Source organism: Alligator mississippiensis, chromosome 10, assembly GCF_030867095.1.
Source record: "Alligator mississippiensis isolate rAllMis1 chromosome 10, rAllMis1, whole genome shotgun sequence".
NCBI lineage: Eukaryota > Metazoa > Chordata > Crocodylia > Alligatoridae > Alligator > Alligator mississippiensis.
Genome location: NC_081833.1, coordinates 27,715,943 through 27,775,148, shown reverse-complemented (window position 1 = coordinate 27,775,148; position 59,206 = coordinate 27,715,943). Strand labels below are relative to the sequence as shown.

Here is a 59,206-nt window from a genome sequence, read left to right as displayed (position 1 = left end):
AGTTAAAGTACCCCCACTGCCATTTTGAAGTGTGGGGACACAGAATACATGAGATGCCAAGGCTGCTGGAGTGTGCTAATTAATATGTTCCAGCAGACTTGGTTAATTGAGTCTGATCCAATGCACTGTAATTACAATGCATCAAAGCAGCGTCCCTGAATATCTACAGGCACCCAGAACGCCTCCCCCAAGCCATGGCATCAGGTATTATGGACACATTTTAGGGACAGGAGGTTTGGGTATTTCTATTAGGCAGTTTGTAAATATATTGTAGCCCTGATCTGTGTTGACTTCTGATGGATCCTCTAATTGATTTGCTGTCTTGTTGGTCAGCATCTGATATTTCTGCCAATCCACCTTCCTAAAGTTCCATGTTGGAGCTGGTCTGGATGGTGTGGGTAAGAAGTCATATTGTCAGTGCTAGTGAGTGAGGGGGGTGTGCTGAGATGATGAAAACTTGTCAAGTATTTTCTTATCAGTGTTTTACTCAAATCACCCTTCTACCAGCCAAGATCTTGGTTTGTCTGAATGCTCCAACATCCAAAGAGGAAAGCATGTGGCTCCCTCAGGTTGTATATCAACTTCCAAATCCAAAGTAGCTCAGAGACAAAGATTGTCTTCATTTCTACAGTTAATGGAGTACCCCCCATCTTGATGTTGATAGTTGAAATCACCTGCATATAAGGTTGTAAATAGGCAGGAATATGATTGACAACATGGCAGAGGGTGGCTTGTACATGTTGATAATTATTATGTCATTGGCCTGGACAGGAAATGCTGCATTCTAGGGCTGTGCAAAGCTTCGGGGTGGGGATTCGGTTTGGAGGAGATTCGGCCCTTTTTGGTGGCCAAATCTCTGAATCTGAATCTAATCAGGGGACCAATTTAAAAGGTCTGAATCAATTCAAAAGATTCAAGTGCTTCAATGATTCGGACAGTCCCCGGTGGCTGCAGCAGGGAGCTGCAGCCAGACTAGGAGCTGGTAAGTAGGGGCAGAGGAGGAGGGGGCTGGAGGAGGGGGGAGGGGACCATGGGGGGACCCTTGCTAGGCCCCATCCTCCACCTGCTCCCCCAGCCCTGCCCCCCACCTACTCCCCCAGCCCCCGCATGGCTGCCCCACCCACCCCAGCTCCTGGTGCTTTAAAAGAAAGCACTGACTCAATGGGTGCTGCCCGGGGGGCGGGGGGGGGCGATCCCTGCTGCCCCCCACTGCCCCACGCTGCATGGGGGGCTCTTCCACAGCCCCCAAACCCCACTTTGCTCACCCAGCACCCCCCACGGGTGCCCCACCTGGCCCAGCTCTGGCCCTTTAAGAAAAAAAAATGAGAAAAACCCAGGACCTCACTGGCTCCTGCAGTGGCCACAGGGGGCTTGTGGAAGAGCCCCCCATGTAGTAAGGGCCATGGGAGCAGCAGGGATCACCTCCTGCCAGGCAGGAACGATGAGTCCAAGGTTTTTCTCATTTTTTTTTTTCTTAAAGGGCTGGAGCTGGGGTGGGCAGAGCAGCCTGGGAGGGCGGGGGGTCCAGAGGGCTTGTACAGAGCCCCCCATGCAGTGTGGGGTAGTGGGGGCAGCAGGAATTGCCCCCACCCAGCAGCACCCACTGAGTTGGGGCTTTTTTTTTCAAAGTGCCAGGAGCTGGGGCGAGCAGGGCAGCCATTGCCAGGCTGGGAGAGCAGGCGGGATGGGACCTGGGTGATTCGGCTGAATCCATTTGGGACAGTGATTCAAATCACCAAATCAAATCATTGTCCCCTGAATCAGCCGAATCCGAATCTGAAGTGAATACTAGCCACACCGCACAGGCCTACTGCATTCTACTGCACTCTGGGAGGTGTTATATCCTTTGGTAGTGTATAGCAGGTAATTTCTGATGAAGGTAGCAAGGCCATGGATCCTGCTGGCTACACAGCCTGCAACATTGTAGTCTGAGAGCTTTATCTTCTGCAGCTGCTCTATATGTGTCTCTTGTAGAAGGACTGCATGTGATTTCATTTTCCTGGTGATGCATTCCAGCACTGATTGCTTGAGTGAGGTATAGCCATAGATGGCTTACTACCATAGAAGGACTGGATATGACCCACTCAAACAGCCAAACATAGCACACCATTAGCTGACTTACAGGCACCAAAAATGACATTGCCCCATGTCAGCAAACTCCATCACAAAATACTGTGCAACAACGGCAAGTACAGCAACTAAATCATCTTATGCCAACCTTAATATAACCATCCCCATCTCTGACAATGAGTTCGACACAGCTATTAAAGTGAAATCTATGATCAAAACTAGCAAGACTGCTGGACCAGATAAACTATTTCCAGAGTTCGTTACCAAGCTTGGAACCACAATGAAAACATGGCTTCAGAAATTCATTTATAAATGTCTAGAAAATAATAGACTTCCAAAAACATGGAGAAAAGCTCATGTCATTGCTATCCTGAAACCCAATAAACCATCAGAGGATCCAAAGAGCTACTGATCATCTCATTACTCTGCATTACATATAAAATCATGGAGCACATAATCCTGAATAGAACAGAGAACATCCTCGATCCCCAACTCCCAAAAGAATAAGCTGGCTTTCAGAAAAAGCAGTGTGTCACTGATCTAGTTGCATTACTTTCTCTGATATAGAAAATGGATTTGAAATAAGGCAGAAAACAGGCACAGTCTTCATTGACCTTACTGATGCCTATGACACTGTATGGCATTGTGGCCTCAAATATAAACAGCACTCTATGATACCCAGCCACAAGTTACATGTTTTCATTGTGAACATGATCTCCAGGAGATTATTCAAATTCACCCCAGCCAAAGCTCAGTGCTAGCACCAATACTTTACAATGTATGTAACTCAGAATTCCTGCATGCAATATCTTAAGTGATGCATGTAAGCTGATGATGTTGCCGCAGTAACCCAAGGAATAGACATGACAGAACTGGAAAAAACACTTAGTACTGACATGGAACTCATCACTATCTCCACAAATGGCACTTAAAGTTGAGCATCAATAAATTAGTATCTTCACTCTTCCACCTAGACACTTGTCAAGCCAAAAGCCCACTGAATATCAGAGGAGGCAACCACATCCTTCTCCATGAGCATACCCCAACCTACCTAGGAGTCACAGTAGACTGTTCCCTCACCTGTAAACATCACATTCAGATCAGCAGTAAAGTCTCTGCATGGGTAGCTGCCTTAAGATGTTTAGCCAGCATGACATGGGGTGCCTGCTTCAAAGTGCTCAGAACTACTGCAATGGTATATGCCCCAGCAGAATATTGTGCTACTGTATAGTCCAGAAGTTGTCACACTAAAAAGCTCAACACTGCACTTAACAGTGCACTGAGACTCATAAAAGGCTGCAAGACCTACATGGACACCAATGTACTCCTCGTACTCTCGGGCATTAGACCAAGTAATATAAGACAACAGACCCTTAACATCATTACTGGCAACAGAGGCAAGAGATGACTAAAATCACCTGCTCTGCCAACTGTTAATCAAAGACCCAAACAGTTGGAGGTTTAAGAGGCTCAAAAGTCATAAACCGTTTGTACATGAAGCCCACAAGTTCCTGGAAGAGATTGGAGATACTGAACTAAACCTATAGGCAGCAATGGAGTGGTCCAGCTGCTGGGAAAATTCAGATCTATTCCTACACTAAACAAGTAAGTATTCCTACGCTATCAAGTACAACCCTGACAGAGAATCATGAGTCAAGCTGAACAGACTGAGATCTGGATACAGATGCTTCAAAACAACACTTCACAAGACAGACATCTTGGGCAGCCCCCTGTGTGAATGCAGTGTCAAACAAACAGCACACTTAAATCGAAAGCTGCAGTCTTTACAAGTGCCCAGACAGGGTACATGGAATCTGCACATTGAGCAGATTCAAGATTATGTATGAGCCCCGGTCTGGGATTATCATACCAGACAGTGGCTCATAGATTTGGAAGTTGGTATCTGACACCATACGAAAGAGAGGGACAGGAGGTACGGCCAGAAGGTCCTGACAACCTAAGATTTCCAACAGCCAGTCACTTATTGGGTGGGGGAGCTGGATGTAAATTAGAATGGTCCTAAAGCTGCTTTAATGTTTGCTGTGTGCAGCCTCCATCCTTCTCCAGCCTCAGGAGATGGGAAGGTAAAAGTGTTTAAACCACCTCTGGCCCATTGCTGAGTCTGGCTTGGCCAGACCAAATAATTTGGTCTCTGGTATCTCATGCCAGGCACCTGCTTTCCATGTTACACCCTTATGGCCAAAGCATTTAAATAATCTGAATAAAAATTATTTCCAGTTTCTATTAATCAAGTTTCTATTAATCTATTAATCAAGTTGCATTTGTATGCTATCTCTGATGTCATAATCCAGATATCCAGCTGTCCATAAATTTTTTGTTCCAGAAAACACTATAATCATTAATATTAAAAACATGAAAAAAATGTTTTGTCCCTCTCTGATATCATAAATGATCCATGGTGTCAGCTCCACAAAGCTTATAATATCTTATGGCATCCTTCCTGTCAACAGCACGTGCATACATATTCATTTTACCCTGTTACCAAATCTCAGTCTTTCTCATCATCATCAGGGCAAAGCCCAAAGGGATGGAACTCCCTTGCAGGGTAAATGCTATCTGGATTGATCTATGTTGGTCTATAAAACTGTCCAATTTTATCCTCAGTTTGTGTCCATCACTGGCAGTCTTACTTCTTTTAGTGACCACAGTATAGCAATAGTATTTAGTGACCGTAGCACTGCCAACAGTATAGCAATATTCCTTGGTCAACATGTCACAATTTCTTCATCTTCCATCCTAATTATATATCCATACCAAGAAAGTTACTGAAACCAGTTTATGGAGAGGTCCTGGTTTTGGCACTGATGACACGGTCAATTAGCTCTAATTCCCTTCCTAATGTGTACGGGCATGAGTGACTTTGGCCATACACAGAATTCAGTTTCTCGTGGGAGATTTGCTGCTTGCCCAAGAGAAACCACAAGTGTATAGATCTCCAGAGTTTTTCTTCCGGAGCAAAAATGAGAAAAATAACCCAGGAATAACCAGAGTTAAATTGTTCCCAGGAGAGTTTTTCCTGGGAGAGTGAATGTCTATACATGTTCCCTTTGGAGAGAAGCCACAGCACAGTCCTCCAGAATACCAGGGTGCTTTGCTTCAACCTCCCCCTCAGGAAGACAGTGTGTTGTTCAGGTTGGACTCTGTCACTCCAGCTGAGCAGGGAGTAGAACATACCCCCTTCACGATCCCCACATTGTGCTGCAGGGACACATAGGCTGGCTGAGCAGTCTGGGTCAGTCAATCATGGCTGCCCCATGTACTGCTACCATCTGTCTCCAGGCAGACTGATGGTGCCTGCAGAGCATACTGAGATATGTGTACAGGCCCCCTGGCAGTGTAACATCAGCACTGCAAACTCTCTGCTCTTCAAAGGCAATTCAAATATCTGTTCAGGGGTCTCCAGGTAAGTCTTTCCCTACCAGGGAAACAAACCCAGGAGAATTCTTCTGGATCTTTTGAACATGTGTATGTAGTCTCTGTCAACCCTAATCTTTCTCAGGAAGTGCCTTTTCATGCATTACTAAGAGGGCAGCTCCAGCAGGGGGATCTACTGAAAAACAGAGCAGTGTTGTCTTTATCACTATGTTTTCTAACCTGCTTGCACCAGTGGTTCTCTCTTTTCCCATAAAACAATCCCCTTTTCCACAGTGATATACCCTTCCTTGAGGCTCCCTTTCCCATCCTTCCACAATCAAAGTCCTCCTTTCCCCTATCATTTAACTAGGATGCATTTGTACATTATTTCATAATCCTCCTCCCCTGCTTCATGAGTTCTGCTTCAAGGAGCAATGAATCGTCACAGGTGTGCTGGTTACTGGACAGGGAAAACTTTGATAGCTCAAGGTTAGAGGGTCTTTATCTTATCAAAAAGAATTGGCCTTTTTCCTCCTCCCACATAACAATATGAGATGGCCAAGGCAGTCATGATCCATAGATACCTGTTTGTAACTGTCAGGTTGAGAGGATAACGTAACTTTCAAAAGCCCTGTGCCTGGTCTACATTAGCATTACTAGAGTGGCAACAATGGTGAATTAATGTTCTATATTTGCTATTGTTTATGTAGTCTTGTATATTTTACATATACCTTCCCAGTGCCCTTGTCCAGTTGGAAAAAATGAATTCCTGGCCTAAGTTGTATTTATTGTACCTCCCCTTATGTGTATGGCAAAGGTCTGCAAGCAACAGCTTCCCCGAAACTTCATTAAGGTGTAGCACTCTCATCCATGGTAAATGAAGTAAAACAAAGCAAAACAGGACTTAATTATGTGAAGAAAAGTCCTTCTACACTGTAATCAAACCCAGCCAATTACAATATAATTATGGCATAACCTGGTTACAATTGGACACCAAACTGAAGTGTAGGCGTTCCTCAGCACTGTTTTGTAACCTGGGTTCCCAGTACTTAGGCAAGCTTTTAGTTTGGAATTCAACTGAGGTATAGTGTACACAAAAACTGGAGCAGTGTTGTGATCAAGGTTGTGATCAGGACTTGGATATAATTGTAGATGGGACTGAATGTGAAATAAATAATATAAAAAAGAATTCTTTTAATTTAAAATATGACCTATCTTCTGTGAAGGAGCAATACATTGTCACAAGGTGCTGGCCACCGACTGGGATGGACTTTGATATCTGGAGGCTGAAGGTTCTTCAGACCAAAGAGGACCGGGCAAAAGAGTTTATCCAGCAGTGTTATGAGGCCTGTCAGGGAGAAAATTACCCACAGAGAGCAGGGCATCCAGGTGGTGAGTGGAAAGATCATAATTAGCGCTAAATAGCCATTAGCTTTAAATAGCTGGCTGTGTCCTATCAACCCCCTTTTTTTTGGTTGCCTTTGTACTGAAGAGCCCCTCTGTTCTGCTCCTTACTCCCTAGCTTGGCTATAACAAGGCTTAACCATTGTCAATAATATCTACATCAAGACTCTGCCCCCTTTTGGCTGCTGAGGCTAAGAGCCAGGGGCAGATCAAGCATTTTTGGGGCCCTGGGTGTGGGACCCAAAGATGACTGCCCTGACTACCACCCATGATAGAAAATTGCCAATATTGACTACATAGCCAAATAGGAAAAAGGCACAAATACAAGAAACAACCCTGTAGGATTGGGCTGGCATTGCGCCTCCAACTATGAGTGCACAGATCCTCTAGTAGCCAACAGGGTGCTACAGGCACTAGGGCTGTGCGAAGCTTCAGGTGGTGATTCAATTTGGAGGAGATTCGGCCCGATTCGGTGGCCGACTCGTTGAATCCAAATCGAATTGGGACCAATTAAAAGGTGTGAATTGATTCAAAGCTCTCCGAATCTTTGGCAAAGATTCAGAGAACTTTGATGATTTGGGCAGTCCCTGGTGGCTGCAGCACGGAGCTGCAGCCACTCCAAGCTGGTAAATACTAGGGGCGGGGGGCCTGAGGGAGGGTAATATGGGGGGACCCCTGCCTGCTCCCCCAGTGCTCCATGGCTGCCCCTGCCTACCCCAGCTCCTGGTACTTAAAAAAAAAGCCCTGGTGCTCACCAGGTGCTGCTGGGTGGGGGGGGGGGGGGCGATCCCTTCTGCCCCATGCTGCATGGGGGGGATTTGCCCTGAGCCCCCCCCGACACCCCCTGCTCCACCGGCCCTTTAAGAAAAAAAAAGCCAAAAAAAGCCCCAGGACTCTCCGCTCCTGGTGCAGCCTTGGGACTTAAGGGGGCTCGTGCAGAGCCCTCACGTGGCGCAGGGCAATGGGGGACAGCAAGGATTGCCCCCCGCCGGCAGGAGCGGTGAGTTTGGTGTTTCTTTAGGTTTGTTTTTTTTTCTTAAAGGGCTGGAGCTGGTCCGCGCGAGGCACCCATGGGGGGGCTTGGGGGAGTGGGGGAGGAGCTTGGGGGCTCATGCAGAGCTCTCCATGCAGTGTGGGGCAGCGGGGATCACCCCCTGCCTGGCAGCACCCGCTGAGTGGGGGCTTTTTTTTCCCCAAGTGCGGGAAGCTGGGGCAGGCAGGGCAGTCATTGCTGGGCTGGGAGAAAGGCGGGTAATGGGCCTGGCCTGGCTGATTCGGAGATTTGGCTGCTGCCAAATCTCTGAATCAGATTCAGCCGAATCGAATCGGGACGGTGATTTGAATCACTGAATCAAATCACTGTCCCCCGAATTGACTGACTCCAAAGTGAATACTAGCCGCTTCGCACAGGCCTAACAGGCACTGCCTGACCTGACTAAACTGCTCCTGCAGAAAAACAGCAGTGGTGGCAGCTTCCAAATTGGCTGGCCCTGTTTCAGGAGGCCCCGCGCCATTCATTAATCTGCCTCTACCAAGAGCAAGTCACTCCACCTTGCCCCCTGCCACAATTACAGTTCATGCTGTTCCTGGCTCCTCCTCCCTTGCCCCAGGAGGAGGCAGGTCAGCCTTGGGGCTAATTCATCTCAATCCTCCACAAATCCCTTGATCAGCCAGCCTGACGTCTCAGAGCTGCCTGACACGTGAATGGGATAGCTTGCTCTTCAGCATCACATGCAGCAGGCACACTAGGCATGGAATAGGGTTTGGAGAAGAAGGGATGTCTTCTCGGGGCAGATTGGCCTGGGGAGCCTGACTCTGTCATCCTACCTCTGCCCCATGGACCGAGACAGACAGATCCCCGTGGCTCTGTGTCTGGGGGTCCCACTGCAGCCCTCCTCCCTGGGACCCTGGCTTAGCAGGCTGTTCTCAGTAGCACATTTCTCTTGGCCCACTTCCCCCAAAGCCTAGGGGCCCAAAGATAATGCCTTGATACAGCTGATATCCTCTTGACACAGTTCTGATACCAATCAGACCTGGATCTCTGTATAGGCCAAAATGCATGGTTGCCAGACACACCATGACTATCATGCCTGGGTGGCAGATCTGAGTCTGCAGTGATGTAGGATGGGTAATTACAGAAGGGGCCAACATGTAGGAGAGATCCAAAAAGCACTTGTGTTTGAGAAAGTGTCTGGTTGATTGCCCTTCTGCTGATGAGTTTTATTCGAATTAGTGCTGCCCCTCACGCACCCAGACTTGCTGGGAGGCAGTCACACCGCAAGGGTGCTGCTAGAGGTGAGCATGAGGTGTTGTGACTGCTGGGCAACCACACTTTCAAAAGTTTTGTGGCCTATGTGGCACTTCTGGCTGGGGACTGGGAAAAGAGACATATTTGCTTCTTCTGAATGGTTTGTGATGCACCCTCGTGCGGTGTCCCCTCAGAGTGGCGCAGCGCGGCGCGGCGGAGTGGGACCCTGCCAGGTTCCAACATCTTCTGGCGGGCAGCCCACGCGCAGGCTCCGCGCTCGGATGCCCCCAGGTTTCTGCTGCCCCCCCCTGTCCAGGGCGGGGGTGTCTCCCCCTGGGCGGACTCCCCGGGGTCCCTGCACACGCGGGGGGGGTGCACTCTGCGTCCCAGACCGACGGCAGGATGCATCCGGCTCCTGTCACCGGCGGGGCGGGGCGGGGCGGGCGGGGACAGGCCGGCTCTCGCTGGGCTGGGGCTGCAAGGCCGGCCGCGAGGGGACTTAGGCTCTCGGGAGCGCAGACCCGCCTCCCCCAGGCTGATGCCGCCCCGCGCCGGGGGGCCGGGCCGGGCAGTCAGTCCGGCTCGCGTCCTCCGGGCCCGCAGGGGGCGGCCGAGCCCAGCCGAGCCGGGCTGTCCGCGGCGCGCTCCGCTGCCGGCCCCAGCTGGCGGGGCGGGGCGGGGCGGGCCATGGCCGCGGTGCTGCTGCCGCTGCTGCTGGCGCCGTTGGTGCCGCCGGGCCGGGCGCTGCCGGGACGGGCCGCCGCGCGCGTGGAGGTGCTGCTGCCGCCGGGGCCGGGGGGCGGCGCGCCGCGACCCCACTACACGCTGCAGGGCGCCGTGCTCGGCCCCGGCTTCGGCCTCGGGCAGCCTCCCCGCCGGGAGGTGGTGCGCGGCCGCCTGCGCCTGGTGAGCGGGGCGGGGGCCGGGGCCGGGGCCGGGGGGTCTCGGGCGGCGCGGAGCCGCAGTGCGGCAGGGCCCGGACTGCCGGTGACGCCCGCTGTGCCGGTGCCCGTGCCCAGGTGGGGGCGGCGGAGGCCGAGCCGGAGAAGCAGGAGGAGGAGGCGGAGGAGGCCAGCTGGATCGGGGTGGTGCCGCTGGGAGAGGAGCAGGCGGAGGCACCGCGGAGCAGCTCGGAGGAGTCCTTCACCGCCGCCGTGGTCAGCAAGGTGGGCGCGCCCGGGCGGGGAGCGGGGCCGGGCTGTCCCGGGTCGGGACGGCCCTTCGTCTGGCGCCGGCAGCCCCGCGCTCCCAAGGGCGTTGGGGCGCATCCCCCTCCTGAGGCGGCTCCGGGGGAGGCGGAAGAGAAGCTGCTGTTCTGCCTGGGGCCGGTTTAGGGAAGGCCAGAAGGGCCCCGGGGTCCAGGACCTCTTCAGCCAGGCACATGTTGGCTCCATGATCCCGAGAGCGAGGGGGACTGGAGACAAATCTTCCTGTGCGGGAAGAGGAACTGTTCAGAAGCTTGCCGGGCTGCTGGCCTGTCCTGTCATCGTCTTTGGTCCCCGTATGTGTGTTGTGTGTAGCAGGCTGAACTCTCTGGTCTCTTCCCCCAACAGATGAAGCGAGCCCTGGTGCTAGGAGCATCGGCCCTGCTCATTCTGGCGCTGAATCAGAATGCCATCCGAGAGGTAGACGCTTTTCACCAGCTTCTCTTCATCTTGCTGTGGAGGCTCGAAAGAAGCTGGTTCCACTGCCGTGCTAATGTGTCTGCTCTGCTTCTCGTGCAGCTGGATGTGTCCCTGGTCCTCGCTAAGCCTGTGATCGTGATCCAGTCCTCAGACAATGTCACCAAGCTCCTTGGGGCTTTGTTACGGTAAGCAGGTACTTACTGAAAGGGGAGTGACAGCCAGAGAGTGCAAACATCTTGCAGGCCTGGAAGTGTGTGCACGCACCCTGCTCTTGGCCCTACAATCCTTTGCCTATCTGTGGAGATGCTGTCTGGAAGTGGCAAAGGTCTGGTTTTATTCGTAGCTGAAAGCCTGGGTATTCCTTTGGTAATCTTGGATGACTCCCTGTATAATGTTACTTCTTCCTCTCTTGAGCCCAAGATTGTCTGTCTAAAGCAACTCCAAAAAGGCATCCAGCCTTGATTACTCCAAGAGCTGGAGAATCCACCCTTCTTGAAGTCATTGCAGTCTCCTGGAGTTTCCTTTTGTTTCCCTGTTTACATCCTTCTCCATTACTAATAGACTGGAAAGTACTTTGTCACCTTCATGTAAAACAGGCACATTGTCCTCTCCTTTTTCTAACACACAAAAGGAGTATTCATTAAATTCCTCAGTCTTTCCTGCATCATGATTAATAATAAGGCCCCAGAACACTGGGGTTGGGAGGATCCAGTGCCAGATCAGTCATGATACTGAGCTACTTGAGTAGAGCTGTTAAAAACGTCTCTATTTTCTTCCAGAAGACTGACTGTGAATGGCTAGTTTTGTAAACATGTCCCACTGTGAAGCCCTCTGCTTGAGTGGTGCTGGATCTGAGTGGAGCAACATGGGCACCCACTCACCCCAATAATTGGCCCTTTTGTCTGCTTCTTTGGGGCTGTCACCCAAGGGTGCGATACTTGGTGTTTTCCAAACACGAGGGAAGCCTCTGGGCACCTCCATTAAGGGGGTATCAAGCATTGTCTTAATGTTACAGATGGGGAAACTAATGCTATTCTTGACTTTTGCTAGCAGGGGGCTCCGGGCAACAGCAAAGATCACATACCAGACAGCGCTGCTGGAGAACCTGGTACGTAATCTCAGCAAGGAACAGACTACACCCCAGCCTGGGCATTGGGTGCAAGGTCAGACTCACTTGTTGTTACGGCATCTTGTCCCTTACCAGCTTCATGAACCTCATAGCAGCAGCAGGTAGATCTGTTGGTGCTCTGAGTGCAGAACTTATGCGTGGAATGTGTAACTTGTAGAGTCCTTGTCTAACATCCCAACCTGTAGGGTTTTAATCACAGCCCTTGGGAGATGACTCCACAGCTGAATCAGTCTCATTGCTAAGGAGCTGCTGTTTCTTTAGACACCTAACACAGATGGGGAAGCTGAGGCACAGCGCAGTTTAAGTGATTTGCCTAAGTCCCACAGGAAACTGGGAACTGTATCCGAGTCTCAGTTCAGTGCCCTTACACGCTAGGCCTTTTTCCACCTTTCTCAGTTTAGTTCCGTTACCCTGCTTTCTTTGCCATGACTAACTACAAACTATCAGTTAGCCACTCTATAGATGGATTTGGCAGCCTCTATCTTAACTCAGCTTCTTTTGCTGCTCTACTGTGGGCCTGCAGATGTGATAGGTGCCAGGGGAGATAATGCCAGAGCCATTTAGAGAAGATGTACCCTCTCTTTGGTCTGTGGTGCAGTGTCCTTGTGCATGCAGGCCAAATTGCATTGCCCCTTTCTAGGTATTGTCATGCCCTGAAACCTCCTCTTGCCCCAATGCTGTGCATCACTGTCACTTGTGCAGGTGTGTCTTACCCAGCCCTGTTGCTGGCTCATGGATGGCATCGCACTTGTCTCCTCTGCAGGGAGTGACTCTCACATTGTGGTCAACCTGTGGCCTGTCCCGAGGCGGGCTGTATGGGGAGTGGCAAGGAGTCATCTGCATGGGAGAGAACAGCTCACGGGTTCAGGTCTGTCATAGCTGGGTGGCAGGGTACTGATATGCAGATCTTGTGAGGAGCTGGACATGTGAGCTAGGGTGCTCTTTTTTTTTTTTTTGACACTTTGTGTCTCAGGCTAAATCGGCTGTGAATTCTGTTGACTGAGCAGAACTCAATTGTTCAAGTCTGTGTGGTGCTACCACTGGCAAGTATTCTACCTCCCAAACTCTTCAGCCTGGGGCTTCAAATGCTCCCTAATCCATGACAAGTATCCAACCTGCAAACTCAGAGGCCTTGGAGTTCAGATGCCCCCTAGTCTTGCTTTACCCTAGTCAAAGGCCAAAAGAGCAAACTAAAGGGAAAGCCTAAGAACAATCCCCCATCACCATAAATTGTGTAGCGAGACAGCCTCCCAGTGGGAGTTTCATAGACTGTCACGGGGCCTGCCTGCAATGCAGTGGACAGGTCTCTACCCTCAAATACATTGAGTCATTCAAGGCCAAACAGTGGACCTTCCCTGTCAGGTCAGTAAAACCACCTGGGCCAAAACCATCACCATGGTATCTCCTATCTTCAACAGTATTAAGGACTCTACATAACCTGCTTCCTGGACCAGCCCAATGCTTAGTTTTTTGTTCAGTCATGCAGACAGGACCAAACAAAAGGACCCAGACAGGACTCCACCCCACAGTCACAGAAAGTACAATGGGGAGAATGCCTGTTGTTGCTCAATGGTACCTTCTAGGGATGATTTAAGGAGTAGCATAGCTAAGCACCACAAGGGATCCTGTCACATCTGTCTGACAGAGTAGGCTGTGAGATGCTTTGCCCAAGTGCTGCGGCCTTACTGCCACCCATGTGCTGTGTCTGTAGAAATACCTTCAACAACTGTGGAACACCATCCTGCTCATTGCCCTCATCCTGTGTACTGGGGTGATTGTGCAGGCTCAGCGCCAGTCCCGGCAAGACCAGTCAGACCAGGACACTGAGGTGGGCACCTCCCTCTGCTTTTCCCCACTCCTTAGGAAGCTGGCAGGGAAGGGCAGCTGTAAATTGACTGTGCTGTTCCTTTGCAGCTGGACCTCAAGCAGCTCATTCTGCAGAGGCTGTCAGCACTGAAAACCCGGCGCTACCACCCTGGCAAACACCTCCGGAGTCGGGGCTGTGAGATTGACAGTTGTGCCGTCTGCTTGGACCAGTTCCACAAGAATCAGGTAGAGCTGGGCAGAGACAAGGAGTTCCTGACGGTTAGTGCCTTCCCAAATTTCTGGTAGGGCCAGGTTGCTAGAAGCCTGTTAGCTGGTGACAACAAAACCACACTCCTGTCAGTGTGATTGCCCCCAGCCCATAGTGAAAACCGGGCACAAGTCACAACTACATTCTTCCTCTGCTCGATAGCCTCTTAGGTCTGCCTGCTTGAAGTAGTCCATGGTCTCTGCCCTTAGATTGCCAACATTCAAGTACTTGTTTGATGGTCTTGTCACTGTAAGGCAAGGACATTTGGGATATTTTGCCTGCCTTCTGAGCAGGTAGCAATGGTCAGGGCCTGGGGTGGGATAATAGACTGGCTGGACTATCAGTCTTTTCTGGTGCAGTGGGGAGGCAGTACACTGGGCTTGCTGCCAGTGTGCATCTGAAATGGGATGCTAGATTGCTTGCTCTGGTTCAGCCTGCTGAGCCTCATACTGGTCTGTTGTTTCTGTCTCCCTGCTGCCCATAGTGTCTACGGGTGCTGCCGTGTTCGCATGAGTTTCACCGGGACTGTGTGGATCCATGGCTTCTCCTGCAGCAGACATGCCCTTTGTGCAAGCATAACATCTTGGGTAAGAAGACAGCAGGGCTTGGGACATGACCTAGTACAGCATGGTACTGTGAGGGGCAGCTGGAAAGCAGTGGCTGAGGCCCATGCAGTGGCTGTCCAGTATGTTCCCAGTACAGCCACAGCTGGAATCACCCTTCCCTTGCTCTGGATTCCTGTGCTTCTTCCTGCCCTAGTGACATGCAGAGGTGTGGCAGATCCAATGAATGAGTCTCCTCAATGGGATAATGAAGCCTTTCATGCCTAAATATGAGGTCAGGTCTCCCAGCTTCTGCCACTCCCAGAGGTCTGAGTACACTTGAAGTAGGGTGTCCAGAAGATGATTGCGGGGGGGGGGGGGCAGATAAAAGGCTCAGGAAGAAGGGGCAGGTATCTAGAAGCCTCTATCAGAGAGGTATTAACCACCACCAGGCAGACATTGCCTCTTTGACATTTGTTTCCCAGACATGGTTGGGTCCAGGATCCTGTAATGGCTTTCCAACCCTTTCTCTGAGCTACCTTGCAATTAAGAGGTTAAAGTTCCTCAAGTGACCACTCCTTTCTCAATTTCCCTTCCAGGAAGTTGCTGCGGAGAGAGCTAGCTGGCCAGTGAGACACTCTGGGACTGATCCACTTACACTCCAGGAATGGGGGGGCAGTTAGTTGATCTTGTAACCTGCTTTTCATGGGCTGGCTGAGGGGACTAGAACTGGGGAAAGTAGCTGGACCAACATAGCGTGTTGAGGGGATAGGAGGGTGGGGGGGAAAAGAGGTATGGAGATGATGTGGGTTTGGGGAAGTGTCAGCAGTGTCCATTGCTCTATGCTGTGCTTGGCACAGTCCAGTCCACTGTGTCTATGGCCAGGCTGCACACAGTAGATATCTGGAACCTTAGGGGAAGAGGCATTGAAGGGGATGCAAATGGATTCAGAGCCCCCTAGAGTGAATGTGGGCAGCCCTATCCCTGCACAGGGATGAGCTCAGTAGAGGGTGGGATGGAGGAGCTTACCAGGGTGCACCCTGAAATGTCTGTGTTAGTAGAAGTTTAAAGAGACCCCAGGCGTAGTGGGCACAAGAAAAATAAGCTAAATGGGTATCTGAGAACCCTTGGTGGACTAAGAATGATGTTTGGGAGCTGCTTAGGCAAAGTCTTAAGGGGTTAATGGGAAACCCAGGTGTGGTGGGAGAGGCCTGGCCCTTTAGCTGGCTGAGCCCTTGGTCACAGGCCACTTCCACCCTTATTGCTTGGGAGGGCCTGCCATTCTTTTTATGAATCTCTATTTTCTATATTCCCATGGCTGCTGCTACAGAACCCTGTTGTCAAACTGCCCCAACCCAAGGGCCTGGCTCAGCTTGAGTGCTCCTGTACTACCCCGATCCAACTTGGCAGGATGGCCTGGGCATAACCAGAGCCAGCACTGGCCCCTGTTCCTTTTGTCCCTGGCAGTACAGTGAATGAGAAATCTCTGCTGACAGGGAGAGGCGAGGGGGAAGCTGGTGCTACTGTCATACTGCCCTTGGTTTCAATATGCTTTCCTTCTTGCTGCCCTTGTTCAAAGTGGCCAGCTGGGGGAGCAGTCTGTCAGCTGTGGGGATTTACAGATTCATGAATGCTTGCTTTTATTTATACTAACTTATTATAGAGAGTGGCGTGAGTTAACTGCAAAGAATGAACAATAAACAAGCATCCAGGTATTTGCTGAGCCCTGGATGGCTCCTGGCCTGGTTCAGCAGCCAGGGGCTGCTGGCTTGATTCCCCCATGTGTCTGTAAAGCCACCTGTAATATTAAATACAGAGCAAGGAGAAATCTGCTGCGTTACTCTGGTTCATTTTATGGAACAAGCTAGTGTCTGATGTGCTGACACAGCTCCTGCCACCATTCCTGCTTGAGTTCAGTGCACCTTTCATCTGGCTGGTGAGCCCTTTTCTCTGCTAGCAGCCCAAGCTATCTCCAGAAGCCACCTGGAGATGCTTTTGCCCAAAAGAGAGAAACCAAATAGAAGTTTAGGATGTACTAAACCTTGCTCTGACTCTTGCTATTAGCTTAACGTGCCCCTGGGTAACTTCCCTGGTGGAAAGTTCAGGGTCTAAGAACAGACTTCTTGGTGCACAGGGTATCCCAGAGGCTGATCTTTACTCACTGGGGAAGGGTTGCTTTGCTCTCCAGGTCACGCAGACACAACACCCCTGTGATTTGCCAAAGGATGTTTGTGGCCAAGCTGCTGTGAGAGTTCCTACTTTCCAGGCATGTACTTGGATTACTTTTTTCCATATCCCTCCTACTGATCAAACCCTGGCATGAAACCCTTCATTTCTTCTGTGAATAACAGCCCAGACCACCTGGATGTCCTGCTGTACCTCACTAAGCCTGACCATGCTTTTCCCCACCCTAAAACGGCTCTCCACCTCCTGCTGTGCAATGTGCTGATGCTTTCTCTAGCTCCAAAGAAGGAAAGGCCCTTCTTGTACCCTCCATACAACTGGGGCTATGGGAATAGAGCCTTTTTCACTGCTGTAAGCATTTTAACGTCTGTGTACGGAAAAGGCACAGAGCTTTCTAAAAGAATTCTATTTGTTCAGGACCTTGTCTACAGTACGTTGAACTCTGGTCTCTCCTTCTAACAGATAAAGGAAGCCCTGGTGATAGGAGCATCAACCTTGCTCGTTCTAATGCTGAATCAGAACAGTATCCTCAATGTATATCCCACTTCCATTTGTCCCTCCCCCACGAATCACCTGTCCTAAAAGATCTGGCTGGCTGACTGCCTTCAACACTAGCTTGCTACTTATGGGGATCCTGGGTGGTAAACATGACAGCATTAGTGGCACTGGTTGAATACCACCTCCTGACAGAGTTATTCTGCTGGCCTATTTCTGGTGGTTTCTAGTACTGCATGATGGAAGGACCTGGACTCCAGCTACACTGTCTTGCCCTTTGGGCTTGACATTGGTACTGAGGAGAAAGTTCTCAGGTAGCAGAGAGAGGCAGGATAGTTCCTTGCATGTGGTCTCTAGGGAGGATGGTTTTGTCTGCTGGCTGCTTGGTCTCTGGCGTGCCTTGCTTGTTTGACTGCTTGGAGGTCGGCGGGACACCAGGCTGTCATTGCCAGCTTGGCTGCTTGGAGGTCTGTGTGCACCAGTAGGATTTCTGTAGAAGCAGCAGAAGCAGCGATATGACAGCAGATCTGTAGTATGGAAGGTCTCTTTTGAAACCAAGTTCCCAGCTCCTTGCTTTGCTTTACTCACCCTGTGTAATCTTTGTGGTGGTCTGTCACACCATCTTTGCTGCTGGTCTGGGCAGATGAATGAATCCACAGCTGGGTCTGTGGAATAAGCTAGAGAGAACCATGGGATTAGAACCTGCCTGAGCTCATAGCTGTGGTCACTGCCCAATGCTGGGAATTTCTTCCACATCCAGGAGCTAGGATTGACCCACAGAGTTACCATATCTTGGGCGGGTCTTGCAAAAAGACTGACCTAAAATAAAGCATCAGGCCCCAAAGTCCTTCAGTGTTAGTGGGTATAGAGTGCTATTTCCCCTATCTACAGAGCTGTTTAAGCAGTACTGCAACAAGCTGGCCTTCCTCAGGAGCCAGCTCAGATTTTAGCTAAAATGTAGGATGGGTTACATGGCAGATGGATTATGGGATCCAGAGGCCCAGTCCTTGACCTAGATCCCCTAACACTAGGTATGGTATAATTGCAGAAGACAGTCCCTATTCCAAAGAGCTTCCTACTCCAAAGAGCTTACAATTTAAGTGAAATGAATGAGTCCCTTGCAAGGAGATGGCCAAGTGTACAGCACTAGGATGTCACTGAGGGGCACTGGCAAACTGGGCTGGAGAATTGTAATGGAACTCACTTTATCCCTCATCGCAAAAAAAGGCGAAAGCCTTTTATGAGGAACAATTCTGGCTGGAAGGACCTGCCTTGGCAGAGAGATAAAAGGAGATGGCAGAGAAAGGGCAGATGGGCTCCAGCAGTGAAATGGAGCGCAGCTTCTGCTAAATGTGGCTTGACTAGGAATGCAAAGGGACAGGAGACTGAGCAGGCCTGAGGAAGCGCTAATGGTGGGAGAAGACCAGCTAGGATTGAGTTGGCCTGGAAAAAACCTTGGAGTTAGAGGAAACCCAGCAGAAGGATGCCAAAGGAAAGGCCTGGGCTAGGAGGAACCTGGCTAGGGACAAGTGAGCCTAAGGCAGCGGTCTCCAACCTTTTTACGGAGAAGATCACTTTTTGTTAGTAAAGAGCCCTGCCTACTGGGCTCCGACCCCACTCACCTAGCCCGGCCTTGGTGGCAGGGGATGTGGCTTATCCCAGCCATGTGTGCCCTGCTGCTCCTGATCGTGGTGCTCCTGATCTGCCTCTGACAGACTGAGATCCACTGTCGGAGGCTCTGTGATCAACAACTGACCTAAGGGAAGGCTGGGGTCTCAAAGGCCCAGCAATGGACCAGAGACATTGTGAGGGGAAGGGCAGCTAAAAGTAGAGGAAGAAGCCCCTATAGAGCCCTGGCCACTATATTCCTTATCCCAAATAGCAAGGTTCTCCCTTAGTGAACCAACAACTGAGGGAACAACAAAGAGAGGCAGGTGGGGATGTTGCAGAGCGGTTCCCCAGGAATACTGCCTTGGCTTGAGGAGACATCAGTCCCTACTCACAAGAGTCCAGGATGGGCATGGCAGGAGGGCTAAAGAGCAGGACCATGGTGCTGTCTGGTTTTAGGGTTGATTTTGGTTCCCTGTGATCATGAACAATGAATCACAATGAAAGCTCAGACAGAGCCCCCTTAGGAACTATCCCTTGAAGACCTGGATGATTCCAACTGCTTCTAGTGGGTTTTGGATAAGGTGCTATAAGATTTCATAGTGTTAGGGAAGTCTTTTCCTTTCTGACTGAACTGGAACAGGATGTAGTACACACACATACTTGATGACAACTGCCCTGCGTATCTGGCTAGAAGGTGAGCTTGGAGATCCCTCCCTCTCCAGAATAATAGGGAATAAAACCCCAAATAATTGGAAAAAAGCCTAGAAGTGACATGGTCAAATGGTCACAAACTCCTCCAAAACCATTTGAGGCTGGACATGAGGAAAAACTTATTTACTGTCCGAGCCCCGAAGCCCTGAAATAGACTGCCTCCAGAGGTGGTGCAAGCACCTACTTTGGACTCTTTTAAGGAACATTTGGACATCTATCTTGCTGGGATCCTTTGACCCTAGATGACTTCCTGCCCCTGGGGCAGGGAGCTGGACTCGATCTTCCGAGGCCTCTTCCAGCCCTAATGTCTATGAAATCTATGACACTGTTTTGAGTGAATAAGGCCTGGGCTATGGCTCTGTACTGCACTGACACATCCAGTTCCCAGCTGGAGCAAAATATGTGTTTCACCACTTCCCCTCTGCTGTTCACATGCACTCTAATTATGATCCTCCTTTGGGGAGAGGAAGGATATCTTACTGGCAGCTTACAATTCTCTGTTTATTGAAACCCAAGGGCTGCCCTTAGGTTTTTGCCTTCTGAACAGTGAATAAGTCTATTGTGATTCCTAATTCCATTGTGTCTGCAGCCACTCTGACCTGAAGGAAAGGTGGCTCAGTGAAGTGGGCATGCCTAGAACCAAACCTGACAGCCTGAGTTGGCAAGCAGAGCTGTAGTGCTGGCAGCCTCCACTTAACTGTTTGACTTCTGCAGGAGTCCTGAAAGACCAATCATTGACCATCACACGAGTTAATTTAATTGCTTTGGTCCTGGGGAAGGATCCCAAAGCCCATCCTGCATAACCCCTCTCTGGAGCAGGACTATGTTCACAGAGAAGCTCTGCTTATGCTTCTTGCTTAGTCTATCCTGGTGAGGTGACTTTAGAGTTTTCTGTGCTCTGTTCATTCAGGAAGTCTCAGTCTAGTTCTCAAAGCATGCCAGCTTCAGAGTAAGGAAGTCATTTGACTTGTCCAAGGCATAATTTTTTGGCATGTTTTTAATGATTAATTTGTCAGCTATATTTTCATTTAGAATCCAGACTCTTGTGGATGGGCTATGACCTAGAACTACTGGACAGCCCTGCCTAAAGGGAGAATTCAGGTAAGCCTCAGTGAGTATGGAGGTGACCCTTCAGCTCCAGAGAATACAGGAACAATGGAGTTGGTCCTGAAGTATGAATTTTGAGGAGACTTGAACTTAGTGTCAAAAGGCAATGGGGTTTCAGTACCTCAGATTCAGCAGGGATTAAAGGATGGGTCTCCAGTCTGCCAACAGCAATAAGAACTATGGAATGGGTCTCCAATTCATTAGCCCTAGCAACTCGTATTGTCATAGGATGATTTAAACCTAAAGTTCAACAATGGGGATCATAAGACAGTTCTTGTACCTCCATCCCTTAAGCCCACACAGATCATGGGATAGGTCTCTAAATCCTAAAGGCCATGGAAGCAATAGGATGAGTGGTGAATCCTCCAAGTCCATCCCACCATTGCCCTGACCTGACCTGAACTCTATTTGTATTACTTCCTATTTATTCAGGTGACCTTTTAACTGTGGGGAGTGAGTGTTCTCTCTACCTGTGGTTGTGGAGACACTTACCCTTAAGGCTCCTTGCTTGGCTGCTTCTCTCATCTTGACAAGTGCGGTCCTGAGCCGAGAGTTCTCTTGCTCCAGGATGTTGATCCGGATGTTATTTGCCTGCAGTTGCTTTTCCATGTCTTCTGCAACATTCCCAGTGCCTGCAGAGAAAGATATAGCCTGGGGTCAGGCCCCATGCCCTTGCCTTTGGAAGGATGAGCTTCAGTTTCTCCTATACAAAGGCTGTGGCTTTACCATCACTATTTTAGGTTGACAAAGAGCAGGCTCTGTCTGTATGGGGGGTGGCAGATGAACAGCTGTACTTAGAAACACCATGGTAGGTTCAAGGATTACCCTTCCACAATGAAGTGAGGACTGGCTTGGGAGTGTGTCTATACAACTCCACATGGAAATTCCCCTTCATCTAAGATGTTTGATTTTTACCACTAACAACCCTGCAGCAAATGCAAGTAACTTCTGATAATGAGAAGGACCTGTCTTATCCTCCCTGAGTTTTCCGTTAAACATCCCAAGGGGATAACTGCCACAGTTAAAGATGAAAGGTACACTATAGGGAAGGTGAATACAATGAGGTGTTGGAGGACGGAGCTAGGCTGGCACAAGGAGGGTGAAGATTTCACATCTCTCAGAGCGTTTATACATGTGCTCTAGGAGAGTGTGTGTGGGGGGGGAGGGGACGACACAACACTTTAATTGAAGCAGCTCTGAGAACTGCTCCAATTAAAGTGCCCAAAGCATCCCATGAGCCAGTGTCCCCATGCTTAAAAATGGCAGCGGGGGCACTTTAACTAAACCTCGTCAAACAAATTTAGTTAAAACACCCCCAGCACTATTTTTAAGCATGGGGATGCTGATACACGAGATGCTGGAGTCTGCTGGAGCGTGTTAATTACTGCACTCCAGCAGACTTGATTAAATAGAGTCTTCTCTGATGCACTGTAATTACAGTGTGTCAGAGCAGCCTCGCTGCTCGTATATAGGTGCTCCCAGAGGCTAGCAGAGCAAGGAGTACCTGCAGGCTTCTCATGGGTAAAATAGTTCTCAGACCTACCTAGAGATGCTGGAAGGGGTCCTTACCTAGAGTGGCTGTGGAATTTATCACTGCAAGTATAAGCATGAATTAGACAAATATTTTCCAAGATAGTTTAGACAGAGATGATCCTTCCTTGAAGGATCCTTGACCGCTACAACCCTATTTTTCTAGAATTCTAAGGAGGCATGGCAGAGCAGAGCCATGCCTCAACTACGTCTGTTCTCCACAAGCATAAAGTCATTTCTGACCTTACTCCTCAGCTACTTTAACCTGTCAGTAGGGGGTGGAGATTGGAGAGCTCTACTGTTTTTTGAGGCCAAGCCAGGCTCTTTCTTACTAAAGGACACAGGCACCATGATGGGCAGTGCCCTGTGAACCTCAAGTCCATAATACTCAGGAATGGCTAGTGGCCTTTGAGATGGACTTGCCATGTATGTCCTGAAGTATTAGGAGCTTGCTGTCCTGGTTTGTAGAGACCTTGTGTAACCAGAGCTCTCTATGCATCTGTTTTATGGATGTATGCAGCTCAACACTGCCAGGAACAGATGGACACTGGCATTTTCCAAATGCTGGCCAAAGGGGATGTGTCAAATACATAGAGCTACATTCTGTAAAGGCACCTCAAGTAGCACTGTGTCCCCATGTCTTGCAGCTGACCCATCCAGGCTGCCACTTACTGATTTTCAGTGACAAAGTTTTCCATTTTCAAATGCATGTCTAAGTTCTTTAAAGTTAACATTATAAGCTAGCTAGAATCGCATACTCCCAGATGGGTGAGCTGGAGGAGGCCTACACTTCCTGGCACCAAAGGTACAGCTGGAATCTGGCACTCCCTGTTTTGAAGCATGCTATTCCTCACACAGGGGTCTTACTGTCTGCTGCCCTCTGTCCTCTCCTGCCCCCCCTCTTACTCTCAAACTGTGTCTCAACCGGGATGTGGAGGTCTGGGAAAGACACCAGCAGCCTCTGCCTCTCCTTCAGCTCCTGGATCAGTTCCTCCAGTTCAGAGACGTTCTTGTGCAGCTCAGATGTGGACTGCTCTAGAGTCTGCTTTTCCTGCTCCAGGATCTCCGTTAGCTCCTGCACAGGACAGGAGAAAGGCAAAGAGGAGCCTCACCACCTTGGAGACAAAGCTGCGGAGTACTGAGGAGAGGAAGAGTTCAAAGCCTGATTCTGATACAGCACTTGGGGTGGATCCAATCTTATTCAGTGTGAAGATCATGCACCAATGTGATGAACTCCTGAGTTTTAGGTGCATTTCAGTCAAAACAGTTTGACAACTCAGTTCCAGCCCATGAGATTGAAGGTCTTGTGTATTCCAGGCTACTCTAAGGCCCTACACTTAACTTACCTGGACAAAGTCTCACTGAAGTCAGTGGGAGATTGCCTGAGCAAAAACTGAGTAAAATGAACCAGGATCCCCAGGAGCTGGCCCAGAGTTGTTCATCACAGAGAAATCCCACTTGGTTTGAGCCAACATGATCCAATGTGTAGGCTTGTCGGGCCCATCTACTCCACTGTAGTGGTAGGTCCTGGCAGAGACAGGATGGAGCATGCCTTATCCACCCATGCCCATGTTCCAAACGTCAGCCAATGAGGCTGCAATAAGCTCTTGGCCAACAGCTGCTCTCAGGAGCCCTGCAGATCAAGGACTTGAGAGTGGGCACATATGGATAAGACTGAAGCAGCTTCACTGGTTTATTTCTGGGTTTAGAGCATGCAATGGGTGTGCTTGGCCCCATCCTTGATGAGTATAGATAGATCTACTGATGAAGTTTACATATCCCATGCAGTCCAGGAAATATGTAAGGTGTACTACTTCAGGTTCAGTCAGTCCCATTCAACTTCACCTGCGAGAGCTGTGAGGCTTGGACAGTGAAGATAAAAGGAAAGCACCAGCAGATCGCTTATTCTGAGTCCTAAAAGAAAGGGCTGGCTGGAGCCAGAGATTTCTGGGTGCCGAGTCCCCAAGCGGACAAGCCAGCCTAGCTTGGAACTTGTGTTTGATTTGGTGCCTGAGACTCTTGCATTCTATTTCTAACTCAGGACATTGTGTACTGTCCTATTTGGGACCTGACTGGACAGACTGCAGCCAACAGCTGCCCTGAGATGACTGCCGTATGCATGCCCCCACTGGATTTGCCCATGCTGCAGTCCCTCAAGCAATACTCTCTCCACTCTCACCTGTTCACCCCTTCAATTAGAGGAGAGATCCCCCTGGGCATCCCAGTCATGGTAATATGGAAGGGCACTGAATTCCTGAAGCCTGCCTGCCAAAGCCCTGCAATCCAATTCTAGTTTTTGTCCTGCTGCTCTCAGAGTAAGTCCCTACTTCTGAAGGAATGCGTAGTTGCTCATCAGATGCTAACACTTACCTGCTGGGCTTCCAGCTTGTGTTGAACCTGCTTCTTCTTGTCCTGCATCTCCTTCAGCTGCTCTACCAGCTTGGCTTTGTCCTCCTCAATGTCACTTAGGGTGGTCCGTAGCTCCTCACACTCCTGATCCACGCTGTCCAGCTGCTGCAGCAAGACTCCTTGCTTGGCCTGCAGTGACTTCATAAAAAGAAAAGCAGGCAGATTAGGGTGGTGGCACTGCATTTAGCTCTTAGCCATCTTTAAACCACAAGTTGTAACAGAAGACAGGATAAGGACATCCAGTATCAGAAAGCAGAGAAGACCTCTGCAGTGGCATGCATGTGAAGGAGCACAGAAGAAACCCCATGAAATATAATTTGCAACAAAACATTAGACAGGCTGCTTTAAGAAGGCAGGCCCCATGCAGGCAGTAGAGAGAACAGACAGGTAACATGAGGGTTACTGCTCGGGTGTACAGTTTAGGGCTGTATGAAGCTTCGGTAGCTGATTTGATTCAGAGGAGATTCAGCCTGATTCGGGGACTGAATCTCCAAATCAAATTGGGAGACCAAGTAAAAGTTCCAAATCGATTTGAAGCATCCAAATAGATTCAGAAAAGCTTCGGCTGATTTGGAGATTTGTCAATAGACTACAGACAGCTGCCTCCAGCTGGTAAGTCTGTTGGGGTTGGGGGAGGGAGAAGGGAAGGAGTGTGGGGGACGGAGGGATTGGGGCTAGGACAAGCAGCCCACCCATGGCGGGAGGCATGTTACTCAGGGAGGAGGGTGGGATGGAGTGCGGCAGTGCTGGGAGCAGGGCTCTGTCCTGCTGCTGTTTGCTGGGCCTGTGCAAAGTGGCTAGTGTTCATTTTGGATTCGAGCAATTTGGGGGACAGTGATTCAATTCGGTGATTTGAATCACTGTACCGAATCTGATTTGGCGGTTCAGCTGCTGCCGAATCTCCGAATCGCTCAGGCCCATCCTCCGCCCGCTCTCCCAGCCCCGGCAATGGCTGCCCCGCCTGCCCCAGCTTCCCGCACTTTAAAGAAAAAAAGCTCCAACTCACCAGGTGCTGCCTGGCAGGGGGCGATCTCCGCTGCTCCCCCACTGTGTGGGGGGCTCTGCATGAGATCCCTGATCTCCCCACTCCGCTGTCCCCGCCCACCCCAGCTCCAGCCCTTTAAGGGAAAAAAACCCCCCAAAACCTCTGGACTCAATGGTTTCTGCCCAGCAGGGGGCAATCCCTGCTGCCCCCTGCATCACATGGGGGGCTCTTCCACAAGTCCCCCCAGACCCCAAGGCTGCTGCAGAAGTTGGTGGGTCTGGGATTTTTTGTTGTTTTTTTTTCCTTTCTTAAAGGGTTGGAGCTGGGGTGAGCGGGGCAGTGGTAGGTGGGGTTGGGAGAGGGTCAGGGGGCTCATGATAAAGCCCCCCATGGTGTGTGGGGATCTCCCCCCCACAGCAGCACCAAGTGAGTGGGGGCTTTTTTTTAAAACACCAGGAGCTGGGGTGGGTAAGGCAGCCATGGTTGGGGGGGGGGGGGGGAGGGCGCTGCAGGCGGGCAGGGGATAGGGCCTGACATGGGTCCCCCCCATGGTCCCCGCCCCCCTCCTCCACCCTCTACTTACCAGCTTGAAGTCTAGCTCCATGCTGCAGCTGGCGGGGACTGCCTGAATCATCGAAGCTCTCCAAATCTTTTCCGAAGATTCAGAGAGCTTTGAATCAATTCAGACCTTTTTTTATTGGTCCCCTGATTTGATTTGGATTTGGAGATTCGGCTACCAAAGCAGGCCGAATCTCCTCCGAATTGAAACAGCACCCAAAGCTTTGCACAGCCCTACTGCTTGCCCAGCCAGGGCGGGGCGGGGGGGTGGGATGCAGGTGCGGCTCACTCCAGGTAGGAGGGGGCAAGTAGCAGCAGAGCAGAGCCCCCTCTCCCAGTGCTGCTGCGCCTGCATCCTATGCCTCCCTGCCCCAGCTGGCAAGTGGCAGCAGGGCAGAGCCCCCACTCCCAGTGCTGATGCAGACACTGCAGCGCTGGGAGCAGGGGCTATGCCCTGCTGCCAGCCAAAGCAAGCCACGCCTGCATCGTGCCACCGCCACACCGGTTGAGCAAGCAGCAGCAGGGCAGAACCCCCGCGGTTCCCCCCACTGGGGCAGAGGCAGGCACAGTTGGAGGAGCTGCAGGAGAAGCCCCCATGGCTGCTCTGCTTAGCCCCACCTCCAGGCACTTAACTGGCTCTGGCATCTGCAACTGGGGCCTCTGAGGGCTCATGGCAGAGCCCCCTCCCATGCAGCGCAGGGCAGTGGAGATCACCCCACCCCCCTTGGCACCCACGCAGCAGCTGCCCCATAGCTCGGCAGGGCACTGCGCGCTGTCTGGGAGCTGGGGTGGTCCACGTGTCAGCTGGAGCCTGGCACCGCTCAGCCCGTGGCCTCAGCTCCCAGACAGTGCACAGTGCCCTGCCAAGCCACACTGCACCGTGCCATGGGGCAGCTGCCGCACAGCTGCCAGGTGGGGAGGGTGATTCCTGCTGCCCCCCACTGCCCTGAGCCCCCAATCCCTACTGCCAGAGCCAGTCACTGTGGGGCTTTTTTTGCTTTTTTTTTTAAATGCCAGGATGTTGGTATTGGGCAGAGCTGGGGTCAGGGGAAGATCACTGTGTGGTGGGGCTCTGCCACATGGCCCCAGAGCCCCCACAGTTGCTGCTGCTGCCGGTGAGTGCAGGTTTGTTTGTTTGTTTTTTTATTCCTGGACTGCTGGAGCTGGGCGGGGCCAGGGGGGAGATTGGGGAGCAGGGGCAGCGTGGGGAGGCTCTGCCAGGAGGCCCCAGAGCCCCTGGTACAGCCAATAAGTGTGGGGGGTTTTTTTGTTGTTTTTTTTTAAGTGCCAAAACTAGGCTGGGGCCAGGTACAGCAGCCATGGGGGCTTCTCCCACAGCTCCCCCCCACCTGGGCAGAGGCAGGCACAGCCGGAGGAACCACAAGAACCTGTAGCCACCCAGCTTTGCCTGCCTCTCCCCGGCCGATCCGAATCACCGAATTTCTCTGAATCGGTGCCAGATCTTCCAAAGCTGATACGGCCAAATCAATTCAGGACAGTGATCCAAATTGCTGAATCAAATCACTGTCCTCCGAATTGGCTGAATCCAAATCAAATACTTCCCTATTTTCACAGACCTAGTACAGGTCCTATCTATTCACAATGGTCCTTGCCTCTTTAAAAAAAAAAAAATCAACTGGGTACAAGCAAAATCCATGAGGGGGCAGGAACAGTGGGCTGGAGATCTTGGCTTCAGCCCAGAGACTACCCAGTCATGTATGCAGCTAACCAGTGATGCTCAACTTTTTAGACTGGTGGGCTATGTGCTTGTAACCCAGCTGCACTGCGGGTCATCATTCTCCTCCAATAGGGGAGGGGGCAAAGTAGAGGGGGAGCAGGGAGTTGTGGAAGGTGGTTGCCAATGTCAGAGAGAAAAAGGAAAAAGAGCTTACCTCCAGTAAAATGTGCCTGCCTAGAAGAGTGGGGAGGGAGAAAGAGAGCGTAAGTAGTGTGTGCCATAAGAGAGGAGAAAGGGAGAGAATAGGGAGGGCTGCAAAGGGGATCCATGGAACAGCACAAGGCAGGGGAAGAGGCTGGGCCAGGCCAAGCTGAGCCACTTACTGCTGATCCCCTATGCTGCAGGCCAGATATGGTCACTTTGGAGGCTGGATCCATCCTGCAGGTCATAGATTGAGCTCCACTGATCTAGACTGAAACAGAGATTGGGGGCTCTCATGCTACTTAGCACTGTCCTGCCCAAGGTGCAGCAGCAGAGGGAAGGAAGGAAGGGGAGATGTAATGTAAAAGGCATGGACAGAGGAGCATGAATTATGTCAGCATGGGATAGACTGGTGGAAAATAGATGGGGGTTACTTAAGGTACAGTAGAGAGCAACAGGTCCTGGTCTTGCCATGGCTGTACCTCCTCATGCCTGAGCATGCTTTTCACTTTGGCCTTCTCCTTGTCCAGCTGGATGGTGACCTCGCTGAGCTCCTGGCTTGTGCTTTCCAGCTGGCTGGTAAGCAGCTGCACTTGTTCTTGCAGCTTCAGCATCTGGCTCTTGTCTACCATTTTAGTCCTCATCTCCTCTAGCAGGGACGTTTTGATCAGCTCTGGGAACACAGAACATCTTTTGCCCAATATTGAGGAAGAAAAGAAGGGATGATGTGCAAGATGGCTGTTAGAAAGGGGCTTCTTCCACCTCCATGTTCTATGTACTGAGGGACAAGGGATGGGAGGGAGAGGAAGCTTTTCTGATAGGACTGGGAAACTTACCCAGCTCTTTCACAGTAGCTTGCTGTGATGCCAACTCCTCTTTCAAGGCAGAAATCTGTTCCTCCAGCAAGGCAGCACCTAAATCAACAAGAACCAACTGCTTAAGTGTCTTCCAAATCCCCTAGAGTAGTTAGCTGCACAAGACAAGAAGGCCATAAACAACCAATCAAACAATACCAAGGCATTTATCAAGTAAATCTAAAATTCAAAGGGAGCGGACAGGGAAAATATCACAGTAGATCTGAGAGAGGCAAGGATTTCTTATGGCGCTGTCTTTTACTGAACCAACTATATAGTTGGCCCAATAAAAGATAGCACGGTAAAAAATCCTCGCCTCTTGCATAATTTCTGAGCCATCACAGCTACATCACTCTTACACTACCACAGCAGATCACCATCCTTTCATTGTCCTGTCAAAGCAAAGCAAAACTCTGCAGTGCTCACTAGGCAGAGTCTGAAGTAGTCATCCTTTCAAAAGCAGAGAAGTGCATTAGATGAGACCCAATCTGCAATGCCTGGGCTCTCAATCATGAAATATACAGAAAAAGGAGAGACAATTGTCTGTTCATAAAGGATAAAATCTGGTCCCTCCAACATCAGAGAAAAAACTCCCACTAACATCACTAAAAGTAGGATTTCAGCAGGAACCTCGATTGTTCTACTGCAATTGCCTCCTGATGTAAAGAAGGATAATCTGGGAATGGTGCCACACCTATCTTTGCATTCTCCTTGTCCTTCTCAAGTTTGGCCATAATCTCATGGTTCTCTTTGTTCTTCTTTTCCAAGCACTGCTTGGCTGCTTGCCTCTGCTGTTCCTGGATCTCCTTCTCCTGCTGAAGAACTTTGGCAAGGTCTTCAACCTGCTTTCTCAGCTCATCCTTCTGTTTCTCAGATTCTTCCAGTTGTGTCTTCAAAGGATTTATCAGTTGCATCAGCATCCCAAGATGTTTATTGATCCGGGAGAGGTCCTTCATTTGTTCTGATGCCCAGTACCTCATGTCTGTAGCAGCAAGTGTCTTGTTAAACATGGTCTCCTCAATCATCTTTTGGAATTTGCACAGGGATGAAGGGATATTCTGGTTACAACAGATGCTCACGATGGCTTTGCTGACCTCCTGGAGGCTGGCCTGGGCACTGGCACAAGAATCACAGGGTACCAAGGATGATTCAATTGTCTGAGAATGGACACTATGGTTATTCCTGGTGATGCTATATGCAGATCTTGGCCGTGACAAGTCTTTGATACCATAGTCTGGTACACTGAAGTTTTGTGAGAGGCATGAAGTAGTTGCCTGTGTACAATCGAAAGATGTGCCCAGTTCAGAAATTACAGGTGAACAGCTTCTCAAACGTTCGTTCTCAGCTTTCAAATCCTGCAGTGTAGATTTCAGTGCAGAGACATCTTTTCTGTTAGATTTATTCTAGCAGAGAGAAAAGATGAAGACATATGCTGTCATATGTAAATAATGCTAGGTCCAACACTGGACTGGGAAGCCAAGAACATGATACCCAGCTTTAAAAAATGGAACCAAGCAAAGTGCAAACTTATGATTCCCCCAAGATACCAGTTTCCTTTCCCCTACTATTAACGAAAGGGCAGGAAATACAACCCTAATGCTCATACTGAGCACTGATGCATCATCATTGGGAAAGTATCAATCAGTCTTAGTGGCCCCACCTCAGTAAAGCATCACAGGGATTGAAAGAACCCAAAGAGGAACTACAGAGTTACTAAGAGACCTGGTGAGGAGTCCCATCTGAAGTGAGCTGGGAAATACTAGGACTATTTCTCCTGAAAAAAAAGAAGCCTTCCAGGGCGCGTGACTGAGGTAGAATGTTAGGTTACAAAAGGGACAGCAATTAGGGCCTCCTGTTAACATTGCCTCATAACATGGGAAAAGGGTCACCTGAAGAAAGTAATGGAAGGTAAATTTTAAACAAACAAAATGTCGTACTTATTATGCATTGTGTAGATAGCCTGTAGAATTCCCTGATGCAGGGAGCCAAAAGTTAAATATAGTATTTGGTTTAAAAAAAAAAGGACAGGCTAATTTTCATACATTAATACCATTTTAGCTAATTCTGAAGATTGGATGAGGGTAAAGCTCATCTTGTGCTTCAGTGTTAATTGATCAATGAAGGTTCAGTCATGAATGCCACCCTATTCAAGCTGGTCTACTGGTCAGACATTTTTTCAGCCATCTGTGTAACAGCAGGGCTTGACTATTGTCAGAGACAGCATATCAGATTTGAGAGAGCAGTGGTTTGGCTAAATATAGCAATATCCTATGTAAGGGTTGACCCTACCTCACCCACAGACTCTTGATAGAAGGCTCCCAGTTTCAGCATGCTGTTCCAGTACTTCCTCACAGTCAGCCCAACGGACATGCAGGGTCCCACTGCCTGAAGAGGAGGCACGGCTTGTTCATCAATAAGATTTTCTGCATAGCCAGTGAAGCTCTGAAGCAGCAACAGCAGCCTTTGACAGAAAAGAAATCCAGCTTAGAGCTGTATAAACATGAACACGGAGAAAGGGCCTTTCCATGCAGGTTGCTACAACCTTGCAAATCTAGAGAGGTATGTTCAGATTTGCATATGCAAAGCATCAAAGCAAGTGATAGAGATAGCATCAATGGGCAACATATGCCCATTCTTCCTGGGCCTTTTGAGACTGGAAACCATGTAGAGGGGAACAGTTGTGCAACGCTCCTTCTCAATTCTGAATCACTCTAGGCAGCAACATGCATCAGGGTTGAGGTCCTCTCCAAAGGCACCGGATCAAAGCAATGTTTTCTTTGAGATGGGATACATGGAGGTAGTCCCTGGTTTGGCCCTGTACCTAGGCCTCCCAGCTGTGTGGGGGTGACTCATAAATGAGCTCTCATTAAAACTATTACAGGCTCTGGGAAGGCCAAACTGTTAGGGCCAGGCTTTTAGAAACAGCAGTGGGATTAATAAGATTTGTGTTCTAATTTTGGTTCTATCAAACTCTATGAGACTTTAGGTAAGTCAGTTAACGTGTGCGTTGGCTTCCCAATTTGCAGAGCAAAGATAACAATGTCTATTCCACAAAAGGTAGGGATGATTAGTTAAAGTTTATAACTTACTTTGAACAAATGTAAGTCACAGAAATGCAAACCATTCATATAACCATGTTAAATTTGTGCTCTCAATTTGCAATAAATACATGTGAATGTTAAAAGAATGCTAAGGTAACAAAGTCAGGCAATGCCAGAATTAAGGATGCCCATGTAGCCTTAAATGAACTCACTTGCATCTATGCATTATGATATCATCCTCAATTACACAACTACATATTATTTTTTATTAAAGGATGCTTGCCTCATTCAGCACACAGGCTGACTGGTGCTTCACTAAGGAGTAAGCTTTCTGTTTTTTCCTCATAATTCAGTGTGTGGTCTCAAGCCTTATCTACTGAACAGTATCCAAACACTGTTCTAAAGACCAAATGGTTACTTTTCTTCTAGGCACTGCTTACTGAAGTACCTGATCCTTTCCATAAACGATTTTCCCTACCTCCATCACTAATCACTACACAGCACATGAGGCAGGAGTCCTACAGACAGCAATCTTCTTTGCTACACAACCCTGATTCTCCTACAGGATAGGTCTATCCTGGGTACTGAATGAGGCATGTAATCTGGTAACTCCGAGAGGAAGGTGCATGCTCGGTTGCTCTGTGGAAATGGCAAATCCACAATCTGGTCAGCACAAGAAGCTGAGTTAAACTGGAGCCGGCTCAGTAAGACTGAACTTTTCAGGGTTTTTACTGTCACCTGAGGATAAAGATGAGATTCTGCTTTACTTTGTGTACCTGAATGGCAGCTCTCCAGCATGTCAGTGACCTTTTAAGCACTTATATACAGTTACCACTTGCTAGACAATTTCCCTTATCCAGTCAACTATTAGGACTAAACCATGGGAAGGTCCTGCTTCCTCCTGATTTTTTTCTAAAGCTAGTGCTCAGGTACAGGCATACAGTCATAAATCTGCCAGCTTATTTTTAGACTACTGAGCATGCTCAGCTTAGTCGCACACACTTGCATGCCCACACTGCAGAAAAGAGAATTGCAAACTGCATAAGTGCCTAAGAGGCCATTTACACAGCTGGAAAACTGCAAAACAGGCTAAGGGAACTGGGTTTATTTACTCTGCAGCAGAGAAGACTGAGAGGGGATTTAATAGTAGCCTTCAACTACCTGAAGGGAGGTTTGAAAGAGGATGGAGCTGGACTGTTCTCAGTGGTGGCAGACGACAGAACACGGAGCAACTAAATAAGCCCAGTTCCCTCAGCCTCTCCTCATAAATTATGTGCCCCAACCCCCAAAACCATTTCCATTGCTCTCTGCTGGACTCTCCAACTTGTCCGCATCCTTGCTGTACTGGGGGGCCAAAACTGGACACAGTATTCCAGACGTGGCCTCACCAGCGCAGAACAGAGAGGACACTTCTTAGGGCTTTATAGCCTTACAGCCCAAAGAGGCCGTTTACAGCAAGCACCACAAGTGTCATGCCTGTCCGAGGCCCAGAATCTTTCCAAACTTGGTCACTTGGCCACATCTGGGCAGGGTCTCTCAGGAAAAGCAAAGGCGCCTCCTTGCAGAGTCCCACTTCAAAGCCCCGAGGTTTTAGCACTTCTTAAAGAAGAAGCTGGGGGATGGCCTCGATGCTTTTTTTCACAGCTTTGCTCTTGGAGCAGAAACTCTGGGTACAAGTTGTAGCCGAGGCTGGGCCTGGCGCGGGAACCGGCCGGGACTGACGGCGCTTGGCAACCGCGTTACCGGGACACAGGCAACATCTCGGAGGAGCGGCAGCCTCTCCCCAGCAACGCTGCCCAGGCCCGGTTTGTGCCTGCACCCGCTGCTTCGGGGCGCCCGGAGCTGAGAGCCTGCAGCTTAACTAGGCCCCCACGCAGTGCCCCCCACAAAGCCGCGGCTGCCGGGCGGGGACGCCGGGGCTCGGGCCGCTGTGCGGAGCCGGGCGGGAGCCCCCGTCCTCTCTCCCCCACCTGTCGATCACCAGCTCCAGAAGCGCCACGTGGGAGCGGCGCGTGAGCTCGGCGTCGCCCTCCACGTAGTCGTAGCGCTGCAGCAGCGCCACCACGTCCAGCTCGCACGACAGCCGGTCGGGGAACTTCCAGGAGCGGCAGCGTGCGGGCCCAGCCCGGCCGCACACGTCGGCGATGGCGCCCTGCAGGTCCGTCACGTCCCGCCGCAGGCTCTCCACGCACATGTGCCCGCCCGCCGGCCCCGCCATCGGGCCTGGGGTCGCCCGCGTCACCCGCTACCCCGGCAACCGCGCGGCCCCGCCCCGGGCAGAACCATCCTCCCGAGGGGAGGCTCGGAGGGCCCTGAAGCAGCTCCCGCAATAGAACGCTCCAAATCCCGCCCCCTGCTCTCCCCGGAACGTCACCCCCACCTCACCCTCTTCCACGGGGCTGCGCGCGCATCTCCTGCGCTGGTTGGGCTGCGTGCGCATCCTTCGGGGCTGCCGCCATCTTGTGCGCGGTGGTGCGGGCCTGGGTGCGCGTAGTTGTGTCCGCGCTTTTCGGGTCGAGTCGAGGCCCGGTGGGGCCCTGAGGAGGCACCATGCCGGCCGGACCCGTGCAGGCTCTTCCGCCGGCGCAGCCCTCGCCCCCAGAGGGCAAACAGGTACCGGCGCGAGGCGGGGGCTGGGCCTCCCCAGGGAGTCCGCAGCGCTCGAGGGGCGCTCCCAGCATGCAGCGGGGGCAGAGGGGGAGGGGAGGGTGCACCGCTGGCTCACGAGAGGCCTGAGCCCTGCTGAGAGCTCCTCGCACATCCCGGGCTGAGCCTGGTGCCTGACCCCCTCGTCCTTGCCTCCAGCCCTCTCCCGCCTCTATTTATACGGTTTTTAACTCATTTTTGCTGGTGCCAGGCTTTTACAAACAGTCGTGGGATTTAATAAGATTCGTGTTCTGGTTTTGGTTCTGTCAAACTCTGACTATGATCAGGTCACTAGATGTCTGTTCCAGTGCAGAGCACAGGGTTGTTGCCTCAAAGCTGCATGTTACCCGTGGAGATCCCGAGCCACTGAAGTGCAGCGGCTCACAGAAACAGGGCGTGATGCCTGTGTGAGATGGGTCATGAAGAATAATTACATATTAACTAGGGATGCTGGTTGTAGCTGTGTCGGTCTAAGGACATAGGCAGACAAGGCTCTTTGAGGAGATGCAATCTCTTTTATTAGACCAACTGAGTAGTTGGAGCAAAGTTCTTATCAAGCTTTCGGGCACAGTCACTCTTCTTCAGGCGTAGAGACCCCAAGAAATGAGAGAAGCTAAAAGTGTGGCGGGATGTCAGTGAGAATGTAAATAGGTAGAAATTAGAAAGACAGAAGGTAAAGCAGAGAGGGGAGGGGGAAGAGAGCAGGGGGGAAAGGCTAAAGGGAGACATTACAGTGATACAGGCTACAAGATGAGAAAGAGGCTGTCAGTGAAAAAGACAATAGTTGGAGATCAGGAAAACAGGAATGAGAGAAGCTCAAAGTGTGCGAGGATGTAGCAAAAATGTAAATAGGTAGAAAGCAGAAACAGGAGATAAAGCAGGGGAGGGATGGGGAAGAAAGCAGAGAAGAAAAGGCCAAAGGGAAACATTACAGAGATAATAATACAGGGCAAGAAAGAGTCTCTCGATGAAGAAGGAAATAGTAGGAAATCAGGGAGACAACAGGCAGAAAAGAAGGGGAGGGGAGAAAAAGTGGGGGAAGAGAAGAATATAAGAGGTAAGGTCAGGCAAGTACCTGGTGAATCAGATGTCAGGCAGGTTGTAATGTGTCATAAATTCAGCGTTTATATTGAGTCCGTGATTTTTTGTATCCAGTAGATTTATGAAGCAAAGTTCACAGGCTCATCTACAGAAGGTGTTTTGTAAGTTCCCTTTGAGGATTAGAACTGAGAGATGGGAGAGGGAGTGATTCTTCCTGTGAGAAGTGTGCCCCCGCAGGTAGTTGGGCATTCTTGTCTTTGATAGATTTTCAGTTCATTCTGGTGCACAGTTTGGTTTCTCTTACATATTTTCCATCAGGGCATCTGGTGCATTGGATGAGATGTATAACATTTCTGGAGGTACAGATATAAGATCTAGGAATGGTGATGGTTCTGTTGTGGGGTGTAGTTATTGTGGGAGTGTAGGAGATGTGTTGGCAGGTTTTGCATTTTTTGTTCTTCATCAGCGACTTGAACGAGGGGGTAAAAACACCCTGTTCAAATTCGCAGACAACACTAAGATGTGGGGGGAAGTGGGCATGCTAGAAAGGAGGAATAGCCTACAGTCGGACCTACCTAGACAGGTTACAGGGGTGGGCAGATGAGAACAGGATGGGTTTCAACACTGACAGGTGCAAGGTACTGCACCTGGGGGGAAGAACCAGCAGCACACCTACAGGCTGGGGAACTCCCTTCCTGTCGGAGCAGAGGCAGAAAAGGATCTTGGAATCATTATTGATGCCAAAATGAACAGGACCTGCCTTTGATGAACCTGTGCTGATTGCCCCTGAGCATGATCTCCCCTGCAGGCCCCCCACAGATGTGCTCCTTGATGATTCTCTCCAAGATCTGCCCGAGCACCGAAGTGAGGCTTACAGGCCTATAGTTACTTGGGTCCTCCTTCCTTCCCTTCTTGAAAATTGGGACCACATTAGCCAGTTTCCAATCCCCTGGCAAAAATGCAATCTATCTCTCTGGAGGAGTGTCCTTGTTGGTTGAAGGACCTTTTGAGATTTGTGAGGTGGTGGTCACAGGTATTTTCCTCACTGCAAATTCAGTGGCATCGGAGAGCTTGGCTATGTATTACAGCTTTCTTGGTGTGTTTAGGGTTATTGCTGGTTCTGTGTAGATATGTATGTTGGTCTGTGGGTTTCTTATACATGGTGATTTGAATTTTACCATCTTGGATATCAATTGTGGTGTCCAAAAAGGAAATGCTGGTTTTGGAGTATTCAAGCAATAGTCTACGGGGAGGGGTGATGATTGTTGAATCATTGTGGCTATGGGGTGGGCTATAGCCACCCCTCCCAGCACCGCCCACCCTGAACACAGCCCTGGCCCAGCATCTGGGGGGCACATACTCCCCATGCCTCCCCTGGGGTGTATGCAGCGGCAGGGAGCTGCACATCCCCTCACGCCCCCTCCCTGCACCTGCCAGACGAGCTGCCCTTAGCTTCTTCCCATTTCCGGCCCCAGGGTTTGCCTTGTACCTTCCCCTGCCCCAATCCCTCCCTCACTGTCAGGACCTTGGTCTGCCCTGCCCTCCACCACTTTTATCTCCCCCTGCCCCTCCACCGACTTACCAGCTGGACGCTGCTTGCCAGGCTGCATTCCTGGCCATGTGCATGCTGTGGCTGCACACATAGACGCAGCATTTATTAGCAACATCAGCTACACTGGCCAGAAAAAGCTGATTACTGATTAATGTTAATTTTCCTTTTATCGGTGTCGATCCGCGATGTGACTGATATATGCTAATTGCAGGTTCTATAGCAAAGTATAAGCTTCCTTCTCCCATCATCCCATCTTCACATCGACATGATGCACAGTGTGACAAAACTTCTTTGGTTAAATGAGCAGGCAGCATAGTAACACTAAAAAAAAAAAAAAAACCCACCCCAACCACCTTCCTGTTTTCTTCTTACAGCCAGAAGAGGAGCCAAAAGAAGAAGCAGCACCAGCCAAACCCGTTGTGGGAATTATTTACCCTCCTCCGGAGGTCAGGAATATTGTTGACAAGACTGCTAGCTTCGTAGCCAGGTAAATGGTACTACATTAGACTGTTGGGATTTTTACACCCTTAGAAGTGATGATACCTGCATAGACCTACAAACTAGAGACAGTCTTCATGTTCGTCGTCATCATCAGGTGGATGGGGATAGTTGGAGCAGTCTTGCAAAATAATAAATTACCAGTTCAGGTGCAAAATCTACTTGCTGATCTTTGCTAGAAGGATGATGGTAGGGGAAAAAAAGCAAGGTTCTGCTTACTTTAGGATTATATCTTTTGACAGTTAAGAAAAATGGAGTACCTGCCAAGAATCTAACAAAAAAGAGAAACTAGTGATTCGGTGGGTAAAAGCAAGTGTTGGGATAACCCTTTTATCCTAGGGTCCTACTGACATACAAGCCCATTGTCCCACTTCAGGTTTCTGCGAAGTATCCAATATAACATTTTTTTCTTGGACAATAGGGGCTAGTTGAATTAGTCCAAGGACAAGTTACATGCGTCCAGGGCTATGCCACTCCCAGGTTTTGATCTGGAACCAATCCAAATGTGACATGTATTTTTACCCCATGAGATTTAAATTAAATGAAAGTGCAGTGATAACTAAAACCAAATAGTAAGTTATAAAATGTCAAGAATCAAAGTATAGTAAATCTCTGTTATCCAGCATCCCTGGGGTAAGGGGATTGCTGGTTATGTAAAAATTCCAGTTATCTGAAATAAACCCAGCAGGATTTTTCAGATAATGTGGGGGGACGCAGAAACCGCACAGGGGGTGGTGGCAGCCGCTGTGTATGAGCTCTGCCCCCCCCCCCCCCCAAGCATCCAGCTGGCCTGCCAGAAATTACAGTTAATAGAATTTCTGATTAGTTAAATGCTGGATAACAAAGATTTTTACTGTTCTCACCTTTTTCTTGCTGGAGTGTGAGTATGTGGCCTTGCACTGATTCAGTCTGTATGCAGTAAATCTAGTAGGAGACATTCAACATTTTGGGGATGTTGTTGAATATCAAGTTTAAAAAGTTAAAATGTGATCTAAAGATGCTTGAAATTATGGCTGCAGTCTTCAGTTGTTATGTACCTCTAAGCATGATTGTGTACACTGGGGGGTGTATAAATGTCACCCTTGATAATTGTTTAGGTTGTAATATTTTCATATAAACAGGGAAGAAAATTTTTTGCAAATCCAAGAGGAGGCTTTGTGTCGTCCCCCCCCCCTTCAGCATTGTGGGGGGGTGGGCTTTATCTTAGATTTGAGTATGGAGGGGCAGGCAGCAGATGCAGCTTTGACTCCGGCCCCAAGCCCAGGTGGGAGCCAGGGTCAGAGCCACAGCTGCCACATGCTCCCCTCCCCCACTTCCCCTCTCCCCTGTCTTCACCTGCCTCTGCAGCCTTTGCCCCCTCCCTCCCTAGGAGTGTTTAACAGTAAGGGTGGGAGGGGCAGAGGCTGTTGAGAGGCAGGTCTCAGGGCTTTCAGATACCATAGGGTGAGGGGGATGTGAGCAGGCTGCAGGGGAAGAAAGTTGGGAGGGATGATGGGGAGAAGACAAGGAGGATGCCTGGCCCCCTGCCGGTACTTTACGTACTGTAGCAGTGGAGGGGAGACAAATTTAAGATTACCCTTTACTATGTTAGATGTTATCATTTCCAATGATGCAATAAATTTTCCTTGTATGGAATCTGATTACTTGGTGGGGGGGGCATCTTAAAATCAGAGTTATCTTGCATTTGGTTAAATATGGTATACAAGTGCTATTGAGTGGGCTGACTGGCTATTTATGGCTATTTGGAGGTTGGGAGGGCAGGGAAAGGGAAGAAGTTATGGGTCATTTGCTGGTATGGCATAATGTCATTTCTGTGGGGAAAAAGCTTTATGCCTATATAAGTTTTACAGATGGAAACTAAGGCATCTGTGAACTCTCTCAGACTTGTTTGACAAAAATGTGGTGGCTGGTTTAAGGGAGGGGGTAAAAATTCAGCTAGCTACTAAGTATGGTTCTAGCATTCTTAAAAGCAGTGTCACGATATTGAGGTTTTTGCTTTCTTTTTAAAGGAACCTCAGCAAAATGCTGTGCTCTGAACACTTTTCTCTTTAGTGCTTGTGCACTTTATGATGTAGCAATACCTGCATGGTCAATCATTAATCCATAAACTTTCCTCTCAGCCAATAAGCACTATATAACTCTGACATAGAGCCAAATTTGAGTAATGCAAACAATTAGAGATGCAAGATTTTAACTATCATAAAATATATTGTCAATATTGTGCTGAAATTAAAACAGGTGGGCCAAATGCCTGCATGTAAAAAATGTGTTGGTCAGCAGTTGACCGCTGTATTGATTATGATTTATTTGCATTTTTTCAGAAATCACACTATGTTCCTATGCAAATAAATGTTCTATTCTGAGGGGAACTTGGTGCATAGACATAGCTTTTAATAACTGATGAGTTAACAGTTGAATCCCCTCTGTGCTAAATTAATCTTTTTGCCCCACTTCTAGAAATGGTCCAGAGTTTGAAGCTCGAATTCGCCAGAATGAAATAAACAACCCAAAGTTTAATTTCTTGAATCCTAATGATCCCTACCATGCATACTACCGGCACAAAGTTAGTGAGTTCAAGGAGGGGAAGGCACAGGAGCCCTCGGCTGCTGTTCCCAAGGTCATGCAACAGCAGCAAAGTACCCAGCAACAGCTTCCTCAGAAGGTAAACTGTTCATTTTTGCTGTTTTTCAAAGGTTGGTTTATAGGGAATCAGTTCCTCTGTTCTGATGTAGTCTTCAGTCAAGAACGCTGAAAGAACACTGCAAGGAGTGTAGTGGGACTTGTTGCATGCATGTATGTTCCAAGGGAGTTATTCCAAGACTCTCTTCTCCGGTTATATTGACTAGTCTCACAGTATGGAGTACAGAAGGCTGCTGATTAAATTTAAATAAATAATCTTGATCTAGGTCAAGCATGAATTAGATGGAAAGTGGCCATGAGCTGAACTTACCAACAAAAGAAGGCAAGTGATTAAATTTTCTGTAGTAATGTCCATATTAGGAGAGCATAGCTAATTCTCACCTCTGTTCCCAACTTTCTTAATTGCCTGAGTAACTTTTTATCTGCTTCAGTAGCCCTGTCCTACAGTAAGCTATATTTTGCAGTGTTACCTTTGCCTTCCTTTGCAGTTATGGGTATTTTTTAAAACCTTTTCCCTTTCCATTAATAAAAACCATGGCAGAATCAGCTTTCCCAAGCATTACTAAGAAGGACAAAGTAATAGGTGTTTTTTTTCAGATTGGTTATTGAGCTGTCATTTTTCCCTTCCATAGGTGCAAGCTCAGGTGATCCAGGAGACAGTTGTTCCAAAGGAGCCACCTCCAGAATTTGAGTTCATTGCTGATCCTCCCTCCATCTCTGCCTTTGACTTGGATGTGGTGAAGTTGACTGCACAGTTTGTAGCTCGAAATGGCCGACAGTTCTTAACTCAGCTGATGCAGAAAGAACAGAGGAACTATCAGTTTGACTTCCTGCGACCACAGCATAGTCTTTTTAACTATTTCACTAAACTGGTTGAACAGTACACCAAGGTATGTTGCGGACTTCTCCCTTGTTGGGATAGCATATCATGTGCCACACTGAATGATTTGGCTGCAAAAGTGATTTCAAGGACTGAGCTGTAGGAAATAATAGCCAGACTAAAAAGACACAAAACGGATGACCACTTATTTAAATACCTTTCTTTGGGTAGAGGGCATGAATATATGTTTTTGGGCTCTTTTGGAAAAATTTGTACTGTGTCTAGTATAACCCTGAGTTGGGAACATCAAGCACTACTGTGATAAAGATAAAAGTAAGGAAGAGGATGAAATGGGAGTGAGCCAACATCTTATGCCCAAGAATTGGTAATAGTTAAAATCAGGGAAGTAAGAAGAGAAATGGAATTTAGCTTAAGAGAATCCAGCAATAAGAATTATTTTTGTTACTGTAGTAACAGGATAACTTGTGCTGAGGACAATGCACTTAATTATAAACTATTATGTATGACAGTCACTGGTGATCTCCTGAAAAATGTGTTTCAGATCTTGATTCCACCTAAAGGCTTACTTATCAAACTTAAGAAGGAAGCTGAAAATCCCAAAGAAGTCCTGGATCAGGTAACTTGTTGATAATTTCTACAACTACTTCAATGTTTAAGTTCTAGCCCGAGTTATTTAGAGGTGATGAGCTCAAAACCAGAAATAATTAACAGCGACTTCGAGTAGAAGAACTAAAGATATGCCTGTAGTGCACTTACAGAAATGCATGGTGTTGAAACTTGCTTGGTTTATTACAACAAGTCTAACTGGCAGCAGAGTTCAGCACAGGCAGTGTTGACATATCAGTGGCACAGAGCCACTGGAAATTTTAAATAGGCTTTCAAACATGGGGAAAATAAACTGGCCTGTGCATTCACTTATACAGTACACTGCATAATTTCAGAGTTGTACATTTTTCCTTCCCAAAGAGCTTACAGTCTTGACATCTCAATATTACTTCCTTGGCATATTTACTTCTAGAGTCTTAATTAGAGGTGCACTGATGCATTGGGCACTGATATAAAGAAACATAATATATCAGAAATTGGCCGTATCAGGCCGATAAATGGCCCATGCATGCGCACAGTTGCAGTGCAGTACAGGTGGTGAGGAGCACAGCCCAGCAGCATGGAGAGCTGCCTCCAGCTGGTAAGTCTGGTGTAGTGAAAGGGGAGGGGGGAGGGAAGGAGCTGGTGGGGGGAATCAAGGCCCCTGTGATGAGAGAGGGTGTGGGGCTGGAGCAAGCCCAGCCGGGGTGGGGTGGGCACGGCACGGAGCTGCAGCACGTCCAGAGGTGAGGGAAGCAGCTGTGTGCTGCTCTGCCAGCCGCTGGTCCAGTGGCTTACCCGGCGGCTTCCGCTGGGGCTGAGGGCATGTACCCCCAGATCTGCGCGGGGCGGGCTGGAGCTGCACCAAGCTCTTCCTGGCGGGGCAGGGCTGCACTGGAAAAGGTCTATGGTGAATTTGTGGCTGCAGGCACGCACGCCCCCCCCCCCCCCCCCCCAAGCGCAGCCCCACCCCATCGGGAAGAGCTTGGCACAGGCCTGGCCCCAGCCTGCCATGCCCCACACAGATCTGGGGGCACGTGCCCCTGCTCCTGGACGAGTAGCAGGAGCTACTGGATCAGTGGCTCCCAGTCAAGTGTGCGCCCCTCCCCCCCCCCCCCCCCCCCATGGATGGTGGCTCCGTACCATATCTGGCCCGCCCTGGCTGGGCAGTGCTTGCCCCACACCCTCTCTCACTGTGGCAGCCTTGATCTGCCCCCCTCAGCACTTTCCCTCCCCTTTCCCTTCCACCATACCAGATTTACCAGCTGGAGGTAGCTCTCCACACTGCTGGGCTGGGTATCAGAAATCGGATCGGTGTTGGCCAATATGCCTCCTTAAAAATTGGCTATTGGTATCGGGTGGAAAAATCTGTATCGGTGCACCACTAGTCTTAATAGATAGTACCTCCTCTTCTTAAATGCTGCTTTTTTTCCCTAGAGCAACTACTTTAGTAGTTGGCAGGTGACTTTGTTTAATGATAAAAGTTCTCTGGAACTTGTGAATTTTTGCCAGTATTTGAGGCATGACCCTTAGAATTCTCAATAATATTCATATTGCCTTTACATATATAGCTGAACCTATGCAATAGCAAACAGTCTTTGACATCACTGCAAGTTTTGTCTAATTGCTGCAGGATCAGACCCACTATTTTGATGCTTCAGTTAACTTTTTTTATGCCTATGTGGCTGCTTGAGTGTGTCAGCATCACTTACTAGAATTGTACTCAGCAGAGCTCTCATAATTGTAATAACTGATGATTCTAGTAAGTTGCAGCAAAATAAAGTGAGGAAAATTAGAAGGTCATATGGAGTCATGTCAAGTAACTGTGTGGTATTGGTACTTTGTGTTTTACTCACTTTACTACAATAAAGTAGCAACCTAGCTGCATAGCAGACATGCATGCATACAGGTGATGTGAACTGAAGTAGACCTGATTCTGATAGCCAGTGGGGGAGGAAAGCTTGTATGCATAATTGTGGTTTAGAATTAAAATCTTAGAGTGGCTGATTCTATAAAACTACATAGTAATAAGCAGGGATCCTGGTTTTCTCTTTTTTAAAAAACACAAATTCTCAATTGGGGGGGGATAGAGAAAACCCTGAAAATTCTCCAAATCCGTGTTTTTCCACAAATTAAAATGAAATGCTACTATATATAGTTGAACACAATATTGATATATTTACAATTTTCAAGCAATTTGGAAGCCTAACACTGCCTCAGTCATTAATTCTAAGTACCTATATATTTTGGCATTTGATTTTGGGGTTTTTTTAAACATGGAAAATTAGAACTACCCCTGTCCCCTTTACTCACCAGGATGCAGGTCTGGCTGTGGCCCCCTCCCCCCAATGCTTTGTGGCACTAAGCAGCCCTGATATGCTGGTACCCTGCCTCTTCCTATGCTGTTGCACCTCATTCCCAACCCACGCCCCCCTCAACCCTACTGTTGCCCCTTAGTGTACGAGAACGAGGGTGGGTGTGTGGAGAAGGGGGATGTGGGCACCGGGGGGGGGTCAGCACAGGTGACGTGGCAAGGGGGGGGTCATAGGTGATGTGTGGGGAGGGTGGGGGGGTACATGCCTCCCCCAGATTTCTATGCCCACAGCAGTGTACAAGATCTGGCTGTAAGACACTGTGCTGCCAAGGTGAGGCACAGCAGTACAGAGTTGTGCCTCCTGCTACTGCACGGCAGGCAGGGGGCACCTCATCTTGGCAGCCATGGCAGTGTGGTGCTCCCTTCCACGCTGGGTCCTGCCCGGTGGGTTGCCGAGGTGGCTCCTGCCTGGAGCTGGTCCAGTTCAGCTGCAGCCCCGTGATGGGCACAGAAATCTTGGGGGAATGTGCCCTGCCCCCCATCTCTGCTCCCCCATGTATCTCCTGCTCCCCTTTACCCCCTGATGCGTCTGTGGTCCACTTCTCTTCCCCCCCCCCCCCAATTGACTTACCCAAAAGGAGCTGTGGGACCTGCTGTCTGCTGCTGCCTGGCTGCCACGTGCATGCCACACACATGCATGTGGCTCCCCCTGCATCCTGCTTCCCCCCTGGGCCCAAGCAGCTCCTTGCAAGCTGGAACTTTGCCAGCCTGCAACAAGAAACCTGTGGTTTCCCAGGTTTTTCTCCTTTAAACAGAAAGGCAAACAGAAAACCCGGACCCCTAGTAATAAGTAGGGGAGAATACAAATAGCACAAGTTTTGGCGTTCTCATACAGCTGATATTATTAACCAAGATTATAACAAGCAGTGGACACTACTTTCTTAGATACTGGTGGGGATGGAGAGGAGCATATGGAAGTGTCCTTGGTTTGGTGGTTCCTAGTGTGTTCTGTCTTTATGTTGTGACATACTTCCCACTTCCATGACTTGGTTCCCTATGCCCACTTGTGCAGGTGTATTACAGAGTAGAGTGGGCCAAGTTCCAGGAGCGAGAGAGGAAGAAGGAGGAGGAGGAGAAGGAAAAGGAGCGTGTAGCCTATGCCCAGATTGATTGGCATGACTTCGTAGTGGTGGAAACAGTAGACTTCCAGCCCAATGAACAAGGTATGAAAGATAAGTAACAATTCCTTCAGGAATCTGGCTCTCTATCTGTTCAGTGGGGATTACACTTACCTTTTGAGTATTACAGTAAAAAGCTTAAGTGAATTTTTTCCTTATCTGTGCAGAGTAGAAGCAAGTATATATCTTAAGATGAGTCAAAAGGCTTTTTAGAGGTAAAAGTTGGGGTCCTTTTTCTTTCATAGTTAATGATCTCACCAATGCTCTCACAAGAAAAGTCATTTTGTTTTTATTTAGAGGCTTATATTGTTGTCAGTTGTTCCAGTGAAAACAAATATCCCTGAACTCAGGGGCTTCATTAATGTCATGTAGTGATTGTTGCTGATATGTTCACTTTAAACCTGCTATCATATCTTTTTGTTCATCATTTTTATCAGTCCTGTTCTGTTTTTTCCTTTTTAAATATAAATAGTTTCTTTAGGGAACAGGTTAGCATCTGTATCTGCATATTGAGCAATTAATAAGTGATAAAGAGTCCCCCTCAGTGGTGATATGTTGTGTATGTGTTTTTAACCATCTTGCAGGGAACTTCCCCCCTCCCACTACTCCAGAAGAACTTGGTGCCCGCATCCTGATCCAGGAACGCTATGAAAAATTTGGTGAAAGTGAAGAAGTAGAGATGGAGGTGGAGTCAGATGAAGAAGATGAAAAGCAGGAAAAGACAGATGAGACTCCAGCCCAACTAGACCAAGATACACAAGTGCAGGATATGGATGAGGTACCTATCTAGTGTGAATGATCACAGTTACTTTAATTTTATAGCATTTGATTGTGGTTCATGGGCACTTTAAGCTCTCAACAAATAGAATCCCTCAGTCATAGGCAACACGTAAGGGGGCATGTGCCCCCCCAAGATTGGCTGCCGTCTGCTTCTGTGAGTGGTTGCTGCTCCCCCTTTGCTGCTGACATGGCTGTGAGTGGTTCCTGCTTGCCACCCCTGCCACCACGGCTGCTTGTAGGCAGTCCCCGCTCACTATCACCATGCCCCCACTGTCAACACCACTGCCGCTGCCTGTGGGCAGTTGCTGTGCCCTCCAGCCTCCAGGGGCATGCATCATTCATACCCTCAGTGCCTAAATCAGTGGTCCACCTTTTTTTTTTTTTCTTTCTGCGTCCCGCTGCTGGGAGCGGAGTGTGGTGGCGCAGAGGCAGGGGAGCTCCTGGCATGCAGCGCAGCTCATCTTTTCTGTGCAGCATCACCAGTATTGCCCCCACAACCCTCATTTGGGTTGAGAGCTGCTGGCCTAGATATTAAATGAGCTGTTTTCCACAGGTCAGAATTAAATCTTGATCTTATCTGTTTTCTTCACTACCCTCTTATACTAAAAAAGTGAGGACTTTTCCATAGAAATACAATTTCTGTGAGAATTTCAGGAATGAATGCTATCATTTGAATGATAACAGGTTTCAGGTCTGTTTGTTATGCAGGTATGGTGAGTGTGTTTCTCAATCTTTTTTTTTTTTTTTTTTTTTTTGGCTCAAGGCATGTCTCAGAAAATGCCAGCTCTAAGTTTTCACTCTTTTCTTTTTTTTTACTATGAAAAAACAATGCAGCAATTTTTCTGTTGCATAGAACTCACATCACAACAGGTCAGGTGTTTTTTTTTGTTTGTTTGTTTGTTTGTTTGTTTTTTAAACTAAGGATTCTTATGTGAACTTGTTGAGTTTATCCTGTGGATCACATTTGCACACCAAACAGTGCTAAAATTCTGTGGCATCCCTCACCACCTCTAAAAGAATCTTCAGTTATCCTAGGGTGCTGCAACATCCTGGTTGTCAATCACTGTTATAGGCCTACCAGAAACACTACAAGCCCCTTCAGTGTTGGTTGGTAAGACACTAATTCCCTAACTGTTTAATCCTTGGCACAAAATATGAAAAAACAAGAATGGGAGTGCAGGTTAAAAACTAGGATTCCCAGGGGGGACATTGAGCAGGGAACACAGGATAGTGTTCCCTGCCCCTCAAACTTAGCATCTAAGAATGCTGTGATTGCTGCCCAGTGAAACTGCCCAGATAAGTGCACAGTTAAATGAAAGAAAAACAGCCCCACAGTCACCTGAGTTCCCCTCCACCAGCACCTTCTTCTTGGTTTCGTAGATGGAGAACTTGGCAAGGATGAGATTCAGTGAAAGGTCCCAGGACTTGGTGGGACTACATATGGGTGTGCATACAATAAAAAGTGTAGGGCAGAGGCAGGCAATTATTTTGGGCGGAGGGCCACTTACCAAGTTTTGGCGAGCTGTTGAGGGCTACACGGGGTAGCCCCTTAACAAGTGTCCTGCCCCCTGGTCCTCATATTGTGATTGGAAGTCCCGCCCCACCGACCCCTGACCTCTGCCACCGAAAGTCCCTCCCCTTGCCCCCAGAAATGTTCCTTTTACCAAGGTGTTTGCCATCTTGGACCCAGAAAAATACCAGATTATATTCTAAAATGTGAATGTCTAAACTATTCATTAATTTGATATCAAAATATTTTTGTTCTGGTTTACATGTGTTTGTGTAGTGTACATACACAGAGGTTTGATTGTATATAATGGCTTAAAATGAAGTCTTACTCTGGGGGGGGTATAGGTTTGGAGGGGGGAGGGTGTGGGTGTGTCTGGAGGTGGATGTGTGTGGGTATAGGGGGAGGGAGCATGTGGTGTGCAGGTGGGTATGGGGTTTGTGGGGGGCGTAGGGTGGCTGGGGTGTGTGATGTGTGGGTGTCTGTATGGCAGTGCAAGGGTAGGTGGGGTGCATGTGTATGATGAGGTGCGTGTCAGACTTGCCCTACACCCCCCCGTCCCTCCCTGCGCACGCGCACACACACACACACTATCCCTCTACACACCCACAGTCGCTCCCTATGCATGCATGCACACACAGTCCTTCCCTACATGTGTATGCACATGTGTGCACACAGACCCCTCCCTCCTTGCATGCAGACACGCGCAGTCCCTCCCCGCATGCAGACACGCACCGGGGTATGGGCACGGGCCCCTAGTTCCTGGTCCAGCAATGCAACCAGGAGCCAGGTGGTGCTGGGGCAGGAAGGCAGGGAAATGGCTGGGGGTGGGGCAGGGCTGGGCTGCTGCATCCTGCTGCCAGCTTCCCTAGGTTCTGCTGTCCCTGTCTCCTGTTGTGTTTGCCCCTGTCTCCTGTTGTGTTTAACAGGCAGCCAGGAGCAGATAAGTATTTTCTAAACTTTTAGAGCCCCCACAGGTGGGATAGAATGGCCTGGACCACTTATCCTATCCCTGGTATAGGGTAAATGGATTCCAGGTTTCTCTTGGGCTTCACCTGACAAAGCAGGCAGGTTTCTCTTGGACTCTGGCCAACAAAGCAGGTAATTTTGACAGTTCCAGAAACCAGTGTTCCCTCTGAGCTGTGTGGCGTGCGTAGCTGCGCAGGCACGCCTGGCAATGCCGCATGACCATGCCTGCGCAGCCGCACACACCACACAGCTTATAGGGAACACTGTCAGAAACCCTTCAAATATTAAATGTTACCAGTCTGCTAACAAGGAGCAAGGACAGTGGTTAAATGTAGTCCTCTGATGCCAGAGTTGGAGATCAGAGCTACCATAATTTAGCTAGGTGTGGAGTGCTAGATTCCTTTGGGCAATAATCAAACTCCCTGCTCCCCTTCCTAACTTACAGCAACGCCAAGGCTCCCTTCACCTTTGAATTATCACTAAAATTCCTGAAGATACATAGGGATCACTGTTTAGTTGCAGGTTGTAATTTATTAGCGATGAGGTTTCCATTTGTTTGTATGACATTGGGTCCCATTACACACCCAGCTTTGTAAGATACTTCCAGTGGCCTTAGGTGACGTAACTATATCAACAAATGAAAAATAAGGAAAGGAGGTATGTAAAGAGAAAAACCTCTCAATTTCTGTAATGTCCATATTCCACAAAGCTGTCCCAAACAAGTTGTCTAGGGTCAGAAGCATTACTGGTAGCATGATCTCAATTCGTTTGGTGCACAGGAAATTCTAAAAAACAAACCAGTGCTATTGCTCTGTATTCTGTGTTCAAGGATATTTGATCACTGAAGCTGATAATTTTATGCGTCTCTTCTAACTAAAGGGCTCAGATGATGAAGATGAGAGTCAAAAAGTTCCACCTCCCCCAGAAACTCCAATGCCACCACCTCTTCCCCCCACTCCTGATCAAGTCATTGTGCGGAAGGACTACGATCCAAAAGGTAAACCAGAGCAGTGACAGTGAATGGCTTCCTTAGTCGCAGAACAGTCAAACAAACAATTGTTACTAAAATGTGTAAAGGAGTGATATACTTAACACTGTGGCTTTCTTCTTCCAGCTTCCAAGCCTTTACCACCTGCACCAGCCCCAGATGAGTATCTTGTCTCCCCCATCACCGGAGAGAAAATTCCTGCTAGTAAAATGCAGGAACACATGCGAATTGGGCTTCTGGATCCTCGCTGGTTGGAGCAGAGGGATCGGTCTATTCGTGAAAAGCAGAGTGACGATGAAGTTTATGCCCCAGGTAGGCTTGGGGCCTCTTGCAGATCTCCATTTTTTTCATTTAAAACCCAGTTCCTGACTTGTCATTAATTAACTAGCCCTTGTAAGTAGGGACATAATTTTAAAATATTTTTAAATGCCATTCTTTATACTGTGCTAGTTAGCGTATGTATTGTGATTATTCTGGAATAGACAGTCATCCAATGAAGTTAACATTTTTGTAAAGTTTAATATTATAACGAGCTGTTGCCCAGCCACCACCAACTTTAAATTCAGGCTTTTGGTAGCAGTTTAGTTGGACTCTTCAGCACAAAATGGATTGAAAGGAATTAACAAGGCTTGGTTGTTGTCTTGGTTCATCATACGAGAAAATATGCCTTTTAACTCCTTCCTTTCTCTGTTTCTGCCTTTCTGAAGGCTTGGATATTGAAAGTAGCTTGAAACAGCTGGCAGAGCGCCGTACCGATATCTTTGGTGTGGAAGAAACTGCTATTGGTAAAAAGATTGGAGAAGAGGAGATCCAGAAGCCAGAGGAAAAGGTAAAGTGAAAAGCCTGCTTTAAATTTTCCTGCTGTTCTGAATTTTCAGCAGTGGGGAGTCTCCATAGTCTTGTTTGTTCCTGCTGTAAAACTGAAATCCTGATTTATCTAGCAGTTTGATATATATTCTGTTTTCTTTCTAACCCAACCCAGGTGACTTGGGATGGCCACTCTGGCAGCATGGCCCGTACACAGCAGGCTGCTCAGGCCAATATCACCCTGCAAGAGCAGATTGAAGCTATCCATAAGGCCAAGGGGTTGGTGCCAGAAGACGACAGCAAGGAGAAGATCGGACCCAGCAAACCCAATGAAATGCCCCAGCCTCCACCTCTCTCATCTGCTTCAAATCCCCCAGTTAATGCTCAACCAATCACTTCTGTGCCTCGCCCTCCCTCAGTAAGCAGTCTTATTTCTAGAGATGCACACGGTTGTGATACTTCATAGATTTCATAGACATTAGGGCTGGAAGGGACCTTGGAAGATCATCGAGTCCAGCCCCCCGCCCAAAGGGCAGGACGTCAGCTGGGGTCATAGGATCCCAGCAAGATAAGCATCCAGTTTCATCTTGAAGGTGTTCAATGAAGGCGCTTGAACAACCTCCGGTGGCAGGCTGTTCCAGACCTTGGGGGCTCGGACAGTAAAGAAATTCTTCCTTATGTCCAGCCTGAAACGATCTTGTAGTAGTTTGTGACCATTCGTCCTTGTCATCCCTTGGGGCGCTCTGGTGAACAAACGTTCCCCTAGATACTGGTGGTCACCCCTGATAAACTTGTAGGTGGCCATCAGATCACCCCTGAGCCTGCGCTTTTCCAGGCTAAAGAGCTCCAGGGCTCTCAGCCTGTCATCGTAGGGTCTGCTTCCCTGACCCCTGATCATGCGCGTGGCTCTTCTCTGGACTCTCTCAAGCTTCTCCACATCCTTTTTGAATTGTGGAGCCCAAAACTGGATGCAGTACTCCAGCTGCGGCCTCACTAAGGCGGAGTACAGGGGGAGAATGACGTCCCGGGATTTGCTTGAGAAGCATCTATGGATGCAAGCCAGCGTTTTGGTTGCTGGAACTTAAATGGAACTAGGGTTTTAGGTTGTAGCTGTGTTGGTCTAAGGACATAGGCATGGAACTAGGCTTTGTTACAGCTGACAGTCATTGTAGGGTGCTGGGTGGAAACAGATGTTGAACAAGTTGTGTGTTTGATCTGCCAAATTGGTTTTAAACCATAAAATTAACCATAGAAACAAATTAGAGGATATTAGAAATTTAACATAAATTTAGTATTATCCAGCTATAGAGGTTTTGGAAAGGGATGACCTCAAGCTGAGTAGAGAAGAAATTAACAGTGACAAATCAGAAAGGAAGAAAATGTGACACTGACGTATCAAGCCAAGAAAAAGCTTTCTGGTGGAAAGGAAGGCAATCTAGATTAAAGGGCAAAACCCATACTTTGAAGTAAAATTAGTCATCTGCATTGGGTGTGAACATTTCTTGGACATCTCATTCTGTTTTCCCCACTGAATTTGTCTTAATGTTACCAGGTTGGCAGCATTCTGCTGCATGGTTCTGTTGAGAGATTTTCTGTGTCTGTCTGTGTTGCACTGTGACCCTTGAGTTGCCCCTGGAGTGGGAAGTGCACAAGTTACTACGGATGTGTTTACTGATACTTAAAACCAACTTCCTAATGAGCTTTGGGTGATGGAACAGGAATGGCAACTGGAAGTGCACATACCTCAGTCTCCAGGCTTTTGTTCCTCCAAAGAGATTCTAAATGTATGGGAATTTACAGTTGTCAGGAGCATGAAAGATTGAATTTCTGAGTACGCAGAATTGCCTGTTGTAATAAAAATCTCTCTTCTTTCTAGATGCCACCTGTCCGTGCCACAGTTGTTTCTGCAGTTCCTGTCATGCCTCGTCCCCCCATGACTTCTGTGGTCCGTTTACCTCCAGGCTCTGTCATAGCTACCCCCATGCCACCGATAATACATACTCCACGCATCAATGTTGTCCCAATGCCACCATCTGCTCCTCCCCTCATGTCCCCTCGCCCACCTCCTATGATAGTACCAACAGGTTAGTGACTTCTAATAATGTACATTAATTACATAGACTGACTTTTTTGTTTAACATGGCTTTGGGGTTCAACATTCAACTTTGCTGTCATGTTAAATGTGTGTGAGATTGTTAGCCTTGCCACCTTTCTGGGAAGATGCTTATTTGAATGTCCCAGCTGCTGTCTGCTGGTGACCGGTCTAGGTGAAACTTAAAAATCCTATTTTTCTTGCAAAAAAAGTAGGATAAACCCAAATGTCCTGGATGGCACTTCCTATTTTATTGTCAGTTTGATGTTCAGTACTATAAGATGAGTTATTGGCAAGTGAATAATGATGGTTTTTCTGTTTTGGCTTACCAGAAATTTAATACTTCGGTTTGGAAGGCACATTAGTAAAATCAACTTTGTGCTGCTTGTACACTGAGATTTGTCCTATTTTTGACAGTGTACACCAGACTGAGAGCACTTAAATTCCCCTGTGAGCCACAGAAATATCTCGTGCTGTTTATTAGTTCCCCCTGGACCTCTTCCATACATGTATTCATGTGAAGATCTTTAGTAGCACTGTACATCTGTTATGACTAGAAGTCCCTTTTTGTCTTTTAATGACCACTGCTGGTCACTGGCACAGAAATTGAAATAATGTATGCTCAGGGAACAGTCACTGCATATTGAGTGGGTGGGTGTATATGTGTATTAAAACTGCTTTGAAGATAATTCCATCCTTTTTCAGCATTTGTCCCAGCCCCTCCCGTGGCTCCAGTACCTTCGCCAGCACCAATGCCTCCTCACCCACCACCACCTATGGATGATGAACCTGTGTCAAAGAAACTGAAAACTGAAGACAGCCTGATGCCAGAGGAGGAGTTTCTGCGTAGGAACAAGGTATGACAAGGTCACAGGCTTAGTGGATGAGGGGCAGCAGTGGATGCAGTCTGCCTTGACTTTGGCAAGGCTTTTGATACCATCTCTCATGATGTTTTCATAAGTAAGCAAAGAAAATAATTCTAAATGAAACTGTTTAAGGTGGGTGTTCTATGAGTAGGAATCAAAGGGTTAACTTCAAACTGGGAGGAAGTATCAAGTGGGGTTCCCCCAGGTCTGTTCTGGATCTGATACTATTTAACAGTTTAATGACTGGAAGGTGAAATCGAGTTCATATTTTAGTATGTTTGCGAATGGCACCATGCTGAATAGGTAACAGACTCATTGGCGATTAAGAGTAGGATTCAAAATAACCTTATAGAAATGGTTTGAAGTAAATCAGGTGAAATTCAATAAGGACAAGTATAAATTGCTGCATTTAGGATGGAACAATTAAATGCATAGATATGAATAGGGAAATGTCTGGCTAGACTGCAGTACTGTGGAAAGTTGTCCATGTGTTATAGTGAACCTCAAGCTAAATATGACTGTGTTAGTTATGCAAAAAAAAAAAGAAAGGAAAGAAAGCAAGTGGCCTACCTGGTTGTTTTAAATAGGAGCATCACTTGACAGTCAAGGGAAGTAATCCTTCCTGCCCTCCCTTCCAACAAGGTATTTAGCAGAATTCACAGATTCACTGGAATCTGACAAAGCTGCCCCATGAGCGTTTCTGCTATGACCTCAAACTTGCGACCTGTGCTTTGGCACCCGTGCCATCCCAGCCCCCAAGGGGAAGTGATCCTTCGATTTCATCACTGGTTAGGCCTCACCTGGAGTTTGCCAGGTTTGGGGCACCGCACTTCAAAACATTATGGATGAAGCGGAAAGAGTCTATTGAAGAGTAACAAAAATTATTAGAGGTCTATGAAATGTGACTTACAAGAGAAGGTTGGAAGAGCTAGAGCTATTTAGTCTGATGAAGAGAAGACTATTGGGGGTATTTTATAAGTCTTCAGGTACATGGAGGGTTGTTATAAAGAAGAGGATGATACTCTTCTCTCTGTCCAAAGGGAGCAAGACAAAAAGTATTAATCTTAACTGGCAACAAGAGTTAAATTTAGGTTGCGTGATACAAAGCCCTATTTTTCTATGATTCTGCATAGTTTGAATAGCACCTAAGTTGTCCAGTTGCTCTTTGTTATAAATCTACAGGCTCACATGTGGAAGGTAGCTGGCATGTGTAACTGACTCATGAAGAGGTAATGCATGTGAATAAATTTAGTTTTTTCTTGTCACCATGCCTACATCAATAGGAGTTATTTTAAATCTGGCAGGAAAGAAGCGGGTGTATGCAACAACTTAAAGACCAAAAGGAGATTGCTTCCCTAAAGTGAAGAGAAGCAGTAGTCAGATATTAATGATAATTAAGGAAAGGTAAAGGATGTTGAGCAGCTTTTACTTGGAGATACGCAAACACAGAGATGGCAAGGATGTATTAAACCATATCAGTCTCCTTTCGTGGACTGTGTCCATGTTGAGGGTGAATTGGAGGTTAAAGTTGAATTGAATTCCTTCCTGCTGTTTGTTTCTCATTGTGTATGCCTGTTTTTTTAGGGACCAGTCACAGTCAAAGTTCAGGTTCCCAACATGCAGGACAAAACAGAATGGAAGCTGAATGGCCAAGTGCTGGTGTTCACCCTCCCACTCTCAGATCAGGTATGTGACGTGCCATTCTAGTCTTAACTCCATCGTGTTGCTGGAAGTGGACAGAAGTTTACCACCTGCTGACATGCCATGTGCTGGAGAGTTTGAGCTCTTTTTGCTTATTTCCAGGTCTCTGTTATAAAGGTTAAGATCCATGAAGCAACAGGAATGCCTGCAGGGAAACAGAAGCTACAGTATGAGGTGAGTTTGTGGCTATGTTAACTCTTCAGTTGATGCCCTGCTGCTTGCACACCTGTTTTTTTAATATTACAGTACACTTGGTGAGAGAGAGTAGTCTTACTCAGTCTCTTGTTTGTATGCATTTTAATATAGTCTTTAATTATATCATTGCATGTTATTTCCATGGAGGACCGTACCTCATTAAGTGCACTTGCTGGCTAGAGCAGAGCCAAGTGTCACCTAGACAGTTCAAGTGTAAATCTACTGAAGCCAGCAGGCTTTCTCTGAAATTATGCTGGTATAGCCTAACAAAAGGCTAGTTTGGGACCTTTGTTGTCCAAGTATACTAGTTTCCTTTGTTCATCCAGGCAAACACTCCTTCAGAGCCTTGCCACATTGAGTGTACAATGCAAAGGAATGCACAGAGCATTCATGATTTGTACTCCAATGACTTCATGCAGGGTGAATTATTGAGTTTTCTTATTTCTTATTTTAAAAAGTCACATAAATCATTTATTTGTCTGTAGAACACCAAAATGTTGAAATTACTTACTTTTTTTCCCCCCACAAAAAACCTCAATACTTAAAACCATAGGCCACATCCAGACAAGCATTGACGTGTGGTATGTGGCACTGCAGACCCGTCTGCAGCACCACATACCCCACGTGCAGGCATTCCCCACCCTGCTGCATTGCAGAATGGGAGGGAGGGGGGATATCTTGGGGTAAAAAAAACCCCCATGCTGAAACAAAGTGGGTTGGCGCATGTGCCGGTAGTGCATGGCACCCAAAACTGGAGCCTGACTGCCTGGAGCTATGCTCTGGCTCCTGGCCAGGCTTCCTGCTGTGGCTGCAACCCCGGGAACTCCCCAGGACCCCATGTGAGGCTGCTGAGGCCAGCACGCTTGCTAGCCCCAGCCTTCCCTACCCCACCCAGGATAACCTGTGCACCAGAGCATGCATGGCACAGGTGTTCCCTGGAGGCAAGTACCAGCGGCACAAGATGTGCCACTGCTAATTGTCCCTGGGGAAATAAACATCTGTGCTCGTCTAGATGCGCCCATAATGTCCATTCATGCCGTAGAGTTCTTAAAGCTGTTATAACCTTCCCAAGTCTAAATAAACCTTCACCAGAACAGCAAAAGGAGCATGTCTTGCTGTCAAATTTTAGCATTTTCTTGAGGCTATAGAGTTATTTAAAGAGTTTTTGTTTGTTGTTTGGTCATTTGTTTGCTTATAATGGCAAAAGTATGTTCCCACACGCACACAATCTAGATATATAAAACAGTGAACGTTGCCCTAAAGTGTCCAGAAACTCATCCCTGGACAAAAATATGAGGTCTGTTAAACTTCAACCTGAAACAGTTTGACAAAAGTTTTTTTTCAAATGCTTATAATTTTTCTTTGAGTAAACATACTTGGATATCTTCCATTACAATTGTCATTTGCACTCTGGGTATAGTAATGTGGAAGTGCTGTACATTGTGCCAGTGATTTTAACGGTATTAAAACCTGGCTTGTCATGCTTCTCCACTGCTGGCTTTGAGATGCTGAGATTTGTGCTCTACATTATGAATCTTCTTGAATTCTTCATGCATTTTGCAGTGAACTGCATAATTGCCCAGGTTGAGTGAGAACAGGATCCAGAATGCTAGATCTGGCCTTTGGGGAGTATTAAGGCTTTCTGTTGTCTCTTGCAGGGCATCTTCATCAAGGACTCCAACTCTTTGGCTTACTACAACATGACAAGTGGCTCTGTGATTCACTTGGCACTCAAAGAAAGAGGGGGCAGAAAGAAGTAAAAGCCACAGAACTCACAGCTGCCATATGGATGCCCTGCTGTTCTGTGTAAACCAAAAACTAGGATCCTCTGTCTTTGGAGGAAGAATGTGACCAGGTGAAACATCATCAGCCCAGCATGCTTACTAACCCCCAGTTTGGAACTGTAGGCTATATTTTGGTCCTTAATTCTATATTCGGTAATCAGAGGGGTTATAAGCCTAGTGAGAGCTGATATTCCCCTGACAAAGCTGTATAGACATTGTGATTTAGTATGTAATCTCAGCAGTTTTTAGTGTTTGTCATGCAAGCACTTAGTGTATGTGACTGCTGCAATGCTGTTGTTGGTGTTCACATATCTCTGTTTCATTCCTTACAGATGTAGCATATTATTCTGAGGTCTTGTCCAAGTTGCATTTTTTTAAAAATCTTCATTTTTCAAAGAATTTATGATGATACAGGGAGTATTGCCTGCCTGATTTAAAATGCTAATCTTTTAATTTAACTTTTGTAACAGACTCAAATTAAGACATTGGCAAATAAACCTTTTGCTCCCTCTCTGAAATCTGTGTGCAAAAGTGTCTTGCACTGATTTCTGCTTTGAATCTTCTTCTTTAGTATGAATGACTATACTTAAGTTTTGATAAATGTGATATGGCATTTTTTTATCCTGCTGTAACTTTTATATTCATCCTGAACAGTTTGGACTGTTTTTTAAAACAAATCACAATCTTGGTGAGAAATATTTCAATTGGAACTGTTCAGTTCTCACATTTAGATGTTATTTGTAATATATTAAGACCAACCCAGTTATGCAGCAGTCTAGCTGCAGTTCCATTTAGGGTGCTTATGCTGAAAGTTCTTGGGGTTAAAAATCTGTTACTGCCGTCTTTATACTTTCTGAAAGGTGAATCAATTCAGTGTGCTCCAAGCAGTCAGCTAATCTTTGGTATCCTTGAGTATGTGAGAAGGTCTTCATTGTTCTATAATACATTCTCTGAACTTTTAGGATCATCCAAATTAGAGCTGTCAATTAATCACAATTGGCATGCGTGATTAATGCATTAATCATTGTTCGTGTTAATTTTTTTAACATGTTAATTGCTCATGTGGTTTTGGAGCCAGTGCCTGGGCTCTGCTTCATTGCTGTTACTGCCACCTCGAGGCCACCCTGTGGGGCAGCAGTGGCAGTGCAGAGTACCACAGGGTAGCCTGGGTGTGGGTGCCAGGCAGCTGCAGCAATGGGGAGAGGCACACATGCAGCTGCAGCCTGTGGGCAGCCAGGAACACAGCTCAGAGGCGTGTGGAGCAGCACCCAGCAGGCAAGTCTGTGAAGGGGAAGGGGCATGGGGGGGGGTGCAGATCGAGGCCCCCACAGTGAGAGGGGGGGAGTGGGGCAGGGGCTGGGACTGGGGTGAATGGGGCATCGGGGCAGGTCGTGGGGCAGAACCATGGGCGGCTTGTCCAGCAGTGCGGGGGGACTCCCACTGCATGTACCCCAGGTGAGGTATGGGAGGCACATGCCTCCCCAGATGTGTGCACGGGTTGGAGGCGGGCTGCAGCTATAGACTGGGGCTCTGTGCCCTGTTGCCTTTGCCCCAGGAGCCACGCAATGCTATGCTATGCCTCCTGCCACAGAGAAAGGGATACGGCACAGCCAGCACGCAACCCCCGAGGCAAAGGCAAAAGGGTGCAGAGCCCCAGCCTCCAGCAGCAGCCTGCCTCCACCCCACACACAGATCTGGGGGGCATGTGCTGCTGCACGCACGCGCGCCCACCCGCCGCCCCCCCCCCCCCCCCCCTTGCAAACTGAGCCACCTAGGCCCTGGGGCTGCATTCACCCCAGCCCTTTCCCCTGCCTCTGTTGTGGCTTCCCCCCCCCCCCCCCCCATTTATCTGCTGGGCGATGTCTGTATGCATGCGTCTATCTGTCCTTCACTCCCAAGCCACAGCACCCCTAAGCCCTCACTCCTGACCCACAGTACCTCACATCCTGCCAGGGTATGCAGGAACCCCACTCCCTGGACTCCAAACCCCATACACCTACCCCCCAACCATACAAAGTACCTGCATAATTTTGCATAACAGAATTTCTGTGCATAATTTTGAGGTTTTTAGCTGTGTGGTTAAAATCACAATTAATTGCAACTAATTTCTTAATCGTGCAACTAACTGCAATCACATTTTTAAATAGTTTGATGACCCTAATCAAAATCTGTTGCATTGCTCAGACACTGTATAAAACAAACAAACAAACAAAAAACCACCTCTACAGAACCTTCTCGCACATCTACCTTTCCTGTTTAAAACCAAAGAGAGCATGAGTAGAGAAATTTGCCTTTTCATGAAAATTCCCATCGTGGATAAAGTTAAAAATTTTGACATCCTCCACGCTCCAAATCCAGTCGACAAATGGTGGGTGGAGGAGAAGAAATGAT

At 48.2% G+C, this 59,206-nt stretch overlaps 3 protein-coding genes across 11 annotated transcripts; 2 read left to right on the top strand and 1 right to left on the bottom strand.

Moving 5' to 3' along the window:
- Positions 1-7,795: 7,795 nt before the first annotated feature.
- On the top strand, positions 7,796-16,295 carry RNF215 (ring finger protein 215). 6 transcript variants are annotated; one of them, XM_059713601.1, is made up of 10 exons: positions 7,796-7,849; positions 10,117-10,263; positions 10,651-10,722; positions 10,822-10,907; positions 11,773-11,830; positions 12,615-12,719; positions 13,563-13,679; positions 13,766-13,936; positions 14,410-14,512; positions 15,067-16,295. In XM_059713601.1, the coding sequence occupies exons 1-10, from the start codon at positions 7,811-7,813 to the stop codon at positions 15,087-15,089; spliced, it is 921 nt and encodes a 306-aa protein (XP_059569584.1). In that variant the 5' UTR covers positions 7,796-7,810; the 3' UTR covers positions 15,090-16,295. The 6 variants fall into 6 exon arrangements, with proteins under 6 accessions (XP_059569584.1, XP_059569580.1, XP_059569581.1 ...); XM_059713597.1 differs by lacking the exon at positions 7,796-7,849 and adding an exon at positions 9,770-10,003 and having other exon boundaries at positions 11,776-11,830; XM_059713598.1 differs by lacking the exon at positions 7,796-7,849 and adding an exon at positions 9,770-10,003 and having other exon boundaries at positions 13,766-13,903.
- On the bottom strand, positions 16,091-34,108 carry CCDC157 (coiled-coil domain containing 157). 4 transcript variants are annotated; one of them, XM_014593556.3, is made up of 10 exons: positions 33,802-34,087; positions 31,080-31,251; positions 29,485-30,193; positions 28,773-28,850; positions 28,419-28,609; positions 24,476-24,652; positions 23,012-23,180; positions 21,068-21,207; positions 17,735-17,823; positions 16,091-17,636 (listed from the first exon to the last, which is right to left on the bottom strand). In XM_014593556.3, exons 1-10 carry the CDS (start codon positions 34,047-34,049, stop codon positions 17,357-17,359), a joined length of 2,253 nt encoding a protein of 750 aa, XP_014449042.1. In that variant the 5' UTR covers positions 34,050-34,087; the 3' UTR covers positions 16,091-17,356. The 4 variants fall into 4 exon arrangements, 3 of the variants coding, with proteins under 3 accessions (XP_014449042.1, XP_019349242.1, XP_019349244.1); XM_019493697.2 differs by lacking the exons at positions 16,091-17,636; positions 23,012-23,180 and having other exon boundaries at positions 17,797-17,823; positions 33,802-34,101; XR_009455194.1 differs by lacking the exons at positions 16,091-17,636; positions 17,735-17,823; positions 21,068-21,207; positions 23,012-23,180 and adding an exon at positions 28,119-28,207 and having other exon boundaries at positions 24,574-24,652; positions 33,802-34,105.
- Positions 34,109-34,277: 169 nt separating this feature from the next.
- Positions 34,278-57,333, top strand: SF3A1 (splicing factor 3a subunit 1). The gene is made up of 16 exons (XM_006268929.4): positions 34,278-34,444; positions 37,445-37,557; positions 40,026-40,230; positions 40,841-41,098; positions 41,591-41,665; positions 45,021-45,171; positions 45,711-45,904; positions 49,262-49,379; positions 49,497-49,682; positions 50,078-50,199; positions 50,353-50,595; positions 52,054-52,261; positions 52,975-53,126; positions 54,720-54,821; positions 54,939-55,010; positions 56,690-57,333. Exons 1-16 carry the CDS (start codon positions 34,382-34,384, stop codon positions 56,789-56,791), a joined length of 2,364 nt encoding a protein of 787 aa, XP_006268991.1. The 5' UTR covers positions 34,278-34,381; the 3' UTR covers positions 56,792-57,333.
- The last annotated feature ends 1,873 nt before the right edge of the window (positions 57,334-59,206 follow it).

Excerpts from the sequence above, each read along its gene's own strand:
- SF3A1 (XM_006268929.4), top strand. The coding sequence starts at position 34,382 with ATGCCGGCCGGACCCGTGCAGGCTCTTCCGCCGGCGCAGCCCTCGCCC. Across the intron at positions 41,099-41,590 it reads TGGTTGAACAGTACACCAAG|ATCTTGATTCCACCTAAAGG; the intron begins GTATGTTGCGGA and ends AATGTGTTTCAG. Across the intron at positions 45,905-49,261 it reads AAGTGCAGGATATGGATGAG|GGCTCAGATGATGAAGATGA; the intron begins GTACCTATCTAG and ends TTCTAACTAAAG.
- RNF215 (XM_019493700.2), top strand. The coding sequence starts at position 9,785 with ATGGCCGCGGTGCTGCTGCCGCTGCTGCTGGCGCCGTTGGTGCCGCCG. Across the intron at positions 10,264-10,650 it reads CCGCCGCCGTGGTCAGCAAG|ATGAAGCGAGCCCTGGTGCT; the intron begins GTGGGCGCGCCC and ends TTCCCCCAACAG. Across the intron at positions 12,720-13,562 it reads AGAACAGCTCACGGGTTCAG|AAATACCTTCAACAACTGTG; the intron begins GTCTGTCATAGC and ends CTGTGTCTGTAG.
- CCDC157 (XM_014593556.3), bottom strand. The coding sequence starts at position 34,049 with ATGGCGGGGCCGGCGGGCGGGCACATGTGCGTGGAGAGCCTGCGGCGG. Across the intron at positions 23,181-24,475 it reads ACAAGCTGGAAGCCCAGCAG|GAGCTAACGGAGATCCTGGA; the intron begins GTAAGTGTTAGC and ends TGTCCTGTGCAG. Across the intron at positions 17,824-21,067 it reads CCAAGCAAGGAGCCTTAAGG|CTTATTCCACAGACCCAGCT; the intron begins GTAAGTGTCTCC and ends GGTTCTCTCTAG.